Raw genomic sequence first — 72089 nt, 5'->3', positions numbered from 1 at the left:
ATGGCTTATATTGCCTTGGTTGGCTTGGCTTGTGGCGTTTGAAGGTGAGGGAGTCCCTTTTATAGTATAAGGGCTCGCTCCTCAATACATAAATATGGGCTAGAGTTGATGCTCGCGGTAAGGCGGTTGCTCAGTAGGCGGTGTTACTCTCTAATGAAGGTGAGAGAGTCCCTTTTATAGAATAAGGGCTCGCTCCTCAATACATAAGTGATGGGCTATGAGTGATGCTTGAGGCGAGGTGGTTGCTCAGCTGGCGGCGTTGCTCTCTAATAAAGGTGAGGGAGTCCCTTTTATAAAATAAGGGCTCGCTCCTCAGTATATGAATAATGGGTGCTCTCTAATGAAAGTGAGGGAGTCCCTTTTATAGAATAAGGGCTTGCTCCTTAATACATAAATAATGGGCTAAGTCCCCCAAGTATTTTTCATGAGGCCCAGTTGAGGCCCAATATAGGTACATAATGTAGTCCCCCAAGTCTTCGGTCAATAGAGTCTGTTGGTTGGAGACTTCAAATTGAATCCATGTAAGGGCCAAATTGGCGGTTGTTCGGAGGTGGTATTTGTATACCCTGTACTGAAGCTTTGTAGGTGAAGCTTTACAAGTGAAGCTTTGAAGCTAGAGCTCTATAAATGAAGCTTTCGAAGCTGGAGCTTTTGTAAATGAAGCTTTTGAAGCTAGAGCTCCGTAAATGAAGCTTTTGAAGCTGATTGACTTGAGTGATGCTCATGAATGTTTATGTTGATTGACTTGAGTGATGCTCATGAATGTTTATGTTGATTGACATGAGTGATGCTCATGGATGTTGTCATGAGTGATGCTCATGAATGTTAACATGAGTGATGCTCATGAATGTTGACATGAATGATGATCTGAATGTTTATGTATGATTGTCATGAGTGATGCTCATGAATGTTTATGTATGAATGACATGAGTAATGCTCATGTATAATTTGGAGTGCTGGGCGTACTTTTGATCACCTGGTTGGTGGCATGAAGGAGAGTACGGGTTGTACATTTCATCACCTGGTTGGTGGCATGAATGGCTAGTTGCCAAATGATATTAGAGTACTACAGGTTGTACATTTCATCACCTGGTTGGTGGTAATAACGGCAGGCTGCCGAATAATTTTGGAGTACTGGGCGTACTTTTAATCACCTGGTTGGTGGTAATTGCGGCGGGTTGCCGAATAATTGTGGAGTATTGGGCGTACTTTTGATGACCTGGTTGATGCTATTTTAGGCTTATGGGCCTTCGCTCTCCACACAACATTTCAGCCCTTTTATTTTGGGCTTTGCCTTTTTTTTTTTTTACCCTCTGATGGGGTTTATACAGATATCTCCGAAAGATACGAAAAATAAATTACATCTTTCAAAAATAAATAAAGCAGTCGTTGGTCTATGGTAATAATGGCAGTGGAGATTGTTGGAAGTATGCCCACAAAGCCACTCATTTGATGTAATAGCTTTTTGGAATACTTAATGTATTAAACTTTTATATGTTTAATGGAGGGCAAAGCTTATTGTTAATCACTATTTATTGTATCATGTGTTTAAGCAATAAGGGAATCCAAGGGATGTATTTGATCTAAGAGACAAGTGATCTAAGTAAGTTAGATTATCGAGACCATTCTCTTATGTTCATTCCTAAAACGTTCCTAGCCATAGGATTGCCAATTGGGCATTGACAATCCGCTAAGGTTAGTATGTGTTATGTTGACTCAAGCGTGAGTATGACTAGTCTCAAGTCATTTGGTGTTGGACACTAAGACAAACACATAGGTGCTCGAAAGAGTAATCGAGTACACTGAACTACGATAAAAAGAGAGTTCGAACATACATGTCATGTATGAACTCTAAAGTTGCAATATGCAAAGTAGTCTTTTGACCTGAGGCATCATAGATGTCTAATGGTTAGGTCCTTGATCTTTGATCATGTCAAACGGCATTCCATCGGAGTGTCCACGGCATTGTTGGGGTCAAGCTATCTAGTCATGTAGGCATATAAATGCACAACAAGGGATCTCTAACCTTCCATGGTAGAATGAGAATACTCTAAGATATGATTCTAAAGTCTTTGGCCAAAGCATATGAATATGACTTAGGAAGTTTGTTCCAAATCATATTCAAGGGAATCATATAGAGATGTATCACATTGGATAGTAGACATGAAACAAACTATCATTCAAACAATGTGATTAAGAGTATTGTATTAGAGAAGGACCGTATTGCGTTGTAGTTGCAACTGGATAGGTTCTCCAACCAATTCTACTTAGCTTGGGTAACCATGACATACTGCTAGGTGTCACTCATGGTTTGTGGAAGCCCTAAATGATTAGCAAACACTAATCATTAAGGGAGAATTGAAATGTGGTTTCAATTTCACAATCGATCGTTAAGAGTAACAATCGCCCACTACCTCGCTAATTGGAACCTAATGGATCGTACACCGAGTAAGGATGTATGTGAGGAAATTAAATGAAATGGATAAGCAATTAAATAGTTTAATTGAAGAATGGTCAAGATTAATTAATTAGTTAATTAATTTTACGAAAAGTTCGTATTGGGCTTTTAAGTTGGTTTTGGGCTTCGGGGCTCAAAAGCGTTTTGGTCCACAAGGCCCATTATGTTTAAGTTGTATGACAACTAAAACAAAATGGGCAATTAGCCCAATAACAAAGGTAAGGCCGGCCATAAGAGTGAGGGTAGCAAACTTGGCTTAATTACAAGTTTGCCACTCACTTGAAATGAAGTATAAAATCAACTTTATAGCTTTATTTTCTCATTAGGGTTTTCTTAAAGAAATTGGGTGAAACACTTTCTCTCTTTTTTTCTCTAAAGAGGCCGGCCACTTAGGGGAGGGATATCTAGCAATCTCTTCTTCCCTAAGTCATCCATATTATCTTCACAAAATACATCCTTGGTGTGGAGACTTAGAGACATCAAACTTTTGGTGTTTTGGAGAACAAATCCTCAAATCCTCAAAGAATCAAATGAGCACTAAAAGGAGGAAAATCACAAGGAATATTCAAGGAGCTTGGATGTGACTTGAAGGCCCTCCACTTGGGTGAATCCCTTGTGTAAACAAGGATGAGCTTCAAGGGTAAAGAAACTCTAAATCTTTACTTCTCTTTAATGTTGTTAAAGAGTTTATTGGTTCACCATATACTAGGCTTTGAAAGTCATGGGTTTTATGAATTGTTTTTTAATGCATGCCTACTTTAAAGTGTTAATAGTTTGCATATGTATTCAAATGTTCTTACTTGTTCTTAGCTAGGACAAAATTTTTCCTTCAGAGATAATATATATAACAGGTGAGTGCATGGTTGGAGTTCGTGGAGGACCCGTTGGTGGGTCCCGTGCCACTGTTTGTGGATGATTGCCTTTGCCTGTTTTTGGATGATGGTGTCTCTTTCTTTTTCTCTTTTTTGCTTTTGCTTTTGCTTTCTTCTTTTGCTTTTGTTTCCCACTTGTATAATAACATCATGTATGTAATCGGAATCACCATGCTGGCTCCAATGAGATGTTGTACCGTTCTGTCGATCTTTGAGCATATCGACCCGACCCCGGCAAGTAAAGATATGTACGGAGCAGATCCCCCCAGTTTATTCTTCCTCAGTCGTCCAAGATAGTTCTGCATTCGCCATCTCCTTGTAGAGAGGAGAGCGAGGATTGAGCTCCTGAAGGATGAGGAATCCCATAGAAATGTGTGGAACTTTCCAGAAGCTTCGAGAGCCTGTCAGCGTACAGGTGCTTCTTCCCTGTCTTTGGCATTAACATCACCAGAGAGTTAACTGCCAGGGATCGGACGGACAGCCTCGCCCTACTTCACCAGGGAGTTAACCGTCAGGGATCGGACAGCGGAGGTTAATTCGAATGAGAAAATGGACTCGATCTCGGGCTATAGATCCGATATCGCTTGGTACAAGTCCAAAACACGAAACATTTTCTCGGGAGAAAGTTGGCGTTTAACCAGTTCTTGATCTTTGTCTTCGAAACTTTCCATTGTGCCGCCGCATTGGGATCGTAGTGCGAGGGCCAGGATGTCCTCGTTCAAGGCGCCGATGGCGATGGCGATGCCGGAGCCGGCGAGGGCCTGGGCGTGATAGACTTTGAGGGATCCGTGATTGGCCCACTGGCAGGCGATGGAAACGTAAGGATTGAGCCAGGCGTTGCCCCAAGAGACCAACCGGAGATTGACGGCAGAGATGAGACCTTTCTGGAAGGTCTTGACCAGGTGGTTGACAATGAAGTCTTGATGAGTCCAGTTTTCTTGTCAATCTAATATTTCACCTTGCTTCCTTTTGGGATTTCGATAACACAGTTGAAAATCTTAGGAGCTCTAGGTCCGATTTCAAGGTCATGCCACGGGTGAGCAGCGATAAACCTCCTGGTCATGAATGAAAGTATCCTCTCATTAAGAGGTGGATGCGAGGAATAATCATGATGATAGGTGACATGGGGTTCCACAATTTTTTGAGGAGGCTCAAATTTCTGAACTGTCTCAATTGGTGGGGCCATATCGGCGGAGGAACGGAGCTGTAAATCCGTCGGCAGAGCGAGGAGAAAACTTCGAGAGGAAGAGAGTGCAGATCTGATACTCAAGATCATATGCGGTAAAATATAGAGGTGGTTGATGTCCATTCTCCAGGAAGCCTTCTAGATCTTAGAATGTCACAGAGAACCTGAGTATCCCTACCCCAATCCAAAGGATTGCTGACAACAAAAGTTGGCGGCGTCCGCCGGGGAGTGCTGGGAAGTGCAGAAGATCGTACTCTGAGGAGTCGGCGACGCGGGATAGTACTAACATCTGGGATTTCAAAGGATTTTGGACAGTCTGATCGAGCTCAAGAAACAGATCCTTCGTCTCTCTACACATTTTGAGCTCCACAAGTTAGGTTTGGTGTTTATTACCGTGATGGACGGTAGAGATTGAAGCAATACAGAAGCTCATTGCGAAATAAACAACGATGAGTTGAGGTTTTCTTGAGTTGTGTTGTGTGGTGTTTGGAGATTTGAAATGGGTGTTTGGAGGTGAAAAAATGAGAGAGAACCGACATAGTTTTTTGTGTCGTTTCCCACAGACGGTGCCAAATGTTGATGCACAAAACCGGAGGTCTTGGAACAACGTAAATCCAACCGTGAATCTGTATATAATGTAAATAACACAAGATGTATCGTGGTTCACCCCAAGGTTTGGGCTACGTCCAGACTGATTGTTTTGTATTTCTCTGAGAAGTGAGGGAGAGAACCTCTGTAATGAGAGGAGATGTGAGAGGGGTGAGAAGGCTCCAGAAATGGCCTCCCCTAATTGTGAGGGTGATGGGTCCTTTTATAGAATAAGGACTCCTCACTTATTACATATTTGCCCTTTCCTTTACCACATAATTACATTTAAGTCCCTCGAGTATTTATACGAGGTCTAAATACAAGGCCCTAAATATGGTATAAACAAACTTCATCACCTTGAAACACCCCCAGTGAGGACTCAGAGGAACCAAAATACGTCTCATTTTCATGGAAAGTGACATCGGCAGTGATAAACAATTTCTTGGTTGGAAGGTGATAACAACGATAACCCTTTTGAATAGTAACACACGATACATTACTAACAAATCCAAATTAAATTGGACTGTTCTGCCTGTCTCTACGTTAGGGCTATAAGATTAAAAACCATAATATTATCTCTTAACAATAGCAAATTATCTTAACTTTCTTATCCGAAGGTTAAGAACCATGCTCACTCAACGGCCTCGATTACTCGGACCGATGGTGTAAAATCGGGTCCAAACACCAAGATTAAAGTGATCATGGAATAATAGGAAATCTATACAAAGTCAACATGTGAAATCAAAACTTTATATTATTTTACTTTTGATTGTTATCGCGAGTTAGTCATTCTTTGAATATATAACTTCAATAAGATTATCAGTTTGCAAGTTGTTTGGACCCGATTTTACACCATCGGCCCAAGTAATCGAGACTGTTGAGTGAGCATGGTTCTTAACCGTCAGATAAGAAAGTTAAGATAATTTGCTATTGTTAAGAGATAATATTATGGGTTTTAATCATAATAATTATCTTTCAATAAATTATCTTGATTTTCTTGTACAAAATAAATAGGATAAAAATCATAGCCCCAACGTAGAGACAGGCAGAACAGTCCGATTTAATTTGGATTTGTTAGCAGTGTACCATTTGGATTAGAGCAACTCGGCTTGGATTCTTATCACGTAGCATAGCATGGGATTTGCAAGGCTTGGATAATGGTGAGATAGGAGACGTAAGTAGGCTAGGTTATTTATGGATGTTGTCAGATGAATTGAATTGATGATGGACTTGGCTTGCATGTCGTGTGAAAGGCTACCAGCTATATATATATATATATATATATATATATATATATATATATATATATATAATTGGTGGCTGTTTAGATGAACATTATTTGTTCAAATCCAAGCATGCACATTATCTTGAGATTCGATGTGATAAGAACACAAGGATCGAATTTGGTTGCATTTTTTACTAAGTTCAGAGTCTTGGGAGTAGTAAGGCTTATTCGAGGCTCAAGTCAGTGGAAGAGTTTTAATAGCACATAAACTGCCTTGAGCAAACTCTCACTCTACGCGAAACCTGTCAACAACCTTGAGATTTTTATTTTCCTTTTCGCCGACACATCTTCAGTTTGGATAAACAACACTGTGAAGGCAACCGACAAACACCTTCAGTTTGGATAAACAATATTGTTGCCGTATAATCAGCTGACCGCGGAGCACCTTCAGTTTGGATAAACAGCACTGCGTCGAAGCCGATTGATTATCTATCTAATTCTCGGCCAAGAATGATTTTCGAGTTCTTGTTGGCATAGGTCATCTCATTAACCTTCTTGGTGAAGTGAGGTGTTATAGATTATTGGGCTCGGCACATTGAAAGTCGAGTTGTTTATAATTGGATATACATAGGTAAGTTTTAGAGTTCGGCATTCTGACGGCCGAATCACATTCACCATCAAGACATATATCTCTTTTGAGTACTTGTGTCTGTATAGTTTGGAGCCAGTTCGGCGTGCTTATACTTTTAAGAATATAATCACCGTGACCAAACCCGGCGTCGACAATCCGTGAACTTTGCCAGACTAGCAGCCTTATCTTCAGGCTCTAGAACCCAAAGGCCGAGACATGTTCCTTCCTCGGCCGCAGTTGCAAGATCAAGAAGTCAACAGCACACTCAACGCAACATCAACAAATTTTACTCCCCGGCTAGCTCGGCCATCGAGTTGGCATGCCCTGCACATAACCGAAGGACATAATTAGCTCATTAGTTACTCAGTCTGCGGGCCACGTAAGCTTGGTAACTTTTAAGGTCAACACAAGTTTACTTGTTTAATTACTCTTGGAAGGCAGAAGAGTGATATGGACAATGTAATTCCGCATCGATAAAATCCTGTGTGATGTATCCTTTGAAATTCCGCATTTGTTTATGCGCATATTCTTTGAAAAACCATATATACATTTACTGGTATATGTCTGCCATTCATTTTCACTTTGATTTTTTTCCTTGGCACTGTGCGTGCACGACGTATAATCAATCGGCATAATTTTTTTTTTTCATCAAATGATAAATTTTGTTAGATTAAATGTTAAATTAGTCATTGACGAAGTTCAAATCCATACCGTCATGTAAAAACTCAACACTTTTTCACTACTAACACTGTAATAAAAGGCCAATCAATCGGCATAATTGGATTACCATGAATTTAATTTGTAAATTTTAAACTTTTGATCTCTATGCCTTTTTACCTTAATTAGTTTTTCCTTTTATTTCTACAGTTACATTTAGGGAGTTGTAACGAAACACTCTCGGTACTGTTCACTTTTAACGAAAATGACATTTTCACTCTAAAAAGTAACTCTTGGTACTATTCACTTACAACACATTTTTGTCCTTTTGATTAAAACTCAAAGTTTTCAAACATTTTTCATTAGTTTTCTTTTATATTTATGGCAAAAGAACAATCATTTGTTCTTTATTGCTAATCAATTTAAAAACATTTAGCCAATTGTATCGGCTATTGGCTTTGTAGCCCCATATATATGAGTGGGAGACATGTAGCCCCATATAGATGAATATAAAGCTTATATTCATGCACTTGGAAGCGTATAGCTTATTGTGCCTATAACCAAATAGGTATATGAGCCTATAGCTCATTGCGCCTATAATCAAATAGGTATATGAATATATCAACTCGGCGGATACGCCCGTCTCGGGTATGTTTTTTTCCTCGACACTAATGAAATTGTCTATTCTATATACATCTTTATTTGAAGTATATAAATATAAGTAGAGAACCCGTTGAGCAGGTTATATCGCATTGCGAACTTCTTGAACACCTTTGTATTTATGGCGATACACATCTCCGTTCTTTGAAAGTGGTTTGTTCTTTATCTACCACGGAAGAGGACCACGAAGGAGTGGAACTATTTTGTTGAATGCACCCTCCCTCGTCAAGGTGTCTCTTAAAGAAGATTTCGCATCGCAAATATTGTTCTGAGTTAGATTCGTTTAGTTATTGTGGCTAGGCTCTTCCTAGGCATTGATTCAATCAAGTTTCATTGTTAACTTGATCGACTGGAGTTTAAGCAAAGAATCACTTAAATGTAAGTGTTTAATGGCTAGTTTGGGATTGTTGTACTATGAAAAAAAAAAGTGTTGTTTTCAAAAGCAGAGGTATAACTACTTCTGCTTTCTGCTGTTTTGGACCCATGATTTTGACAATAAACATTTTTTTTTTCATTTACCAAACACAATTTTAGCCCTAGCTTTTTTAAAAAACTGCTTTTAAAATAATTTCATCAATGCCAAACTAGCCCTAAGCTTGACTGAATTGTATATTTAGTTTTGTTCTTAGTGAATTTTCTTCATAGTGTTTGTCAACTTATTTTTAATCTTTGAACTTGCTCAGTTTACTTGCTTATCTTATGCTTGATTACATGCTTGAATTTACATGAGTTAATTGAATTATATAGATTTCATTAGACTTGACATTCGTGTCGTGTATTCTGTGTTCATGTCGTTTTCGTGACATACCTGATATCTTAACAGGTCGTGTTGTGTAACACCCGTTAAAGTAAATGGGTAATATGACCCGACCTGAAATCGACCCTTTAATATTATCAGGTAATGTAACCTTACCTGTTACCCGTTAAGAAAAATATATTTAAATCAATAAATAATGAAATGAAAACCATAATTTGACCCCAAAAAAAATGAAAACATAATACTAAATTTGTATACGTATATCACATTGTCACATAAATATTACTTTAAAACATAAAAACAACATTTGTCTTTTAAGTATTACATACCCAAAAATAAGAGTCTAATGAAAAAACATTAGTGCATTACAACAAAATACCAAATGTTCAAGGATATGCAAAATAAAAGGAGTTGTGTTTCAAGGTTGAGGAAACCTTACATGTTTTTTACAATAATTTTCATCAATCACCAAGGGAAATAATATTGGTTTATTTTGAACTCCCTTAAAATACTATTCATGAGGCTTTGTATGGTTTCAAAAATTCAAACGACGATTGTGGATGCAAATTTCTTCCTCCTTGATCTTGGACAATTTTGCACCTACAAAACAATTAACACCTTAGGTTAAGGCCAAGAGCCTCACGCACCCACGATGAATGGGGGGGCTTTGGCCGAAGAACCTCCGATGCCAAAGTTAGAATTTAGAGAGAAATAGTGTTTAGAGAATTTTGGGATTTTTGCCAAAGTGTTGGAATTGATATTTGGTGAAAATATGAGCCTATTTATAGGGCTAGGTTTGTTTAGGTTTTATTTTGGTTTAATTAGCCAATTAATTGGCTAATTAAACATAAAAGGAAATACTTTTGTGGTTATGGAATTAATTGGCTAATAAAAAGGAAGAAATGGTGAAAAAAGGTAGAAAAAGTGATGGATTAGGTTTTGAATGGGGATAGCCGGCCATGTGGTCTTTTAGGGTTGAATTGGATGTATTTTGTGGTTATTTGGATATAATGGATGGTTTAATTGACAATTAATGGGTTAATTAGGCAATAAACCCATTAATTAGCCAATTAACATAATTTAAAAGGAATGTGTTTGGGAATTACCTTGTAGAAAGGATTTGATGAGATGGACTTTGAATTGTTACCTATTTTGGGCATTTTTGTCTTGGTTGAAAGAGGGTTGCCCGCTGCTTGCGCGTAGGAACCTCGTTGTACTGCAAGGGTATTTTTGTCCTTTTTGTCAAAAAATCCACGTGTCACCTTGAGAATATTTTTGGCTCCACAACGATGTACCCATCCTTAAAGGGTAGAGAATACGATCATGAGCTTTTGCATATTTTGTTTCACATTTTTTGGCACTTGTAAATTAGTTATTATATATTTTTAATGTATTTGGTATTTTTAAATTACTTGATATTTTTATTTTTAATGTGTTTTATAATTTTTTTAATCTCACTCTTTGCTTATAGTATACTATAAAAAAATAAAACTTAAATTTTTTAAGTTTAAATTACTTGATGCATTATATTTTTAATGTGTTTTATAATTTTTTTAATCTCACTCATTGCCTATAGTATACTATAAAAACAATGGAACTTTAACGAAAAGCTCATAGTATTGTTCACTTTAACGAAAAACCACATTTTTACACTGAAAAGTCAATCTTGGTACTATTCACTGTATCCTTTATTTTGTCCTTATCGTTAAAACTTAAAGTTTTCAAGCTATTTTCATTAGCTTTCCTTAAAAATAAAGAAAACTTAAAATTTTTAAATTTATGTAGAATAATAATGCAACAATACAAATTTTAATATACAATAAATACATATAGACTATGGCCATTGTATTTTATAGTAAGTTTTTTTAGTAGTTTAAAAAATTAAAATAATCAAAATAACTTTTTTTCTTATCGTGTTGCAACGGGTTACCCGCGTCATCGCGTGTCACTCTCGTGTAAACCTGTTACTGATCCGTTATTAACAGGTTCTTATAGTGTGACTCAATAATGACCCGATTAGTTATCGTATCGATCCGAAACCCGTTATGTTCGTCTCATTTACGTATCATGTTAACGGGTTGTGTAAGAAATTGACAGGTTTAGATTTCATGATTGAACGTTTGGCAGATGGTACCATAACTTGCTGGCAGGGCGCTTCTCTTATTATGCTTTTATGTGTGCAACTGTTTTTAGTCAATCAAATAGGTGTTTGGAGTACTTGTCTTCAGCTCAATGTGAAATGAGTTTCACTGAGATATAAGTAATTTGTTTATGGATTAACAAAATTGGCTTGTTAATTATAATGAATGATATTGAAAATATAGATAGTTTCGATTATCAAACTACAATACATGAGTAACACTTTTTGGGTGATGATCCTTTGATTTTCTCTCTTCCTTCTCTACTCTCCTTACTAGAAATTTATATGTTCCACTAACTTTAAAAAAAAATAAAAAAATAAAAAAGTATTCAACCATTCATTTCTTTAGTTGAGAAACTGTTTCTTACTAGCCTTCATGAATGCACGTGCAGAAGACGTTTTTTAAATCACGGCATGCTACACGCGTCTTACACGTTTTAAATGTATTTATATGTGTAAATTGACAAAAGGAAAGTCAAATATTTGAAGTAAATGAATAATCTTAGATCATGCTAGAAGAAACCCCTCATAAACCAATTAAAGCAGTTGAATCCACATAATAAAATCAATCTTTATAGAATTTACATTAAGAATATAGAAAATAATATTTAATGAACTGTTGATTGAACCACATTATTGTTAGCCTATTGTGAGGTACTAATTAAAAAAAACTGTACAAAAAATTAATTATTAAAAAAACACTGTTTAAATGACGAAAATACCTCTGCCACATTTGATGCATTATTTTGGGTTGCTTTTGAAGTTTTTTTGTTTGAGGGACATTTTTGTCCATTTATTTTGGTGAAGCTTGTGACACCAAAAAACACTATTCATTGGGCTTGTTGGCTTTATATATAAGAAAAAGTAAATGAATAATCTTAGATTATGCTAAAAAAAACCCCTCATGAACCAATTAAATCAGCTAAATCCACATAATAAAATTAGTCTCTATAGAATTTACATTAAGAATAGAGAAAATATTATTTAATGAACAACTAATTGAATCACATTATTACTAGCCTATTATGAGATACTAATAAAAAAAAGAAAAAACAGTACAAAAAATTAATTATTAAAAATCACTATTAAAATGAAAAAAATACCCCTGCAACATTTGATGCATTATTTTGGGTTGCTTTTGAAGTTTTTGATTTGAGGGGCATTTTTGTCCAATTCTTTTTTGTGAAGCTTGTGACACCAAAAAAAAAAAACTATTCATTGGGCTTGTTGGCTATATCTATAAGAAGATGTTTACTGTTGTTCTTCACTTTGAAATATGAGAAATTCTTTTATTCTGAACTATAATTCTATACCATTAAAGAAAAAAAGATCAAACTAGTGTTTAGTGTCATGCTCTGATCCCGAGATACGTCCAGAATCGACACGTGATGTCACTACCTATCTGTTCATCTATCATCCCTCGCCTTCGAAGCATGACCAAAAACCTTTATGTCAGACTGCCTACTTACCCTAAGACGAGATCAAGTCATTTGTAGTACTTTCTAGCATATCTCATGGCTGCATCTAATCTCTGTGTTAGACTCGCCATTTGATAAACTCTAACATTTCTCATAGTACTTTCTAGCATAGAGTTCCAGAATCACTCAATAGAACTCGACTAATATGAATCATTAGATTCCAGACTACATAACAAAACCATTTGCCAATCAAGATTTGTCATTTTTCATTTATATACATCACAATGTTTTCCAGCATAATTCTACAACCACAACAAATAATCGATTCCATGAATTAAGGATGCACAATAGTAATATTTAACTACACTGATCAACGAACAAGATCAAATATCACTTCACTAATTTAATAAAGCCAACTTTATAAAGTTTGCCGTATTTCTCTACTTGAAATCCAATTATCCAACATTGTAACTCTAAGTTAAAACCACAAGCTAAACTTGAACAACTTCTATGCATAAGAATCTAATGTAATGGACCAACTCAACAAAATCATCCCTAGAGTGCGTATGTTTCCCCAATGTGGATTAACCAAACAACGTCACCCCTATAAGCATGCATCAAATGGTGTGGACCCCCAATGGTCACCTAATGCCGGTTAACCAAGCAGGACCATAGGCATGCATCAAATGGTGTGGACCTCTAATGCAGATTAACCAAGCAGGACCATAGGCATGCATCAAATGGTGTGGACCCCCAATGCAGATTAACCACACTGCTATATGGTTCAATTATATCATCACACATCACACATCATACACCATGCATTATACATAATACATTAATTCACCATGGTTCACAATTGTAAGCATACAAACTATTGATTCCACATGACTAACAGATCTCTAATCACATAGACGTACAAGTTTTACGAAATAGTTCTAATATGGGCCCTGGCCTATCTCTTCATGCTAGTAGTTGCACATTATCATTACTGTCATTTAGAAGCACACATCATGTAAATCTCAGTAAGGTGCCACTTGCACGCTAGCTGAAGCACACATCCTTCATGACGGCTCGCTAACAAAGATAGGTCCACTAGGCTCTATCAGATATTTAGTAATGTTAATTTCAATATTGAAGAATGATTCAAAACATTTTGACTAAAAGTCAACCCTTGGTCAACGTGGTCAATGATACAGTTAACAACCTTAGTAATCTAATCTGGAAGATCTATATGTCAGATTTCTGATCTGTAAAGTCCTAATAGTATCACATTAATCAAATAACAACGTATTATAATTTCATAACAATCCAACGGTCAAATCTCCACCTACCTCAAAATTCAAGTGGCGGACCTTAACGAAACTAAGTTCAAACAATGGAATCACATCAAACAAATGTCAAAAATAGATCCAAGGTATCAAAATTAGTCTAGGGAGATAAAGTCGACTCTGGCCACGCGTCGCCAGAATCTTGCCAACCACGGTCGAGACTTGTTTTACATCAAATTGAAGCCTCTGAAGAGATTAGTAAGTTTTATACCTGCCAAGACAGTTGGTTCCATTGAAAAAGGCTTGAAAATGGCGAGGTATAGCTGGAAAACTCAAAACCGTCGAATATTGAACTGTTGTTACCGAAGCTCCAAGGGTTCGAAACGTAGTTGGGTTTTGTTGCTAGGGTTGAAATGAGTTGATTACAAGTGGTGCTCGACGTCGGAGTGGTCGAAGTTGGGAGATCGCCGACCATGATACTTGGCAAAACGGCATGCCTTGTCCGTCTCAAAACAACGCCCAAGCTTACTCGAGTTTAGGTGGAAAATGAAGCTGGAGAGGCACTGCACTGATTGGTGGTGGTGCGTGGCCAGTTCATCGTCCTCAAATTTTGCCAGAATCTGCGTTGAAAATTATTGCAGGAAATGTGTCAAGAACCCGTATCGCGCGCAGCAAACGAGTCAATTGCAGACCCATGTTTCTAAAACGGGATTTTTCCCCTTCCACAAACTTCAGTTACTATAAAGCCCAATTTACTAATTTGCCCTTAACTTTATTAGCTCATAATTCCTTTGTTAAAACTCTATTTCGTGAACGGTTTCCGCTTACGCGTTCGTAGAATCGAACTTATCCAAATATACTAAAAGAGACCTTAACATGTCTACGGATTTTTAATGACTAATTACTAAAATATCAAACTCTGTAGCTAGTTAACTAAAAATCAAAACTTAACGAAAATTAAATTAAATTTGTACCTATGAAATACGAAACTTGAATAGTGAAATCCAAGGACGGGGTTTTATTTATAGTGGTATGAATAATTAACTTGATAAACTATCCGGAAACAAAACAGATGAAGAAGAAAAATACTTTTGGGCTTGATTAACTCTCTGTTGCGTTTATGCTAATCAAATGTTGGTAGTGGCACACTATAGGCAGTTAATCAAGTAAATAAATCACGATGGTGCTTAGATAGTGCTAGGTTTACCAGATTTTCTCCCATGCGTACTCGGTTCTATGCACGGGCTGCGCGCGACTTGGCTTAGTTGAATCTCATCCCTTCATTCTTTTAACCAAAAACGAGCGGTTCTGATAAGATTTCAAGCAAAGGGTTGCAACAAAGAATGCAATTATTCTTCTAAAGATAGTTATACAGTGATTCATTCTTTGTTGCAGCCAATCTTTTCAAATCTAATCAAAACCGCTTGTTTTCAGGTAAAGGAATGAAAGATTGAGATTTGACAAAGCCAAGTCGTGTGTAGCCCGTGCGTAGAACCTATGTGAGCTGGGGAGAACATCTAACAACGTATTCTCTCGAAAAAGAGAATGACTTACATGGAAGGGTTTACCTTCACTTGGCGTTCCTTAATTAATAATGCATTTTTATGTGCAAGTTTTTCTATACATGAAATGTATGATTGGGTCGGAACGCTACGTGATAATAAATCAGTTCTATATAAGTTACTATCCCTTAAAAAGGTGGAGCAATTTGTACAACTGCAAACATTTTACAAATCTCAAATTCGATGGTGTAGATTTATCTGAACCCCAAATTTAGTATTCCAATTAGACTACTTGATGACTCAAAACCTATTAAAAAATAATAAACTGTTGTAGGCATAATTTACTGAACAATTATGGAGGCCTTAGAGAGAGAGAGGGGGTGCGGCAATAGAGAGAAGAATAGAGAGATGTGTAATTATGGGTATGTGTTATCTCACCCCATTGTGCCTTTATTTATAGTAGTAAGAAGGGTAAAACCTTTCCCTTTAGGATTACAACATTTAATAGGTAATCTAATCCTAATAGGAATATAAGATACATTCCCATATTTCCTAGGATTTACACAATCACATTCCTATTCTAAATAGGACTGCAACACTCCCCCTTGAGTGTGTAAATACTCAAGTAAATGGCGCATCAAGTTTTCATTGATGAAGTAAGTACAGTTGATGAAGTCATCCGCACAGTGGGCAAATGCGAGTCTCAAAACAACAGAAGAATGCATAAAAAGTAAAACTCATAAACCTCGCTATGGTAAAACCCAAGATGGGAGAAAAACCCATAGTCTAAGGAGAAAAGTGAGAAGCTGCATTAAGTCAAAACTATACGTCTTTTGGACGTAAGAAGAAGAGCTCTCAAGGGTATGATCAGCCCAGGATGGGTGCCTCGTTAAAACCTAGTTAGGTAGCAAAAACCCAGTGGGAAAAATGCTCCTAATCGTAAGGAAAAAGAATACATTAAGATCAAGTGAGTATACTTCTATATACTCCCCTTGAGTTTGACATAACTTCCAAATGAGAACTACAAGCATTGTATATGAGTAGTTAGGCATAGCAATTCCTCGGACAAGCTTCTAGAAGGTTGACTTCGACAGTGACATCGTGTAGAGGTTGGCAAGGTTGTCTGGGATCAGTTTGCATGACTTCAATCTCCTGATGCTTTGCTGATGTAGATGTAGACGCAATATGTCTTGGTGTTGACTTCGTTGATGTATCATGGCTTGGTCAGGTTGATACATGTGGCATAATCTTCATGGATCGTTGTTGGGACTCAACGATGGATGAAAATATAGCAAGTACTTCGAATATGCTCAACAAGAACTCCTAACCATGTCTCACTTGTGGCATAGTGAAGTAAGGTGAGTCTTGGAACGATTTGAAGATTTCGCAACTAAGGTCATATCGTGGACCTCCAAGATATTGTGATATCCCTAACGGTAAAGACATAACTAGTCGGGGATTTTGCCTTATGCGGGTTTGATAAGTAACCAGTGTCAGCATAACAAACAAGGAAAGCATCATTTCGAGGATCATGGGGGTTAGATCCGCTCAAGATGCGTTGGGATTTGCCCACGTAATACCTTCAGGGTACGTCTTTAATACCAATTCAGTGGTTGCGTGTAGGCGCGGTGCTACATCTTTACCAAGATCAACAGCGAAGGAGATGTCCTGTCTAAATACAATAAGCTAAGTACAACGAAGTGCAAAGTTGAACTTTTAGATATGGAATTTCAGATTCCATAGACTCTTCAAAAGTCTGATTTGTATATAATGTATGGACGATCATGGGTATACTTAAAGGTGACACATTCCGGGTGTAGTTCAACTGGTAGACCAAAATATCGTCAAAACAATGCTTCAACTTCAGGTCAAGGCATAAACGAGTTTTCCCAAGATCCTTCATCTCAAATTCCATCTTCAGGTGCGAGGCAGTTTTCTCAAGCTTTTCCAGAGTCTTAGTGAGATTCGTGGTTAACGACATAAACTGTAACTCTAGCAATTTGGAATAAGACTTCATAGTTTAACACGCAAGGGCATAATTCATATCCTTGACTGATCAAATAATCACTTAGATGAGTATACCACATCTGTCAGATTTTTCAATCCATAAGTGAACGCCTCAAAACGAGTTAAGAGGGTGTTCTATGGTTTGGAACTATTTGAACCAGTCCATATAATTCTTCGGGAACTTACACGTAAATCTCCGTATTTATATCCCCATGGAGAAATACTAACCACATTTCATAATGCTGCTATCAATCACAGGACGTTTTAAGAGAAACCTTGCGCCGTAAGGCGTGCATCATATCGCACTATTTCATTCATCTCATAACGTTTCCTTTCCCACTTGTAACTCAACAGGGTTACCTTGGGCAGTGTAGGAACGATAGGTCCAATACAAACTTTGGTAAGGAATTTGACCTGGATTGTAACTTTAGTTGTCCAATCAGTTCTATGTTGTCACTTAATCAACGGAACACGGTTCGATATCATCGCTTTTCATTTATGTCGGTAGCTACCATATAAGTGAAAACATCATCGATGATAATCTCATTTCAATTCCATTTTCTCATCCAAACTAGTATACTGGACCAAAAACTTCAAGTCTCGGGAGTAATCCGGATTAATCTCATGAGATGGAAATGATTTGAGACAGCGATCGAGTTTAGATTCATTGTTGTGCCGTGTCTTCCTCTTCCAGGGAAGTGAATCCTACGAACCGAATGATATGTCGTGCTCCAAGCCAAGACATATTGATTGGCTATCCACTGGTGTACCGGACCGTCCAACAGGGCCGTCCAAACCGTCCAACATGGGCAGCACACCCTCCAGGGATGTTGACTCGACGTCTATTAAGTACGTCTATCCTTGCAGGCATGTTTGCAGCTGGTATATGATCTCGTCATTTTAGCTAGATCAGAGGAATGCGTCTGGAGCAACATTCTGAAATCTAGAATTCGTCGCACTTGCTTATCACACTTGTACGGTATGGGGATCAAGATGAGACATAGTGGGCAACGTCTATGCAAATTCGTGTCGTTCTACAGGAACGTTGACGTTCTTATCTCCCCCTAACGGCGGGAAGACTGTCTCATTAGAGTGACAACCTGTAAATAAGTGGTAAAAAGATCGTGTGCAAGGGCTCGAAGAGAGCTAGTGTGAAAGAGAATCATGATCTACAAAAGATACACATCCTTATTTGAGGACCCATGGTGGTACGTTGCGGCGGTGCAACTTGGCACATAGAATGCGCACCCAAATGCGTAAATACGAAAGTCGTCAGGTTCGTACCCAATAACCAACTGTAATGTCATATAGGTTGGGTGGCAATAGGCCTCAAGGCGGACCAACATAACTGCGTGCAAGATTACATAGCCCTAGGCAAAGACCAAAAACTTGGTACGTTTACCAAAATTCGGGCGATCATTTAAATTGTGCTTTATGATTGCTAGGCTAGGCTATTTGGGGTGAACATGGGAATGCGATGTTCAATTAAAAACCCAAAATAACATGCAATACTTTATCGAAAACCGTCGATATAAACTCTCTAGCATTATCTAGTTTTCCAGACCTTAATGGATAAGTAGGGTGATGAATGATAGGAGCACATTTATACGACTTAGTTAGCTTGTTTTCTTGCTTTTAATTAGCTAAACTATGATAATTATAGTGTTTAAAGTTATTTTCGTGCAATTTCAGGTTTTAGTGTCAAAGTATGCAAAAAGAAGCAATTTGGAACATTCTAGAGCATTTTTGGGCCAAGATTGGATTGTGCAAGCATGGAGGCATGAGGATGGACGAATTTGAAGACAAAAGAGGCTATGAACATGCTAAAAATATGGTGAAACAAATATAAGTTGCAAGAAGGGATAAATTTCTAGAAGGATTGACCAAAACTTCACTCAAAACCAAGAAATTCTTCAATGCCGTGGGCATTGATTCACTTTCACCAGAAATTTGAGTGATGATGCAATGCTTAAATCACCATGACATGTGAGTGGATGATGCAATGCTTAACTCACCATGACATGTGAATGGATGACTCAATACCTAACCCACCAACAATTCCCACTCTTTGCCATGCTCACCTACTCAATTCCACCAAAATTTTATGTTAAACAAGTCCATCCTTTTCCTATAAATACCATGGCAGCAACCTCATTCAAATCATCCAGAAATTAACCATTCTCCAAGCCTTCCCTTGCCTCTCCCTACATATCTAAACCTTCCCCATCCATTCCTCCATATAACCAACCATTCAACCACCACAACCACCTTGTGCCGCCACCATTGAAGGAGAGGAGGAGTAGTGCCGTGCTTATGCAATCTGCAACTATTAGAGTGTTTGGAATTCTTTCTTCTTTTAATTCTATGTTCATGTTTAATTTAACTTGCTGTTCAATTATGTTAAACATGTGGAACTAATTTCTTTTTGGCTAGAGGTTAATTCAAAGCCATGAATATATTTGTAATATGAATTGATTACCTTCAATTGTGATTTCTGAGTTGTGATTTAATTTGCTTAACTGCTTGATTGATAACTTATTTTTGTATGTCGATTAAGAATGCATACTTAATTTACATGCATGAATTTGATGCTAGAATATAAGTGAATTTCACCTAATCGTTATGAACTTATATTCACAAGTAGTGAAGGTTGTTATCCACAATCGTGTTAAGTGAATTCTAGGCTGGATTAACATGCGTATTCCATAGTTATGAATGCCTAGTCAATGTTTATGATTTCCGTTGAACTTAATGATCTTTGTTGAATGTCTCTATCATGCGTATTCCATAGTTAGGGACTTTGATGAGGAATAATTTGGTTGTAATGCGTATTCCATTCAATCCAATGAATCTAGGGAAATCTAAGAGTTAATTTAAGCGGACCTAATTAACTTGGAACATTGTCATTCACAATTTATTGAAAGAACAACTAAAAATCAATTTAGGTTGCATATGTGTCATGTGTGGAGAAGAACCCTCTAGCTAGTCCGTCACCTATCCTTTCACCTTAATTCATGCTTTTGTCAATTCTGTAATTTATTTAAGTTTAATTTACTTCTCGTCAAAACCAAACCCCCCCCATTATTAAATTATATTATTTAGTTAGTGTTCATTGTTGTTAGTCTTTTAATTCAATTTCCGTCCATTTTAGTTCCTAGTGTCTAATTTGATTGTTTTCATTATTTTGAGTCATTTTAAGTGTGTTTCGAGTTATTAGAGTTTTTAGCCTAGTTTTGTGTCCTTGAGTCTTGTTTAATATTTTTAAATTAATTTAGAATAGATTAGCAATCCCTCGTAATCCCCGGCCTAGAACGATACCCTACTTACATCTATACTACAATTGTCAAAAAGAGGGTTTAATTTTGTGTGTTAACTTATTTCTCACATCAATGAACCCTTAATCGGCCAAGAGGTTTAGCAATAATGTGTGTGGACAAACATGTGACCAGTTTGTCGATTCATCAACCAAAACCATAAATATTTATATGGTCCGCATTTTGGTTGGATTAGTCCACATATATTCCCTTGAATCCACTGCAAAAATGGAGTCGTGTCGTATCTTTGCAAGAAATGATATAGAAAATCAATTTCCCTAATGAGCAGGATTGGCAAAGTGTGCTTGTAGGCATAAAATCCTTACTTCAGATAAGGAGATGCGTTGTAACATCATTGTTCGACCTAAGTGTCCCAAAAGGTCGTGCTAAAGCAAGTAAACTGCTCAATCACCAGGCTATAGGCCGGCCACATGTGGTGTATTCCCAGTTGGAAGACAACCCATTGGCCCCAAATCAAAGCTTCAGGCTCATTTTTGGAGGTGGTGCAAAGATATTTCACTCTATTTTCTTCAGTGGTTTCATTGATGATCATTGTCATCTTGAATATCCTTAAAAACTCAACGTCAGGAAGAATTTAAGGTCATTTAAATGATAATTCAGTATCATTCATACAACGAGGAGCGTGCCAATGCTCTTAATCAGGTTGGATAGACCTGAAGTCGTTGTTAGAGATGTGATTTAGGTGTAAAGTTAGTGTGCGTAGTACGCATTCATCCAGACAACTAACTTTCCCACATTCCTACCTAATCACGTGTTTAATTGAATCAGTCACATGTATTAAGAAATATGATTCAATTAACTCATATTCGAGGACAATATCAATAAGATTATCCATAAGTAAAACATACACCAAACTTGAATCCAAGAACATGGAAAAATGTTCACAAAGTAAATTTACTAAGGGGATTCGGCCAATAAGGCCATCCATGTCGAAATTTTGCTCTGCCAACGATGTTCGGTGGAGCAAAATCAATCTCACATATTGACTACTAGAATGGCACTCCTCAACAACATTGGTAGGGGCACGAACAGATGCATAACCACTGATCTATTCCATCAAGACGGGAGTAGATTCTTGCAAGGTTGAGGTTCGAGAATATTATCCCTTATTCTTGAAGTTTTTAGGTCTTATGTACCAAGGATCATGCTTCGGGCATGATGCCACACCTTGACAGGCCCTGATTATACTATATGTTTATGAACACAAACTCGAAATTGTATTGTGAAAGAATATGCCATTCAGTGTATCCCTACCGAAGCAGTGCATCACCATTTGGTTAGGTTTTGACCGAATTGGGTCGAGCCATTCGGTAGACTCCAGCCGAACTGGGTCCATACCTTTCTCTCACGTTTGTGGTAGTAATCAGATCCGAGAATTTGGTAAATTTCCACTTTCTACACTGCTGCTTCAGGAGCGAGTTAGAAACATGGAATGACGAGAAAAGTATTCTCCAGTCAAGATTCGATCGGATTTATAAAATTCAGAATTGTACTCATTCATGGATGTAATCATGGTTTGTTGCGGGCAATTTCTTTCATGATTAGACGGTCTATAGAAGCGAGCTAAAGAGCCATGGAATCCTCGTTCGGGGAGTATTTCCATTTGTAATGCTTTGAGCATAAGTCTTCGAATGAAGATTGTGGCGGAGTAATGCGAAATATATAAGCACACAAATTAAACCCTCTTTTTATCAATTGTAGCGTAGTATGTAAGTAGGGATCGTTCTAGGCCGGGGATTAGGAGGGATTTCTAAATCACTTGAAAACTGACTCAAATACGTAAAAACAAGTTTAGAACACTAATTTAGACTTAAAGAATGCAAAACTAAACTTTAAAACACTTAAACAAACCAAAAGACTCAAAACAGCAACCAAAAGACTCAAAACTGCCTAAAAACCACTTTCTGGGCAGTTTTGGACACTAAGCACCAAATTGGACGAATTTGGGTTTTAACTTGAATCCAAACACTTAAAAACACAAAGTAAAACACTTTCTAACTAATTTGACACTTTAAAACAAAGGGGGAATTGGTTTTTACGAAATTAAAAACAAAGAACACAGATTGTAATTAGAACAGATTGTAAAAACGAATTTGGATAATACTATGGATGGAAGGCTAGCTAAGGGGTTCTTCTCCACACATGTTATACTTGCATACAAAACGATTTCTAATTGTATTTCAATAACTTATGAATTCTCAACGCCCCAAATTAACTGTGAATTGCACTAGTTAACTTTCAGATTTTCCTAAAGTTATTAGATTGATTGCATATGACAACCCAAAACATTCCCTACAAGTCCCCCACATGAATTGCATAATAGAGGTACAATCAAGAATCATTAAGTACTATGAAAACCATAAGCATTGACGAGGCACTTGTTACTATGAATTGCATGAAACTTATGCCAAGAATTTACTTAACACGATTGTGATCAACAACCTTTACCACTTGTGAATATAAGTTCATAACGATTAGGTGAAATTCCCTTATATCCTAGCATTCAATTTATGCATGAAAATTAAGCGTGCACTCTCAACAAACATACACAAATCAGTTATAGTTCATGAAGATAAGTAAATTGAAATCACAACTTATGAAACACAATTAGAGGTAATCAATTCATATAGCAAGCATAAACATGGTTTCGAATTCCCCCATCGCCAAGGGGGGTTTAGTTCCTCATACTCACAACACAAAGAATATCAAAATTAAACATGGAAATCAAAGGAAAGACAACACCTAAAACGTTCCAGCAACCCTCAATTGAATAGCATGAACGTCCCAAGCTTTCTCTCCTCCTCTTGGCTGCGGCACAAGGACTAGAGACAGGTTCTAGGGGTTATTTGGATGGATGAGTAGGTAAGGGATGATATGGTAGTGTTTTGGGGACATGGGGGTTGCGGCAAAGTGTGGAAATATGGCAGATTGGTGAAGGAAGGCTGCGGCAAAGGGGAATGAATGTGTTTGGACGAATTTCTGAATTGTGGAGGGGGTGGTGTATGCGGCAAGGCTGAGAACACATATATATAGGCACCACAAACCCTAGGGAAATCAGGTTTAAGCAATGGGCTAGGGTTTAGGTGCGGCAAAGGGTTGAAAGTCCACCAGAAAATAAGGTTTCTAGAAAGCCTTGCAAGGCAAGGCACAAGGGAGGTTCTAGAGGGCCTAGGTACGGCAAGAGGTCCAAATCTGAAAGGGATTGGGCTTATGGTGCGGCATTAAGTGAGAATCCAAGAGGAATTGGGCTAGGAAGGTGCGGCATTGTCCAAGAAGGTAAGGATGGGTCATCTAGAAGCCCAAAGCCAAGAATAGAAACTCTCACAAATGGAAACCTCCAAGAATAGAAACTTCCAACTTTAGAAACTTTGGTTTCTAATTCTGAATTCTTTGTTCTTCACTTTCATTTCTTCATTTCTTAAGCTCATTTGACCTTCAACTCGCCCATTCCTTGTGCTCCATAAGTAAAAATGCCATTTTAGCTCAATTATGCTCCATTTTGCACTTCCTTGCATACTTTGTCTCTAAAACCTGAAAACACATAAAACTAGCTCAAAAGACTACTTTAACTAAGGAAAAACAATGTAAATGCACAAGGACAAGCTAACTAAGGTGCATAAATATGCTCCTATCAAATTCCCCCACACTTAGCTTTTGCTAGTCCTCGAGCAAAACAAAACGAAACAAAAGAAACAAACTGAAACAAACAAGTAAAATACAACCTAAACCTTCCAACGATTGCCTCAGGGATTTCCAATGCACATGACATGTTAAAAATTATCATCCTCACAGATTTTAGCCATCTTTACACTTAAGCACATACTTAATCATAGTCACTACTTACTAGTTCACATTTAACCAACTAAAACGATGTTTTGAACATAGTAACATGCCTTAGAGAATTCCCTCAATTCCTTACAAGATATGCACTCTATTTTCACTCAGATTTTCTAACTACACACCCTACACTAGTCATATGTGAGAAGATTGATGTAGATATGAAAACGAATGCTCACATATATGTTTCACAAAGAACGCAATTTCTAGAGTTAAGAAGCATGTTTAGATATGATCTCATGAATGGAATGCTACTACTTAGATGCGAGAACCAGTGACACCATATGCTCATACCAAATTCAAACTCCACAAATTGAAACACATAACACTCAAGATAGAAGTTAAGGGTTGTAATGGGGCTTGGGGTGTTGATTAACAAGGAAAGGATAGGGGAAAACAAACGTTCTTCAAGCGATAGTAAGCAAAGCAATGAAATTGAGACTTAGAATTCACTTAGATTGCAGAAATTAACTTTAACACACAAGGGGGAGACTTACACAACTCCTTAGGGCCGAATTCATTGTTTTGGACCCTCACTTCAACAAACAATACTTTGGAACTCTTTTTTTTCAACTTTTCAACTCTTTTTTTTCATACTTTTTTTTCTTCATTCATTTTTTTTTTCTTTTCTTTTCCGTGCCTATGGCACACAATTCCTCATGAAAAATACTTCCCCCACACTTGTTTTCTGCTAACATAGATCAAAAGGAATTCAATTCGAATCATGCTTTACTATGCTTTAATAACAAGGGTATGGATGGTCTTAAACTAGGCTAGGTGAGGAAAACATGGGTTAACAAATAATGAAGGCTAACAAGGCTCAACGGGGTTAAAAACCTACAAAACATAATGACATAGGGCACACGGCATTTGGCTAAGGTGGTGGTCACTACACAACTTCATCTTGAATATGTGTTATGCAAATCAATAACATGCTTTGAATGAAATGGGCATGAGTTCTAGCATTTGGAACTAAATGAGGAAACGCCTTCTAAGTAGCAACCAAGCAAGGAATAATGAGATCATGCAACGACTTTAGAAAACAAAGAATGCACAGATTTTAACTCTCCAAATAAACGTTTAGGCTCAAGTCTCACAAGGTTGTAGCGTTAGTTTGAGTTCCTTCCTTCAAGCATGTTACAAAAACGGATTTTTACTTTATGATTACATGTGAATTCATAAGTTATAACCACAACCAAGCCTAAACCAAAGAGTAAATCAAACTTTTATCCATGTTTATAACTTTCTTTAACCGTCATGCAATTACAAACTGAATCCTCATCATTGTGTTGGAAGGTACCCTAAGACACAAACAAACACACAAAAACGACTCTTTTTGGGTTTTTAAAACAAATTTTTCAAATTTTTATGGGATTTTCGGATTTTTGACTCAAAACACACCAAAACAGCTTAAAAAGGCTTAAAAACAGCAAGAAACAACATTAGAAATCATGAGTGAGAAAACCCTACGAATTTGCAAGAAAACACTTTGGTTACCCCCCCACACTTAAATCAAACATTGTCCTCAATGTTTCAAGCATAAACTACACAAATAACAAACAAATAACAAAACAGCAACTAACACACTAAGCATGGCATAACGAAATAATCAACAAAGAGACGGGTTTAGGAACGCAAATCTGGAATTGGAGTGCTCTCTAGGTCTTCCTTTGTTGCATGCATGGGTTGCCTCCCAAGTAGCGCTTGCTTTAACGTCGTACAGTCGGACGAAGAGCTCAGTCACTCCTCAATGGAGCCCACGGCATGCAAGGGGATGTCATCCACGACATGTTCCTCAAAGTGCTCGTAGTACGGCTTTAAACGATGCCCGTTCACCTTGAACTCATGTCCCGTTTTCAAGCTTTGGATTTGGACTGCACCATAAACAAAAACATTAGTAATAACAAAAGGTCCAATCCACTTGGAACGTAACTTACAGGGAAACAAACGTAAACGGGAATTGAACAAGAGCACTTTCTGCCCAATTGCGAATGTTTTGCCTCTAATCATCTTATCATGGAATGCCTTGGTCTTTTCCTTGTAAATGCTAGCATTCTCATATGCCTCATGCCGTATCTCATCAAGCTCATTCAATTGAAATTTCCTATGCCCTCCCGCTTCATCTAGGTGCATGTTGAACTTCTTGACGGCCCAATGAGCTTTTTGCTCCAACTCAACGGGGAGATGGCACGGCTTGCCATAGACAAGCCGAAAGGGTGACATTCCAATGGGTGTTTTGTACGCCGTACGATACGCTCAAAGTGCATCATCAAGTCGTAAACTTCAATCCTTCCTCGTTGGCCCAACGGTCTTCTCTAGGATCTGCTTGATCTCACGGTTGGAAACCTCGGCTTGCCCATTAGTTTGAGGATGATAAGGCGTAGAAACCTTATGATTGACATTGTATTTCCTCAATAATGCCTTAATGGTCCGGTTGCAAAAGTGTGACCCTCCATCACTAATGATCACTCGTGGCATGCCAAACCTTGCAAAAATGTTAGTTCTAATAAAATCTGCAACCACTTTAGAATCATTAGTCCGGGTGGCCTTTGCTTCCACCCACTTCGACACATAATCAATCGCAAGCAAAATATATGTAAAACCATACGAAGAAGGAAAATGACCCATAAAATCAATACCCCAAACATCAAAAATTTCAACATTTAGGATAGAAACCTGCGGCATTTGGTCCCTAGCACCTATGTTACCCATTCGTTGGCATTTATCACATGTTAAGCAAAAAGTTCTAGCATCCTTAAAAATACTAGGCCAATAAAATCCACATTGTAACACTTTAAGTGCAGTTCTTTGTGTGCCAAAGTGCCCACCACATGCATATGTGTGACAAAAACTTAAAATTGAACGAAATTCAGAATCATGCACACAACGACGAACAATTTGATCCGGGCAAAATTTCCACAAATACGGATCATCCCACACATAAAACCGTGCATCATGCCTAAGTTTATCACGTTGGTGCCTAGTGTAAGTGCTTGGAATTCGTTTTGTCACAAAAAAGTTCACCAAATCAGCATACCAAGGCTCACTAACCTTTATGGACAGCAATTGTTCATCGGGGAATGTCTCCAAAATCGGGAAAGACTCCTCATTATGCACCATTCGGCTTAGATGGTCAGCCACTACGTTCTCGCTTCCCTTCTTGTCACGAATCTCTATGTCGAACTCTTGAAGTAGCAACATCCAACGAATTAGCCGGGGCTTGGCCTCCTTTTTGGTGAGTAAGTACTTCAACGCTGCATGGTCAGTGAAAACAATTACTTTAGTACCAATTAGATATGATCTAAACTTATCTAAAGCAAAAACAACGGCAAGAAGTTCTTTTTCTGTAGTGGAATAGTTCAATTGTGCATCATTCAACGTCCGTGAGGCATAGTAGATGACGTGCGGCTTCTTGTCCTTTCTTTGTCCCAAAACAGCCCCTAAAGCGTAGTCGGACGCATCACACATAAGCTCGAAAGGTAGGCTCCAATCCGGTGGCACAATGATGGGTGCCGTGGTCAACAACTCCTTGAGTTGATTGAATGATGCCGTGCACTCCTTGGTGAATTCAAACGCCACATCTTTTTGTAGGAGACGGCAAAGAGGTTGTGCTACCTTCGAGAAATCTTTGATAAACCTACGATAAAATCCTGCATGGCCAAGAAACGAACGAACCTCTCTAACCGAAGTTGGAGAGGGTAAGTGACGTACAAGATCTATTTTCGACTTATCAACCTCAATGCCACTTTCCGAGATGATATGCCCTAAGACTATGCCTTGTTTTACCATGAAATGACACTTTTCCCAATTAAGAACAAGGTTAGTTTCAACGCAACGTTTTAATATCAAACCTAGATTATGCAAGCAACCATTAAAAGAATCACCAAAGACGCTAAAATCATCCATGAAAACTTCAATTATTTTCTCTACATAATCAGAAAATATGCTCATCATGCATCTTTGAAAAGTGGCAGGTGCATTACATAAACCAAAAGGCATGCGACGATATGCAAATGTACCAAACGGGCATGTAAAAGTAGTTTTTTCTTGATCCTTGGGGGCAATGACAATTTGATTATAACCAGAATAACCATCAAGAAAACAATAGAAAGCATACCCCGCTAACCTCTCAAGCATTTGGTCAATGAACGGCAATGGAAAGTGGTCCTTCCTCGTGGTGGCGTTTAGCTTCCTATAGTCGATGCATACCCTCCAACCGGTTTGAATGCGTTGAGGAACAAGCTCATTCTCGGCATTGGCTACCACTGTCACTCCGGATTTCTTTGGTACGCATTGCACGGGAGAAACCCACCTACTATCCGAGATTGGATAGATAACTCCACAATCTAGAAGCTTTATGATCTCCTTTTTCACAACTTCCATCATAGGAGGGTTGAGACGACGTTGAGCCTCTCGAGATGTTTTAGACCCCTCCTCCAAAAGTATGCGATGCATGCACGTAGTTGGGCTAATTCCCTTGATGTCGGCCAATGTCCATCCAATGGCCGTTTTGTACTCCTTTAGCACCCTCACTAGTTTGTTTTCTTCTTGTGCCGTGAGTGAGGATGAGATGATGACGGGCAATGTCTCATCCTCTCCCAAGAAAACATACCTCAAGTGACTAGGCAACGGCTTAAGTTCAAGTGTAGGTGGCTGCACAACTAAGGGAAGCATTTTATTAGCCGAAACTGAACTTAAAATAGGGTCCAAAAACTTACCGGATTGTGATGGCAATGACTCAAGGGTAGCCACCGTCTCAAGGACATCTTCACTAGGGGGCACGGCAATGGACTCCAATTGCATGCCGTGGGGTTCTTTGGTGGTTGATTCAATGTTTTTCATGTCTTTTCCTTGTGCAATGACCAATTCAAGTGCATCGTCTTTCAAATTGTCTAAATGGTCCTGCGCCAAAGAATCAATTACATCAATAGCAAAACATGAATGATTTTCATTAGGAAACTTCATAGAATCAGAGAGATTGAAATTGATAACTTCCCCATCAAATTCCATTGTCAAAGTGCCATTAAACACGTCAATCTTCGTACGGGCTGTTTTCATGAATGGCCTTCCAAGGAGGATGGGCAATGACGGGGCATGGTCCGATTCGTCCATCTCAAGTACATAAAAATCCGCCGGGAAGATCAAATGATTAACCTGCACCAAAACATCCTCCAAAACTCCCTTTGGATAGGCATTAGATCTATCGGCCAATTGTATGATTACACCATCGTTTTTCAACTCTCCTAGGTTCATAGATGCATAAATTGAATATGGCATGACATTTATAGATGCACCTAAGTCTAGCATGGCAGATTCAAACCTAGTATTACCAATGACACAAGGAATCGTAAAACTACCCGGATCTTTGCATTTGGGTGGTAGTTTGCGTTGCAAGATGGCTGAAACGCTCTCACTTACTTTCACAACTTCCTTGGTCGAAATCCTCTTCCTAGTGGTGCAAAGTTCCTTCAAGAACTTGGTGTACCTCGGGACTTGCTTGATTGCGTCCAAAAGGGGAATGTTGACTTGAACTTTCCGGAATGTCTATAGAATGTCCTTTTCAGCTTATTCTTTCTTTGTTTGCTTAAACCTATTTGGAAAAGGAGCATTCGAAGGAAAAACATTAATAGGAACTGAATTTGACACGTTCTTACCTCCATTGGACAGATTCGATGGCTTAGGACCACTTAGGGCTTGCGGCATTGGTGTTTCCACCTTTGTCGTGGCCCTTCCTTGTTCTTCCTCTTCAATTATCAACTCCTCCACCTCGTGAGAACGTGATTTGGAAGGTTGGGGGTCAGATCCTACGTGCTTCCCACTTCGCAAAGTCATGGCTTTTGCAGATTCGAATCCACCCTTTGGATTCACCACGGTTGAGCTAGGCAACTTGCCTTGCTCTCGAAACTGTCCCATAAACTCGGCAATTTGCCCCACTTGCTTTTCCAACTCGTCCACCTTCTTGTCCCTAGTTTGCATGCTCTGCGCCATAGAAGTTAGTAAATTAAAAATTTGATCATTATCAATAGAAGTACCTGACTTTTGGGCGGGTTGTGCTTGAGGTTGAGTTGGTGCAAACGGCTTTTGGTAGAAACCCGGGGGTTGTTGCCTAAATCCGCTTTGTTGTTGGCCTTGTTGGGGTTCTCGCCATTTGAAATTTGGATGATCACGCCAACCGGGATTGTAAGTATTGGAAAATTGGTCATTCCTCGGTTGGTATTGGTTGCCAAATCCCACGGCATTGAGGGTCTCCCACCCTCCATTTTCTATCAATTGTGGGCACTTGTCCGTAAGGTGGCCTTGCATGGAGCACACGCCACAAGCTGCCACGTTTTGTACTTTTGGACCTTCCACCACCTGAGAAAGCAAAGTAGTAAGGTTAGCCATTTGATTTTGAAGTTCGGTTATGGCACTTACCTCATTGACTTGATGTTGCCGTGGGTTACTCCTTTGTCCAACACCTTCGTATTGTTGAGCATTCAACGCGCGATTGGCAATCAAAGTCTTTGCTGCCATGGGGGTCTTGTCCACCAAGGCTCCTCCCGCCGAGGCATCTAGCATTTGACGTTCGATAGGTAGTAGCCCCTCGTAGAAGTATTGCAAAAGAAGTTCCTCCTTCATCTGATGCTGTGGACAAGAAGCAACAAGAGATTTAAAACGTTCATAATAAGTAGGAAAAGATTCACCTTCCTCTTGTTGAATTCCACTTATCCTTTTCCGTAGGAGGATGACTCGAGAAGTTGGGAAAAACTTCTCCAAGAAAGCCCGTTTCATGCTTTCCCATGATGTGACGGTTCCGGGCGCCAATTCATACAACCAATCCTTCGCCTTTTTCAAGAGAGAAAAAGGGAAGGCCTTCATCTTCAAAATACTCCCATCGACATTGACGGGGTCATGCTCGAACACACCACCTCGAATTCCTTCAAGTGCTTGTTCGGATCTTCCATGGACAGCCCATGTTACTTCGGAATGTGATGTAACAAGCTTGACTTCAATTCGAACTCGGCAGTTTTGTCCGGAGCCGCCCTAAGGTATTGGATACATAGAGGTGCGGCATTATCCAATCCCGAAGCGGAAAGCTCCTTGATCGTTCGGTTGTCCACTGCCATGTCTTCCACTTCCTCTTCAAATTCAGAAACGGACTCGGAACTTGCACTTGATTCACTAGGTTCCGGGTTCTTCCTCTTTCGTCTCAACTCACGCTCAAAATTGTCGTCAAAGTCTAAAATATGTTCGTGAACCGGATTAGAACTCCGAGTCATAAACAAGTACCTAAAATAAGAAACAAAATAACATAAGAATCTGATCTAATAAGAAAAATGAAAATAACACTCCAAGGGATTAGCAAAGTTGCTAATCCCCGGCAACGGCGCCAAAAATTTGATGCGAAATATATAAGCACACAAATTAAACCCTCTTTTTATCAATTGTAGCGTAGTATGTAAGTAGGGATCGTTCTAGGCCGGGGATTAGGAGGGATTGCTAAATCACTTGAAAACTGACTCAAATACGTAAAAACAAGTTTAGAACACTAATTTAGACTTAAAGAATGCAAAACTAAACTTTAAAACACTTAAACAAACCAAAAGACTCAAAACAGCAACCAAAAGACTCAAAACTGCCTAAAAACCACTTTCTGGGCAGTTTTGGACACTAAGCACCAAATTGGACGAATTTGGGTTTTAACTTGAATCCAAACACTTAAAAACACAAAGTAAAACACTTTCTAACTAATTTGACACTTTAAAACAAAGGGGGAATTGGTTTTTACGAAATTAAAAACAAAGAACACAGATTGTAATTAGAACAGATTGTAAAAACGAATTTGGATAATACTATGGATGGAAGGCTAGCTAAGGGGTTCTTCTCCACACATGTTATACTTGCATACAAAACGATTTCTAATTGTATTTCAATAACTTATGAATTCTCAACGTCCCAAATTAACTGTGAATTGCACTAGTTAACTTTCAGATTTTCCTAAAGTTATTAGATTGATTGCATATGACAACCCAAAACATTCCCTACAAGTCCCCCACATGAATTGCATAATAGAGGTACAATCAAGAATCATTAAGTACTATGAAAACCATAAGCATTGACGAGGCACTTGTTACTATGAATTGCATGAAACTTATGCCAAGAATTTACTTAACACGATTGTGATCAACAACCTTTACCACTTGTGAATATAAGTTCATAACGATTAGGTGAAATTCCCTTATATCCTAGCATTCAATTTATGCATGAAAATTAAGCGTGCACTCTCAACAAACATACACAAATCAGTTATAGTTCATGAAGATAAGTAAATTGAAATCACAACTTATGAAACACAATTAGAGGTAATCAATTCATATAGCAAGCATAAACATGGTTTCGAATTCCCCCATCGCCAAGGGGGGTTTAGTTCCTCATACTCACAACACAAAGAATATCAAAATTAAACATGGAAATCAAAGGAAAGACAACACCTAAAACGTTCCAGCAACCCTCAATTGAATAGCATGAACGTCCCAAGCTTTCTCTCCTCCTCTTGGCTGCGGCACAAGGACTAGAGACAGGTTCTAGGGGTTATTTGGATGGATGAGTAGGTAAGGGATGATATGGTAGTGTTTTGGGGACATGGGGGTTGCGGCAAAGTGTGGAAATATGGCAGATTGGTGAAGGAAGGCTGCGGCAAAGGGGAATGAATGTGTTTGGACGAATTTCTGAATTGTGGAGGGGGTGGTGTATGCGGCAAGGCTGAGAACACATATATATAGGCACCACAAACCCTAGGGAAATCAGGTTTAAGCAATGGGCTAGGGTTTAGGTGCGGCAAAGGGTTGAAAGTCCACCAGAAAATAAGGTTTCTAGAAAGCCTTGCAAGGCAAGGCACAAGGGAGGTTCTAGAGGGCCTAGGTACGGCAAAGGGTCCAAATCTGAAAGGGATTGGGCTTATGGTGTGGCATTAAGTGAGAATCCAAGAGGAATTGGGCTAGGAAGGTGCGGCATTGTCCAAGAAGGTAAGGATGGGTCATCTAGAAGCCCAAAGCCAAGAATAGAAACTCTCACAAATGGAAACCTCCAAGAATAGAAACTTCCAAGTTTAGAAACTTTGGTTTCTAATTCTGAATTCTTTGTTCTTCACTTTCATTTCTTCATTTCTTAAGCACCTTTGACCTTCAACTCGTCCATTCCTTGTGCTCCATAAGTAAAAACGCCATTTTAGCTCAATTATGCTCCATTTTGCACTTCCTTGCATACTTTGTCTCTAAAACCTGAAAACACATAAAACTAGCTCAAAAGACTACTTTAACTAAGGAAAAACAATGTAAATGCACAAGGACAAGCTAACTAAGGTGCATAAATATGCTCCTATCACGGAGGCTTATTCAGCTCTTCCTTGCCATTGTTGGCATCAATGCTTTCTCAGCTCCTTGATAATCAAGTGGAGATTCACGTCTTGTACCCCACCTACAGTGGTTTCTATTAGAAAACGTCCAAATCAGGAAAATCAAACTTGTGACGGTTCGACAATACACTGAATTTGAGGGAACAAGATTGTGATTGGTGCTATGGGAATGAATCATCCATAAGCATCAAAGTTAGAACATTCGAGTTCTAAGACATGGTTTTCATGAAAAACGTCGGGTTTTCATGAAAAACGTCGGGTTTTCATGAAAAACGTCGGGTTTTCATGGGTGTAATGGTTTATGAAATCTTCGGGTTTCAAAGACACTAAATTTGAAACTACAGGTTCAATTTAGTTTATAAACGTTTAGTTCATAAAGGAGAGGTTCCTGTAAGAAACCCAGAATGCAATATACTAACTTAGTGTAGTGGATTTGAGTTGTCTTCGGGAACTCAAGTGTGAGAGCTTCGCTACTACAAAAGTATGTGACGGTTCAAAGAAGAGAAATAAATTATTGAATCGTTAATGTCCAAAAGTGATATTCAGGTCAATAATTTTGGATTCATTATCAGATTAATGGACTACAGGTCATTTTTAATTAATTTAATAGATCTGGACCATTCGGGGTCGATCGTAGAAGCAAAATAATATTAAAATAATATTATTGGATAAAAAATAGAGCCCCAAAAATAATTGGGCTTAATGTCGGGGGTTAAGAGGCACGGGTTGGGTGCCTTAAGCATAAGGCGAGGCCCAAATGTTCCTTTGGTGGTGGCTGCAGGCCACGAGTGAGGAATGAGAGACCCTAGCCGCAGCTGGGTCGTGTTTTGGGCCATAAGGGAGTGCATGGACAGGTCTAGCGCAAGCTAGCCTGTGGGTTGTCACGGGGATCCCAGCAAAAACTGGTTGCGTGAAAGCAGCTCCATAATGACTGCAGGTCACGGGCTTGGGTATGGGTGGCGCAGTGACAAGCCCAGCATATGCTGGCTATATGTATGCGGGCTAGAGCAACAAAACCCAGCAACCAAAAAGGTTGCAGCGTGTGTACGAGAGGACAGCCCAGACAATTGGGCAAGTTGGATAGCTGCTGGCCAAGGCCAGTGTGCATAGGCTCAGGGCTGCAGGCCCTACCGAGGTAAAATCCAGGCCTAGGCCTGGTGATTATTTGCACAATGATGGTGCGGTGGTGTGCCGCACCATGTCCTGATTCCCCCATTTTTTTTTCAAATCCTTTAGGGTTTAGGAAAACCCGAAACATGCTTCTAATTTAATTGAATACTTTGACTCACAAATTCCACATAGCAATTATTGCGTAATGTATGAAACAAATATATATATTGACCAATATATGAACATATACAATATATATATCGGAAGATAAATATAAATGTAGAGGGTTCATACATCATAGGGAATGTTTTCATGCTTCATGGGTCGTTTCAAATATGTTCATTTATTTTAAGCGTACCTGAGTAGCAGAAAACAATAAAAGCCTTTGAATTTGTAGAAGATCCTTCTTGAAAGTCGGAATTTTTCAATGCGTTGTATTACGTTCAACACAGAAAAATTAAATTGAATCAATAGCATGTAGATCAATTTAATAAAATAATAAATTAATCATGAAAAGAATGATTAAAACGTAATACTCCTCAAATTGAAGATCAAACTCTCTTGTTAGCGTAGCGTCAAGAGCGTGCTGATAACGTGTTGTAGGCATAATTTACTGAACAATTATGGAGGCCTTAGAGAGAGAGGGGGTGCGGCAATAGAGAGAAGAATAGAGAGATGTGTAATTGTGGGTGTGTGTTATCTCACCCCATTGTGCCTTTATTTATAGTAATAGGAAAGGTAAAACCTTTCCCTTTAGGATTACAACATTTAATAGGTAATCTAATCCTAATAGGAATATAAGATACATTCCCATATTTCCTAGGATTTACACAATCACATTCCTATTCTAAATAGGACTGCAACATAAACATTCTTTTAAACGAATTATTAAATAATTTAAAGTAGTAAACTTAAAAAAAGAAAAAGAAAAATAGCACCATTATCACAAATGTGAATTGCTTTTAGGAGAGGAAGAGTCATGACTTGTCTTAAAATTACTAAAATGCTCGATCATTTGAGTGTCCCATGCCTTCTTCATTAACTAAATGAATGAAAAATGTGATGTTGTTGAACCTTATCGTTTGATAAACTACAATCACCAATTAAACTTCAACTAAATTACATGATCTAAAAGTGAGATTTGGCCTTTATTTTACATAATCCTAGTCTACGTTTGGTATGCGGGAAAGAGAGCTTGAAAATGGAAAAGTGTTGTCTATTTCATATTTGGTAAGGCTTGGGAAATGATTTTCTGATTCATGAGAAAATAGAGGGGAAACAAAAAAAATACCAGTTAACTGCTATCTGTTTATGACATGTATATTCCAACATAAAATGACCATTATATCCCAATGGTATTTCCTGCCTAATTTTGCTTCGTTAGTGAACATTGAAAAGGAATTTTGCATTTTCCTTTCTCAAGGAAAAGACATGGGAAATTAATTTTCATGAATTCCTTTTAGTGTACCAAACACAATTGAAGTAACAAGCACCCATGAAATTTGGTAAGAAAGAAAAAAATTGAACAAAAAGAAAAGAAAATGTGAACGATTTTTGCACACTTACCTATTTTCTTATTTTGCATATTTTATTTTTTTTAACAAACGATATTATTTACACTATTTGAAAGGGGTAGATTTTGCTTCACGAGTTATTAATAATACGGTTTAAATTCGTATTTGACAAGAATTGAATTTATAACCTGTCACTTTTAATTTAGCATGCTTAAATAAATTTTCATGAAAACAAATCATTTCCCAAAAAGAGAAAATTCCCCCAAAGTTTTTTCTCCACCGTTGGATCATGAAATGGGAGAAGATGTAGGGCCCGGCTTCAGGATAAAGATTCCTTCACTATGCCTGTGGCCCCACGACTAATACAAAACAATATAAAAGAGTTTTGAAAAACGGAAGAGGATTCTCTTTGATACTCTTTCTTAGAATTCAAGGAGATTTTAAAATTATATCAGTTTATCGTACATCGTGCAATCAAAAATTATTTTAAATAATTTTATTTTAAATTAAATATAAATAATACTTAATAAAAACTGATCATACGATGTACGATAAATGAATATGATTTGAAGATCCTTAGGATCCTCACAAAACAAATCCAAAGAGGATCCTCATTCTTGAAAAACCAAGAGGCGACAAGAAAATTAGGACCACCTTCTCTGCAACATAAAATATTGCAAAAACAAAAAACATTTTAATTGCCATTGAACCAATATTTTAGAAAACTAAAAAAAATAAAAAATTGTCAGATAATAGAATTACTATACTAAATTAAACTTATGTATAGGTGAGTTTTTTTCGTATCAATGTGCTGAACACCAAACATGTTGCTTTAGCTAATTTAGTTAAACCGAGTTTGGAAAAATAAAACTTGCTAGTGAGCTACATTTGCTACAAAATTACAAGTAATGAATCGCCGTTATAGGCGGCAAGGCACAGCTCCATTTCAAAGTCCAAACTACAAATAATAGAAAAATGGTACACAAAATTTCCCTTTTGATTTTTTTTCTAAGAAACGAACACTAAATGTGAGAAGGTAAACTAAGCCTCACACTAAACAAGTAATAATATTATTCAAATTTATTTAGCAAGAATCGAACACACCTCTCATTTACAAATTAAAAGAAAAACTATTAGATCGTAATTGTAATTAATTCTTTTTGAAATTTGAATAAAAAAAAAGGAAAAAGCTGTAGGAAAACAAAAAGTGGAATTTTGAGGTTTCTGGAGGGGATCCAATTCCCTCTCTCATCTCTCTCAACCTTCTCAGAGCTTGAAATCCACAAAGAAGCACATGCTCTTCACTTGTTTACTAATATAATAATACTATTGAGAGTACCCAAAAAGGTAAAGTAGAAAACAAGAAATGCAAATCCAACCCAACCCACATTATGTATGCTTCTGCTTTTGGTTGTTCATCTGACATTCTACAGAGATTTTTGCAGCCTTTCTTGTTTATTTATTGCTCTCTATCATTTTTATTGCTGGCCTGTAAAATCTTCAGTCTCAAGTTTTGAAGTTTGAATCTTTACATTTACTTATTACTGGCTGGTTGGCTGGCTTCCAACTAACTTTTGAGGTTGCTGTGCTCTCCAGTCAAAAGGTATTTTGATCTGGGTCTTCTTCCTTTTAATCCTTCTTAGTTGAATTTTAGTCAATTAAAATCTTGATTATTATTTGAATTCGATTTTCTAGGTTGCTCTTCAATTGGAGCTTCTGTGTTGGCTACTTTTGTTTTTTCAATTATTTTGCTGCTTTTTCTGGTGCAAGCACTGTTCCATTCATCCGTATTTTGGCTTCTGAAACTGGATTTTCTGCAAAACTTCATCAATTTATCAATTGGGTTGTTCTGGTTTGTAATTTCAAGAACTGGGTTCTTCTTCTTTCGTGATTTCATGAATTGGGCTGTTCTTCTTTTGTGATTTCAGCAATTGGGTCTTCAGTGATTGCACAATTTCATGATATTTTCACTATTTCAATAGCAATTGATTGAGTTGGATGTGATGCTGCTGGAGTTGCAAATCGTTGAGTCTTTTTCATTCTTATATAAAGCGATAATATTTTGTTTGGGTTTACATGGTTTTTGGAGTGGATTTGAAGCAAAGCTGACAGAATGCGATAAGCGAAGTCATTCTTTTTTACTCAAATGCTTTGGATTTGGTGGAAAGAATATTGCTTTCTGATTTTGAAGGGCTTGGTTGTATTGGTTGGAGTTCAGTTGTGCAGCAAAAGTTGATACAGATTTGGGTGTCGGCTATCTATTTTTTGCTTTCTTGTTTTGTTTTCTGCAACTTTGATGAGGATTCGTGGTGGGTTTTCAATGACACGTCTGTAAACTTGTAATTGTGTGTTGTAGATGAACACATTGTGAAATCTAGTTGAGGAGTTGAGAATTGAACTGTAACAGTAGATGGAGCGCAAGTGGTTGTGGAAGAAGAAGCCTTTGGAGAAGAGCTCTGGAGAAACTGATAGTTCAGGTTCAGTATCTTCGAACTCAGAGAGGTACTCCGATGAACAGGTGGGTAGCTGAACCCTGATTACCACAATATTTGAGTTCAACTTTACTTCTGCAAAGCTTGTACACACTGTTCTTTTGGCATTTAACTAAGTAACTAACGTATATTGTCCTCAATTTCACATAAACGGCTTTGCTCCCTACCCCTTTAAAGCCTTGCTTTATTGATGAATTTTTATGTCCTTCAAAGGTTGAAGATTGCATTTACAGTGGAAGTTTTCTGTCCATTTCTTTGTTGTCTGGATAGACTCTTAATGATGTGAAGAGACAAATAATGTACCGTAACTACCGTTGCTTATCCCCACACGATTGCTTTAGTTTACTATGCTACATATTTTTCTCATTTCTGAAACATATGTCCAAAACGTAGTAATATGCACCTACCTATGCTAATCAATTGCATTCAATGACCAAGTGTTCTAAACAACTATTAGATAGATTAGGCTGTTCTGATTGGAATTTGTGTTTCGTATTCTTTGTAGCCTTGCACAAGGACTTTTTGCCTGCCCGTGTAACCAAACAATTAGGATGCATTTCCTGTTTGAGATACCCTTATCATATCTAGCTAGTTGGTGTCGTAGAAAGGCTTATGTCCTCCCTCTTGCTTGTTTCTTGTCTTCGTTGCCTTGATATGGTATGCATGCCATGTCTTAGCTTAAGTGGCAGATACTTGATGCCAACTGAGTTTTATAACATATAAAATTTTGGTACTCTTGAAGTTCCATTTTGTTAACAACCTCTTAGAAAACGAAGTTCGGTTGATGAAATTTTAAATTTGTAACCCCAACAGGCTTGGTTGAGTACACGGGGCCGTGTGGTAGTTGTGAAGTGTGGTAGAAAATTTTTGAAATTGTTATCTCAAGTAGGGGAATTAAAAAATCGAAGTTTGACTAGGTTTGAGGCATCATATTGGAGAATAGAGGGTGTAGTTTATAATTTATGGGTCCTACTTTCGGAAATATTACCCACACTGACCCCTCCTATGGTGGCTAAAAACTGAATAATTACTAGTATTACAGGACACCTTGCAGGCTCCAAAGGAAGATAAATGGTAGCTTCTAGTGTGACCGCATGTATACAAACTAATAGCAGCCACTTCGATTTAGCCAATTATAGGATGGCTTATTATTAGCTCCGCCCCCTAGAACTTGAATTTAATCTCACCTTGCTCCCTGTAACTCAAAAGTTGCCACTCTACTCCCTGAAACTCAAAGTTCTCTTCACTTTGCCCCCTGGAATTTGATTTTGATTCCATTTTTCCCCTTGAAACTTGAAAGTTGTCTCTATAAAACTCAAAATTTGCTCCACATTGCCTTAGATCTGTTAAGAGAGAGAGAATCCACAAGTCAAAGTGGAACGAATTTTGAGTTTCAGGGAGTAAAGTGGTGACTTTTGAGTTACCGGTGGCAAAGTGAGATCAAAATAGAGTTCCAGGAGCATAGCAAAAAATAAGCCCTTGAGTTTTCAGACTGTTTCATATCACTCTAAGAGACTGGCGATATTTCCTTTCCTGTTGTTAATATAAGCCTTTTGGTGCATTTACAACGCTCTCAATTAGGCACTTTTTGTTGTTTGTGCAATCCGAACTATGATTTTATGCATGTTTAACTTTGGTCGAATATCTTATGATATCATTCTAGCAGGAGGCACAAAAGGCATCTCTGAATCATGATGCTCAATCACCTGAAGTCACATCAAAAGCAGCATCCAGTGCTGACCATGTTAATTATAGTCTGAAGAGTCTAACGGAGAGATTATCAGCTGCTCTTGTGAATGTTAGCGCCAAAGAAGACTTGGTGAAGCAGCATGCCAAAGTTGCTGAAGAAGCTGTCGCAGGTAATAGTTATATAACATAGTAATGCTGCTAATTTCTTTTTACACAGATATTTTATCTACATAATGATGACGATGAGTTTTAAAGATTTGTGAAATTCCTAACGGCAATGGACAATCTTTCCAAATAGAAGAGAACGATACGTTTATCAAATCTCAACCATGATCTATAGTTTTGTTTTCCAAAGATTTTATATAATTGTCATGTTTTTCTATCTTAAACCATTCTGTTTTTTATGTTATTACAGGCTGGGAAAAGGCTGAAAATGAGGCTGCCGTTTTTAAGTCAGAACTTGAAGTTACAGTTCAGCAAAACTCGGTTTTGGAAGACCGCGTAAGCCATCTAGATGGGGCCCTCAAGGAATGCGTTAGACAGCTTAGACAAGCGAGAGAGGAGCAGGAACAAACCATACAGGAAGCTGTGCTGAAGAAAACCCGTGACTGGGAGTCCACCAAGTTGAAGCTTGAAAGTCAGATTATTGAGCTACAGAGAAAAGCAGAAGTGAATAGATCTGAAGCTTCTGCTTTTGTCGATCCTCATCTTTCTCATAAGCTGCAATCTTTAGAAAACGAAAACTCGGCCCTGAAGCATGAGCTACTGACTCAAGCAGAGGAGTTGGAAATCATGACAATTGAAAGGGACTTGAGTACTCAAGCAGCTGAAACGGCCAGTAAGCAACATTTAGAGAGTATAAAAAAGGTTGCAAGGCTTGAATCCGAGTGCCGGAGGCTAAAAGCTTTGGGTAGTAAAATACCTACTGTCATTGATCACAAGTCCAGTGCTGCTTCTTCAATGTACGTGGAGTCTTGCATGGATAGTCAATCGGACAGTGGAGAGAGGCTAAACATGATGGAGATAGATTCTCAAAAGATGAATGGCTTAGAGGCAAACAAGCGTGACCTGACTTTCTCTGACTGTTGGGCTTCGGCCCTCGTTGCTGAGCTTGATCAATTCAAGAATGAAAAGGCTGTAAACAGAAATTTGCCTGCCCCTTCCATTGATGTTGATCTCATGGACGATTTCCTAGAGATGGAACGACTTGCTTCGTTGCCACAGACTGAGAATGAAACTAGTTATCTGGAATCAGAAGCCATAGTTAATCAAACCAATAATGAAGAACGTGCGTTGAGAGCTGAACTTGAAGCCATGAGTCATCGGACGGCCGAACTTGAGGACAAGTTAGAAAAGTTTGAAGTAGAGAAAGAAAAGTTAGAGGTAGAGAATGCTGAAATTGAAGCTATGAGTCATCGGGCAGCCGAATTAGAAGACATGTTAGAAAAGAAGGAAGTCGAGAGAGAAAATTTGGAAGTAGAGAAAGCTAAAATAAAAACCGCTTTAGCCAAAAGTCAAGAATGTTATGTGGCAGCAGAGTTTCAGCTTAAAGAAGCAGAAATGAAGTTGGAGGAGTTACAAAAGGAGCTAAGTATTGCAAATGAATCAAGGCAGAATATTGAGTCTCAGCTCATTAGCATGGAAGCAGAGGGGCGGACCATGTCTGCTAAGGTTGATTCTTTGGAAGCAGAGGTTCAAAGGGAGAGGGCTTTGTCAGCAGAAATTGCCATCAGATGTCAAGATTTAGAGGAGGAGCTATCAAGAAAAAACGAAGAATTCAAGCTTCAGAAAACTGCTTGCTCGAACAGTGAATTGAAGAGAAAGCAGGTTGGTGATCAAGGACTTACCCATCTACATTACGTCTTTTGGTATTCGATTATTCAAACCATTTACCTAGTTAAAACAACTGAATATGCCGTAATTTAATGTTGTGGTGACTAATATTCCAGGAAGACCTAGCTGTAGCAGCTGGAAAGCTTGCCGAGTGCCAGAAGACAATAGCATCGCTTGGAAATCAACTCAAATCTCTAGCAACACTAGAAGATTTCCTGATAGACTCCGAAAGCCTCCCAGGGTTCACTGCTGTTGCGCCGCAGATTCCTAAAGCTGATGAACAGTGGAAGTTGCATTCCAATGTGACATTTTCACCTAAACGAGATTCTGTATCAAAACCAGCCGATGAGAGTTGTGGGCCTTCAACAAATAGAAATGAGGACAACTCCCCACCATCTTCGTCTGCATCAACCTCATCCACTGTGTTGTCGACTCATGTCAGCTCTGACAAGAATCGAAATGGGTTTGCAAAGTTCTTCTCCCGAACCAAGAGTGGCATACGACTAGAAATTTAGGCGAGATTAATTCTTTAGTAGAGAAAACAAGAAACATAATTGGTTTCTGGGGTTTGTATTACAGGGGAAGTTAGTGCTGCAGTTTATTTGCAAGAGATTCTCAGCTCTTATAATTTTATCCTTTTTGGGGCATGTCAGATGCGTTCTTGTGAGATTATGTAAAGATGAACAAACGAAGGAACCGAGTCGAATTGTTATGGTCATGGAATGTCGCGATTCAACGGCCACACAGCTAGAAAATGGAAACTCCTCCACGATGGTAAACAGTCGTGAACAAGTCTAAAATATCGATGATATCGAAAATATCGATAGTCCAAAAACATGGAAATTTCGATGGAAATATCGCGATATTATCGATATCGATAAAAATTGAATAAAAACCATGAAAATTGTAAGAAAAATTTGGAAATTTTTATTGAAACTTTGCATGATGTTTATTTAGTCAATTATCTATTAGTTTATTACAAAAAATTGGAAGAAAATGCATTACATGATGGATTAACTAATTTAAGTTGATTATATAGCGAGTTGGCAAACATTGTGAGTGTAGAAAATATGTAGTAATTAATGAAAGAAGTTTAAACACACCATAATCATTTATATATAATGAATCAGTACAATATTTTATACTTTATATATTGCATGGTAAAATACATGAGTGACTTAGTACCACATAGAGTTCCTATCAAGATCTAAAATATCGATGATATCGGAAATATCAGTAGTCCAAAAACACGGAAATTTCAATGGAAATATCGGGATAATATCGATATTTTAGACCATGGTCGTGAATCAATTTGAATTTTAAATTTTGTGTTCAAATGTTAAGCGTAGCATGATTAACACTTGTCAATTGAACCACACTCCTAGCGGATGTGGATCCCATTCGGATCCTCACATCCTATCCATTTATCGTACATCGGGCTTCCAAAAGTCATTATGAATTTTTTAATTTAAAATTAAATACAAATAGAATATCTGATCTTCACAAAGAAAATCCGGAGAGGATTCTCATCCAAAACGACACAGCATTGGCCCGAAAGTATTAATATTTAATTAGCTTAGCTTACCGTTTTATTTCATCCAGTGTACTCATCAAACAAATTGGGTTCTATGGTGTAGTGGTTAGCACTCTGGACTTTGAATCCAGCGACCTGGGTTCGACTCCCGGTAGGACCTCTTTTTAAATTTGTCCTGAATTTTTTTTTTTCATTTTTTCATCTCTTAACACCCAAATAAACTAAATGATTTGATACGGAAAAAAAAAAAAAAAAACCCTTAGATGGAAACAAACCATATTTTTCGTATAATCACATAATTTACATTGTTTATTTTCTCAAAGAAACGATGATGATTTCATGTGCAAAATCAATTAAATTAAACAATAGAAACCAAAATTATTTGCAACTCTCTGTTTTGGCCTTGTAATTCATGATAAGCATTAGCATGCCGAGAATTCCTCTCTCTCTTGAAGGCATGGAAGAGGTCAATGCCAAGAGAAGCATTCAGAAAGTTCATTCTGAACATCCCAAACAGTGCAAGCGGCAGAAGAGCTTGGCTGTGACGAGAAGGTGAGCTGCCGTCCTTGCAAAAGTGAAGGTTACCCAATTAAGAACCCACTCTGCCCTTACAATTTTGCTTCTAGCGTCACGAATGCCAGCCATCCGCTGCGCTTTCCTCACATGCAGAAAGATAGAATGCAGCTGTTGAAAGAAACAGAAATATCAGAACCAGTTTCCTGTTGTGCAGAATTCACGTTATGAGTCTAAATCCCTCTAAAGATTTCAGATTCTTAGCATTTATTTGAAGTTACCATGTGTTCGACTGGAGGAATTTCCGATGGGGACGTTTCCTGGCAAGTTTTAACCCAAACACCATGTTTTACATATTATTATTTCAACATCGAAATATTTCATTTCGAGGTTGTAGTTACTTTAACTAGATAAATCTTAGCAAAGGAGTAATCAAGACAATTCATTTACAAGGGAAAATAACTTAAAAACCTAGTAAAGCTGAGCACCTCAATGAGAAATAAATTAAATGAGACTTTCCATCCCTCGTTCAAACAAAATCAGGAGAAAAAAAAAACAGGAAAAGAGGTTGCTGACATTTTCGTTATCATCTACCATTATGCAATATGTTATGAAATGATCACAACATAACATTACTTACACGTGAGGACACACCGATGGATTCAAATCGTCTCTGGGTCCAAATGGCTTACAGTTCAACCGAGCAGTTTACACTTTGGATGAATTTTCTTTACACTAAGAAATATTATCTGAAGAAGAAAAGGAAAACCTAAGGAAAAGAAAGCTTTCAAGAAGATGGTTCAACGTACCTCGCAAATGAGAGTGAGAATAAGGTAATTGATGGTGACCTTCCGATACAAAGCAAGAGTAAAGCAAATGAGGAGAACCAGATGATGCATCAGGATGGAAGGGATCCAACCACTATATAACCCATAATGCAGCATATCCCACTGATCATATGCAAAGTAACCGCATGAGAAGCACAGAGCTGGGTATGCCCATGGCCAAGTATGCCCAACCAACTCCGAGTGCTCAAACATTCCAACCAAACCATTTCTTAACCACTGACTAACCAAAATGAATACCACTGCAAAAATAAACACGCATAACTTAACGTCCAATATAATACGAATGAAGAAAGATACACTCACGCCAGTTACAGAAATAAGTGAAAAAACTCGTTTGGAAATGTATTGTAGGGGACTTGAAAATTTAATTGATTATACAAATGTCGAAAGCTAAGTACCTCGATTTCGGAACTTCGACTCAAAATGTTCTTCAATTTAGCTATTGCAAGTTCTTATCTTTATCCTATATGCAGGCACCTATTTCGTCCGTAGCCCAAGAATCTATAACATTGCAGTCAAGTATTCATACTATAAAATTCTACTTTTACAAATATTACAGGGAATAGTTTCTCTACACCCTGGGTTGCCACCAATGCCTTCGGGCCAGTGACACAATGTCATTGGTCCAGGGGACCGGAAAGCCATGGTAGCATTTTGGGTTGTAGTCAAGTCTCTCCGTGCTGCCACCATGGCCTTTGGGCCAGTGATACAATGCCATTGGACCGGGGGACCAGAAAGCCATGGTGGCATCTCGGGGTTGTAGCGAAGTCTCTCTGCGCTCAGAGACCCCATCATATCCAATCTAATCAAAGAAACAATGGCTTCCAAACCAGCCTCAATCATAAGACGACATAAATCTAGGCACATAGGCAAGCTTAATACCAAGTTATAACCTGCTAACCTGCTAGTGATGAACTGGGTTTCGAGCTAACAAAGTTCAAATGTTAATTTCAGTACAAAGATTCCATCTTTTGTTAAACTACGGAGCATACTCGATAACCCATCAAACATTTTCAAAACGCAAAAGTTAGAGAGAGAGAGACCTGAAGCGGAAGTTATGGAGGAGTGGAGGAGAGAAACGGAGGTGTTGACGAAGAGAGGGTCACGAGAGACGAAACTGAGAACAACCCAGTTGGCCAATTGGTAAAAGAAGCAGCCGGCAACAATGGCGAGCAGCTCCGACCGCCGGTGGAAGAGTATTTCGAACAGGACAGAGACGAACCAGAGCAACAGAGTGGCTAAGAAGAAAGGTCCCACCTTGTCCTCTTTCAGACCCCTCGTTGTTCTGCTCATTATACTCTCTCTCTCTCTCTCCCTCTCTCTCTCTTGCTCCAAAATGAAAGATGCACCGTCCTCCTAATCTCGAGAGCCAGACTCCCAACATGATTACTTTCTCAAAAATCGAAGAGACACTGCTTTTCGAATTTCAAGAGTCAGACTCCCAGCAGGATTGCTTTCTCAAAAATCGAAGAGGCACCGTTCTCCAAATCTCGAGAGCCAGATTCCCGACAGGATCGCTTGTTCGAAAACCGAAAAGGCATTGCTTTCTCAACTTCGAGAGCCAGATCTCCTTGGATAAAGCTTGTCTGTAATCTTCACATGCAACATCAGCTTTCCAGATACCACAGACCACTTTTTCAAAGTGCTCTAACAGAGTTAAAACACGTGAAGCTGGCAGCTCCCACTACAGTGCTATGACCAAGAAGGGTAAAGGAATAGCATTACTACTTGTTGTTAGGGAGACTCCTATATATGTCGACCTTCATCCTCAACGGACAGGCAGACCTGCAAAAATGCTCAACCCTTCCTCATATCTGAGAAGGCACTCCCAACGAAGCCTCTCGAAATACTCAGCTTTCTTTCCTCCCGATAATACCTCTGCAAACAAGCTACACCAAAGCAAGAATATCTCATATCATCAGGGTTAAAAGTAAGAGTATCCCATATCATGTTTTTTCCCTATCTTTTCCTTTGGCCTTGTTCTTACCTGCAAGACAAAGAGAAAGAGAGCAATCAGTCAGCACTTGGAATCAAGCTTCCAGTCAGGAACTGACTGCCTGGAACCCCTTACCTGATTACTTACCTGGCATTGCTCTCGAGTACTCATCTTCAACATCTTATGCTTCCAGAGAAGATACCACATCTGCCTGAGGAACAGATAGGGCAAGTGAGAAGGATACAAGGAAGCATGTGGAGACAAGCGTAACAGAACACGTGCCGATACTTCCACTACTTTGTCAACGGCAAAAGTATCCCATATCAGCAGGGTCGAACGTACTCTAGATTTGATGGACTTGTTTTGACCCTCAAATTCTTCAGTCGGCCTTATACTCTGGAGGTAACCAGAAATCCCTCCAGCCCAGTTCAAGAATAAGCCTGTGGAAAGTTACTTCTTTAAAAGCAAAAGTATCTCATATCATCTCTTCTCATTTTCTTCTCTTTATCCTTCATGCTGCCTGCAAGATAAGGAGAATGAAAACAATCAGCCGGAACTCGAAATCAAACTTCTGATCTGGGACTGATTGCTTAGAGCTCTGATTGCTTACGTTGTCTGTCACCTCTTTCAGCAGATCCCCTAGCTCGCCGACTTGGGGGACTCCTACTACATGGTTTGTATCGCGCTTGACCAAGCCTGAAACTACAAGTAAGCTTCAAGTGAAATTGATACATTACCTTGTGCATCTTCACCAGTTAAAGATACCACCCCTGGACGGAGGAAGAGTACTTCCAGAGAAGATGCCACATCTACCTATGAGACAGATAAGGCATGTGAAGACAATACCACACTTCGATACTTAGAAGTTTCATGATTACTCAGCGGCTTGGATCTTGCAAGTCCCCAACCGAAGAGCTTCCCCTCCAACCAGGAGGCCAATCACAGAGCAACACGTGTCGACATCAAAAGCCAATCATAGCGCGACACGTGTCAACATCAGAATCTAATCACAACACGACACGTGTCAATGTCAAATAAAGGCTAAAAACTCTCTTATATAAAAGGAGATCATTCTTTCAAAATATTTCCTAATGCCATTTGTACTAAATCATTCACTTGTACCCACTAAAGGAGAGCTTAAACCTATGTACTTATGTAAACCCTTCACAATTAATGAGAACTCCTCTACTCCGTGGACGTAGCCAATCTGGGTGAACCACGTACATCTTGTGTTTGCTCTCCTGTCTCTATCCTTTTACATACTTATTGATAGGAGCATATTTATGCGACTTAGTTAGCTTGTTTCTTGGCATTTATGTTGTTAGTTCGTAGTTATTTTAGTATTTTAAGCTATTTTCGTGTGTTTGTAGGTCCAAAGGGTTAATGTGGCAAAGAAATGCATTTTGGAGCATTGTTTGGCATGGAATGGATAACATATGCTTGGAGCAAAAGGAATGGATGACATTTGAAGTTTGTGCATCATCCTCTCCCTATAAATAACCATTTTAGCACACTCATTTCACCCAACACATCCACTCATTACAACCACCCAACACATTCACCTACCACTACATCCACTCATTACCACCACCCACTACATCCTCTCCCTAGCCTATAAATATATCCATCCAAAGACACATTCAGGGAGACATGAATCCAAAACACACACACACATCATCTACACAATTCTCCACTCTTTGCCGCATTCAACACAACCTTCATCCAAACACATCCATTCATCTTCACATCTATTCCTCCATACAAACAAACCTTCAAACACTCACCAACACCTTGTGCCGTAGCAAAGGAAGGGAAGGAAAGTGCTTGGACGTGCTAGCTGTCCAACTTGGATCGTTGGAGCGTTTAGGTGTTTTCTTTCTTTTGTTTCTAATGTTTAAATTCATTTCCTTTCGTTTTGTTGTAAATATGAGTGGCTAAACCCCTCTTGGCTAGAGGTGATTTCAAAGCCATGATTATGTGTGCAATATAATTTGATAAATTCCAATTATGAACTCTTGAATCGTGAATGCAATTGGCTTAACTATTTGATTGATAACTTATTTGTATTTGTTAATTAAGGGTCGACACTTAATTGGCATGCATAAATTCGTTGCTAGAATACAAGGAAGTTTCACATAATCGTTACAAACTTATATTCACATGTAGTGAAGGTCGCTTGTAAACGATCGCGTTAAGTTCAATTCCTAGCATGAGTGACATGATGTCATAGATGCAAGTGCTTTTTCAATGCTTATGATTTTCATTAAACGTAATGATCATTAATTGTATCTCTATTATGATGTCATGTAGGGAACTTTAGAAGAATATTTTGGGTTGTCGAATGATGTCATCCAATACAATAAAATAAGGAAAATCTGAAAGTTAACTAGTGATGTCACGGTTAATTTGGAGCATTGTCATTCATAATTCAATGAAGTAGTAATTGGAAATCAAGTTATTTGCATACATTTCATGTGTGGAGAAAAAGCCTCTAGCTATCCCATCCATCATCTTATTTCTCAAATTTGTTTTACAATTTGTCTAGTTTTTCGTACTTGTTTGTTTGTTTCAACTTCATCCAAAACTCAAACCCCCTTTACTTTAGTGTGTCTAATTAGTTAGAATCTATTTTAATTTGTGTTTTTAAATGTTTTGATTCAAGTAAAAGTCAATTTTCGTCCAAAGTCATTCCTAGTGTCTAGTTTAAGTTTATTTAGTTGTTTTAAGCTGTTTTGAGTATTTTAAGTTTGCTTTGAGTCTTGTGAGTCTTGTTAAGTATTTTTAAGTTCAGTTTTATGTTTTTGAGTCAGTTTAGAGGTTATTAGCAAGCCCTCCTAATCCCCGGTTCAGAACGATCCCTACTTACATTCTTTACTACAATTGATAAAAGAGGGTTAAATTTGTGTGTTAAGATAATTTTTGCATCAAGTTTTTGGCGCCGTTGCCGGGGATTAGCAACTTTGCTAATCCCTTGTTATTTCTTTTTGTTTATTTTCGTGTCTTTTGTTTTTAGTTACTGACTTTGTTTCTGTTTGTGTTTTTTTTTTGTTTTACTTTTGATATTTGATTTAGTTTTGTTTCCTTGATTTCAGGTACTAGAGAAGTAAGACATGGATTTTGCTACCATTCAAGCTCAATTGGCGGAACTTGACATGGATTTTGATACCATTCAAGCTCAATTGGCGGAACTTACTTCTCAATTGTTACAATATGCCGAAAGGACCACAATGCAAAGTGTCCCTACATGTGGTGTGTCCTATGGGCAAGGATAAGCAATATTCTCAATTCGCTGCGAATAAAGATGCTTGGGGTTATCAAGGCCATAGCCAATCATAGGACAACATGTTTTCCACCGCTTACAAATCGGATTGGAGAGATTATTCAGATTACATAGAACCTTAACAATTCCAATAAGATGGATATTGGCAGCAAGAAGAGGAGTTCCATTCAATACCTATGCAGCCATCACAACCTCATATACAATATGCTAAATCAAACTCAGGTTCGTTAATAGATTATGATCGAATTTTTGATGAAATAAATTCTTTGGTGCAGGGCTCACAAAATCAAACCAAGGAGGCTCAACAAGATGGATATTGGCAGCAATCTGAGGAGTTTTATTTAACACCTATGCAGCCACCACAGCTTCCCCTACAACAATTCCAATCAAATTCAAGTATGTCCACGGATAGTGATCAAATTTTTCAATTACTAACCTCTTTAGTGCAGTGGCAGCAAAATCAAAATGAAACAATGCTCAATCAAGCTAAGGAGATGAGCAAATTGAAAAATCAACTTGGAGAGATTATGGAGTTCACGACACAAATTCAAGAGCAAAGTGAACTCTCTAACTCAACTATTGAAAATTTGAAGGAAGATTTTGAAATCCATGATGCTATCACTTTGGGAAGTGCTATGAAGGTTAGAGGTGAACCCAAGACATCCAAACCAAGCCAAAACATGGATGAACAGCTGCTGTTCGAAGAAGAGGAGAATAACAAGGCCACGGCAAGGGAAAAACCACCCTTGCCGCAGCCCTATATGCCCTCTATGCCGTCCACTACAACCAAGGTAAGCCTAAATTCAATTTGTCCTGACCCCGTTTCACCAAATGTCCTTATTCCTTGCAGGATCATGCAATCCAAGGAAGAAGAGGGTGAGAAAGGCATCTTCGAAACCTTTCCAAAGAATCAAGAGCAAGAAGTGTATGGAGAATGTCTAGAATTCATCAAAGAAGATACACTTGAGACGAAAATTCCCAAAGAAGTTGGATTTTATGACACGGGAAAAGTCATAATTCTCAAAACACTAAATTTGGCCAAGTCCCATATCCCTGCAACCTTCAAAGATGTGGTGTTCGTAATTGAGTTTGTGTTGGAGCAAGCAAGTAAGCCATCTTCTCCAACTTCGATTTTATTATATACTAACTTGCTAATGTTGATGATTCAGGCACCTACACTAGAATTTAAACCATTGCCGGATCACGTCAAGTATCACCTTCCATTCAAGGATCAATTCCATGCTATGGGCCCTATCTAAGTTTAGAAGGAAGTTTCGTCAGGCTGGAAGACGTTAAAGCAAGCGCTTCTTAGGAGGCAACCCATGTTTTGCGTTCCTAAAAACCTTCCCTTTTCTGCAATTTTATTTTGCCATGATTGTCATTTTTATTTGTTGCTTGTTTAATTGTTTTTGTTGTAGGTTTATTTTTGAAACATTGACAGATATGCAAGGTATTTTACATTAAAATTCGTTGAAAATGAACAGGAGGCAGAAAAATACAAGAGGGAGCCTTCATAAAGGCTGCTTAGGAGAAGTCTCAGTAGTCGGCAGAGCATTAGCAGTCGGCGGAGCCACAAAAGGAGGAGGTATCGGAGGTTGATCATTTGGAGCTTCACTACGCGGTACAGCCCCAGAAGACGAAGGCAAATGTTGTTGGAACAAACCCACAAACCTCTGATGATCAAGTAAAATCTGACTATTAGATTTCTGCATCTGGTCAATCTTCCTCTTCATGTTTATAGCATAGTTATGTGCAAGCTTGTGCAACTGTTTATTCTCATGCTTGAGCCCTCTAATCTCCTGTTTGAGACTCATCACTTCAGCCGCCAATGATTTAACTTGACGGGTTCGAGCAATAGACGTTGGGCCATATTGGACACAACCTGCACACTGCACACTGAGAGCCAGAGAATCCTTAACAGCCAACTCATCAGATCGTTTGGAAAGTAGTCTGTTATCTTTGCGAGTAACAAGGTTCCGGGCCACCACCGCAGCGGTCATATCATTTTTCATTATCGAATCCCCAACGGTAAGAGGATCAGTAGAGGATATGAAGGATGGGCGCCATATGTTGTTTGGAGAAGGCATGGATGCCTCTTCACCAAGGTTCAAGTCAAAACGACGATCGGATGGGCTAAACATTTTCAAAGGTGTTGAAGAAAGAAGAGGTCGGACAAATCGAGATCTTAGAAGGGCAATGAAGGGAGTTTCTACAGGCGGAAATTGCTTTGAAACGAACTGCGCGCCTCTATAAAAATCAGTACTCGACGGGATTTCAGAGATCAAAGAGGCGAGCTCAGCAATCAAAGAGGCGAGCTCAGAAATTGAAGAGGCCAATTCAAAAATCGAAGAGGCGCTAGCTTTCTCAAAAGCTGGGCCTGCTCAGAAACCACGGGCCAATCTTATTTTCCATATTTGTCCGCACTTGTCACATGCAACCTTTGCACTCGACGAAGCTCAGAACTCGAAGAAGCAAGCTCAGAACTCGAAGAGGCAAGCTCAGAAATCGGAGAGGCATCTGCTTTTCCAGACGTGTCAGCATCTGTCACATGTACACTCAGCTTTGCGGAAATCACGGGCAGTTTGTCGAAGCGTCGATTCCAGATATTGAAGAGGCACTTGCTTTTCCAGACGTGTCAGCGCCTGTCACATGCACACTCAGCCTTGTGGAAATTACGGGCAATCTGTCGAAGATTTCTTGTAAAGTAGAAGACACGTGAAGTTTACTGTTAAATCATCCAACGGTTGCCGACAAGAGTGAAAGAATAGTACCGGTTATTAATTCCTATAAATGTCAACCTTTACCCTCCATTGCAAGGTAGACATACATAACCTTTCTTCATCTCCGAGAATGCCTTCCCAACGAAGCCTCTCGAGTCACTCAGTGTTCTTTATTCCTTGGGGTACCTCTGCAAACAACTCATCCAAAGCAAAAGTATTTCATATCATGAAGGTTGAAAGAAAGAGTATCTCATATCATGTTTTCTCCCTGTCCTTCTTCTTGTCGTTGTTTTCATCTACGGGACAAGGAGAAAGAGAGCAATCAGCCAGCACTTGGTATCAATCTTCCGATCTGGAATCGACTGCCTGGAACCCCTTCCTGATTGCTTACCTAGCCCTGCTCTCGAGTACTCATCTTCAACATCTTATGCTTCATCTTCGTCTACCACATCTGCCTGGGGAACAAATAAGGGAAGTGAAAATGATACCTCGAAGCATGTGGAGACAATGTGCTAATTCATCCTCAGCTAGGGACAAGGAGAAAGAAAGCAAGAGGTGGGCACTTGGAAAGATTGAAGAAAGAAACAGACCATCACCTCTACCTCGTGCCTGTCTGCCGTGCAGAAGAAACAAGCAGAGAAGAATGCAGACTGCACAATCAAATCAACCCAGCAGAATGAGTCTGATTTGAAACCAACTCTCGCTCAGAATTCCGAACCAGTTCGAGATCAAAGCTGTGGAAAGACAACAAGATCATCTATCTCCAAAACCAAATTTGCGTTCTTAAACTCTACTCTGTCTGGTTTTTACTTTGCCATACTTGTCATGTTTATTCGTTGTTTGTTTGATTGTTTGCTTGTGTTTGTGTGAGTTTATGCTTGAAACATTGAGGACAATGTTCGATTTAAGTGTGGGGGGGTAACCAAGTTGTTTTGCATGAAATTCGTGGGAGTTTATCACCCCTTACTTCTAGTGTTGCTCCTTGCTGTTTTTAAGTGTTTTTATGCTGTTTTGGAGTATTAGTGTGTTTTGACATAAAAATCCGAAAATCTCATAAAAATTTGAAAAATTGTTTTGAAAAACCCAAAAAGAGTTGTTTTTGTGTGTTTGTTTGTGTCTTAGGGTACCTTCCAACACAATGATGAGGATTTGGTTTTTAATTACATGACTGTTAAAGAGAGTTATAAACATGGATGAAAATTTGAAACTCTTTGGTGTATGCTTGGTTGTGGTTATAATTTATGAATTCACATGCAATCATAAAGGAAAAATCAGTTTTTGTAACATGCTTGAAAGAAGGAACTAAAATGAACGCTACAACGTTGTGAGACTTGAGCCTAAACGTTTATTTGGAGAGTTAATAATCTGTGCATCATTGTTTTCTAAAGTCGCATGATCTCATTATTCTTTGCTTGGTTGCTACTTAGAAGGTGTTTCATCATTTAGTTCCAAATGCTAGAACTCATGCCTATTTCATTCAAAGCATGCTATTGATTTGCATAACATATATTCAAGATGAAGTTGTGTAGTGACCACCAAAGCCAAATTGGCGTGCCCCTATTTCATTATGTGTTTAAGTTTAACCCCGTTGAGCCTTGTTAAGCCTATGTTCTTTGTTAACCCACACTATCCTTACCTAGCCTAGTGTTAGGACCATCCATCACCCTTGTTCTTGAAGCATAGTAAAACATGACTTAAAATGAACTCCTTTTTTATCAATGTATTGCAGAAAGTAAGTGTGGGGGAAGTGATTCTTGTGTGTGTGTGCGCGCCAAAGTCCTTAATAAGGCATGGGTAAAAAAGAAAAAAAAAGAATTAAAAAAAAAAAGTATGAAAAAGAGCTCTAAAGTGTTGTTTGTTAAAAAAAGGGTTCAAAACATTGAATTCGGCCCTAAGTGTTGCATAAATCTTCCCTTTGTAATTAAAAGTTGATTCTGCATTCTAAAGTGATTTCCAAGTGTCTATTCCATTGCTTTGCTTACTATCGCTTTAAGAACGTTTGTTATCCCTATCCTTTCTGTGTTAGCCATTACCCCCAAGCCCTGTTACAACCCTTGACTTCAATCTTGAGTGTTGTGTGTTTCAATTTGTGGAGTTCGAAATTGGTATGAGCATATGGTGTCACTGGTTCTCACATCTAAGTAGTAGCATTCCATTCATGAGATCATATCTAAACATGCTTAATAACTCCAGAAAATTGCTTTCTTTGTTATAACATATGTGAGTCCTAATCTTTCGTGTGTACATCAATCTTCTCACATATACTAGTGTAGGGTGTGTAGTAAGAAAATGTGTGTGAAAATAGAGAGTATCTTGTAAGGAATTGAGCAAATTCTCTAAGGCATGTTACTACATTCAAAACATCGTTTTAATTGGTTAATTGTGAACTAGTAAGTGGTGAATGTGATTAAGTATGTGCTCAAGTGTAAGGATGACCAAAATCTATGGGAATGATGATTTTTAACACGTCATGTTTCATTAAAAATCCCTGAGGCAATTGTTAGAAGGTCTAGGTTGTGTTTTGTTTTGTTTTGTTTTGTTTGTTTTGTTTTGCTCGAGGACTAGCAAAAGCTAAGTGTGGGGGAATTTGATAGGAGCATATTTATGCGACTTAGTTAGCTTGTTTCTTGGCATTTATGTTGTTAGTTCGTAGTTATTTTAGTATTTTAAGTTATTTTCGTGTGTTTGTAGGTCCAAAGGGTTAATGTGGCAAAGAAGTGCATTTTGGAGCATTTTGGAGCATTTTTGGGCATGGAATGGATAACATATGCTTGGAGCAAAAGGAATGGACGAAATTTGAAGTTTGTGCATCATCCTCTCCCTATAAATAACCATTTTAGCACACTCATTTCACCCAACACATCCACTCATTACCACCACCCACTACATCCTCTCCCTAGCCTATAAATATATCCATCCAAAGACATATTCAGGGAGACATGAATCCAAAACACACGCACACATCATCTACATAATTCTCCACTCTTTGCCGCATTCAACACAACCTTCATCCAAACACATCCATTCATCTTCACATCTATTCCTCCATACAAACAAACCTTCAAACACTCACCAACACCTTATGCCGTAGGAAAGGAAGGGAAGGAAAGTGCTTGGACGTGCTAGCTGTCCAACTTGGATTGTTGGAGCGTTTAGGTGTTTTCTTTCTTTTGTTTCTAATGTTTAAATTCATTTCCTTTCGTTTTGTTGTAAATATGAGTGGCTAAACCCCTCTTGGCTAGGGGTGATTTCAAAGCCATGATTATGTGTGCAATATAATTTGATAAATTCCAGTTATGAACTCTTGAATCGTGAATGCAATTGGCTTAATTATTTGATTGATAACTTATTTGTATTTGTTAATTAAGGGTCGACACTTAATTGGCATGCATAAATTCGTTGCTAGAATATAAGGAAGTTTCACATAATCGTTACAAACTTATATTCACATGTAGTGAAGGTCGCTTATAAACGATCGCGTTAAGTTCAATTCCTAGCATGAGTGACATGATGTCATAGTTGCAAGTGCTTTGTCAATGCTAATGATTTTCATTAAACGTAATGATCTTTGATTGTATCTCTATTATGATGTCATGTAGGGAACTTCAGAAGAATGTTTTGGGTTGTCGAATGATGTCATCCAATCCAATAAAACAAGGAAAATATGAGAGTTAACTAGTAATGTCACGGTTAATTGGAGCATTGTCATTCATAATTCAATGAAGTAGTAACTGGAAATCAAGTTATTTGCATACATGTCATGTGTGGAGAAAAAGCCTCTAGCTATCCCATCCATCATCTTATTTCTCAAATTTGTTTTACAATTTGTCTAGTTTTTCATACTTGTTTGTTTGTTTCAACTTCATCCAAAACTCAATCCCCCTTTACTTTAGTGTGTCTAATTAGTTAGAATCTGTTTTAATTTGTGTTTTTAAATGTTTTGATTCAAGTAAAAGTCAATTTTCGTCCAAAGTCATTCCTAGTGTCTAGTTTAAGTTTATTTAGTTGTTTTAAGTTGTTTTGAGTATTTTAAGTTTGCTTTGAGTCTTGTGAGTCTTGTTAAGTATTTTTAAGTTTAGTTTTATGTTTTTGAGTCAGTTTAGAGGTTATTAGCAAGCCCTCCTAATCCCCGGTCCAGAACGATCCCTACTTACATTCTTTACTACAATTGATAAAAGAGGGTTAAATTTGTGTGTTAAGATAATTTTCGCATCACTTATCCACACTAATGACCGTAGCAATCTAGCGAAGGTCACAAACTTAATACTTTCTGTTGTACCAAAGTCCTCACTGATTTTGTGCATCAACAATCCTTAAGTCCTTACCTTTTTCCATTGGTAATGGATGAGTTAACATGACATATTCAAGATGTTATTCCTTGGTGTATGCTTTTCGCAGATGATATAGGGTTGATAGATGAAACTCAGGAAGGGGTAAATGTGAAGCTTAACCTTTGGAGAGAAGTGTTGGAATCTAAAGGTCTTCGCCTAAGCCGATCAAAGACAGAATATATGGAATACAAGCGGGATGAATGAAGTGGAAGAGTGCATCCGGCGTGTTATGTGACCGTTGTATGCCACTGAAGCTCAAGGGAAAATTTTATAGGATAGCAATAAGGTCGGCGATGCTGTATGGCACAGAATGTTGGGCGGTGAAGCATCAACACGTACACAAAATAGGTGTAGCGGAGATAAGGATGCTTCGTTGGAGGTGTGGGCTCACGAGAAAGGATAAGATTAGGAATGAGTGGGTTGGACATGTGCAAAGAAGGCCTACTGACGCTCCAGTTCAAAGATGTGACTACGGGACAGAGGTTCAGGGCCGAAGGGGTAGAGGAAGACCTAGGAAAACTTTGGAAGAGACCCTAAGAAAAGACTTAGAGTACTTGGATCTAACGGAGGACATGACACAAAACCGAGCGCAATGACGTTCTAGGATTCACATAGCCGACCCCACTTAGTGGGAAAAGGCTTTGTTGTTGTTGTTGTTTGTAGAAGTTGAAAAAAAAGGTGGTGGGTTGTTGTTCATGGCGGATAGGATTGTATTAAATTCGTTAATTGGAAGATTTAATTTGTTTTTGGAAACTTGAGGAATGTTTGACTGATTGTCTGATTAGAGGTTGCTTGCTTCTTTTACCAGCAATCTAACGTTGGGACTCGGCTTCTCTGCCCTCTCAAATCCCGTACATTCCTTTTTTTTTTGTGCGATCACGATTAAGTCACGTTAACATTTTATATTGATTTTTATAGGGATAATAAGATAAAAAGCAATAATGATATAAAATATTTACATGGCTTAACCGTGAACGCACAAATAGGAGGGGATGAGAGTGTATGGGAACTGGGAGGGCAGAGAAGCTAAGTCCCTAACGTTAGGCATCAGGCGGTGACTGTCGGTTTAGATTTTGTTTCATTTCTTCTGGACAAGATTATTTACACAATCATTTTTACTTTTAAGTAGCCTTGTTAATTGTAGACATCGAAATTTCGATGAAATAAATGTTGACCAATGCATTAAAATTACAACCTCTATTCATTTCACCTACATCATCCACTTACTTCACCTACAACATCTACTTCACCTACAACTTCCATTCATTTCACCTACATCATCCACTTACTTCACCTACAACATCCACTCACTTCACCTACAACATCCACTCACTTCACCTATAACATCCACTTACTTCACCAAAAAAAAGGATGGTGGTGATTCATTCTCAAAGCCTATAAATAGGCTCCTCCATCAAAGGATAAAAAAAAAGAGAAAACCAATAGACATCACACCAAAACCTTGAAGCTTTGAAACCCTCAAGATCCCAAGCAAATCCTGAATGATCAAGAAAGCTTTCTTCGTTCTTTGTTAAATCCTTCTTCAAGATCAAGCTCCAACGGCTCTTGAAGAACTTCCACCAAATCTTCCTTCAAGATTAAGCCCCAACGGCCCTTGAAGAACTTCCACAATTTAAGATCAAGCCCCGACGGCCTCTTAAAGAAAGCGTTCATCATTCATCACCTGTTTATCCTAAGATCAAACCTCGAAGGCTTAGATCAACAGTACAATCCACAAATCTACACATTACGAAGATGGAATTAGAGGCTAAATTTATAGAAGAGATTGTAACCCTTAAATCATTAATACAAATATTATTTTGTACACGTGTTCTTGTCTCATTCATTGCAGGAATATTCGTGTTTACAAATTTGGCATGCCCGATGGGATCTCTCTACCTCTCATATCTATCTTCGAATCTGCAAAAAGCACAAATGACATCAAAGAAGGTTCAAGTTGTTCTCACAACCAATGTAAAGAACAAAAGTGTCATCACTACAGGTGGTGTCACTCCAGACGTCACAACTCGAAGCAAGGCAAGAGCTATTTTTGCTGCCTTTTCCACCCCTGCATCAACTCTGCCAAAAGAACAAGAGCACCCAAGGCACGAGCTTATGATCACCCTAGCCTCGCTAAGGGCGCAAAGAGAGGAAAGCCCAAGGAAGTACTTGGAGCCCTTACTTTCCGATGCCGACTTAAGCAGCAGCATAGCCATGCAAGTCATGACTACTGGAACAACTTCAATCGAGGAGCAGCTGGCTTAAATAAATGAAGCGATCGTAAAACTCACACGGACTGTGGAAGAGAAAGACTTACAAATCGCCGTACTTGTTAACCAACTAGATGCGAAGCCCGACGTGAAAGTCGACCCAAGGGTTAACCCATTAAAGAAGGAAAATGACGAGGATGAGGAGCCTCCTGCGGAAAAAGTCGAAGAGAAGCTGAAGCCAGACCAAGCAACATCGTTCATAGGATCTCTCTCTATCCAGCAGTTGCAGGAGATGATCGCAAGCACAATTAGGACGTAATACGAAGGAAGCTCACATGACTCCGTGTTGTACTCAAAGCCCTACTCCAAGAAGATTGACGCTTTGAAAATGCCGATGGGTTATAAGCCTCCAAAATTCATGCAGTTCGATAGAAAGGGAAACCCAAAGCAACATGTCGCCCATTTCATTGAAACCTTAAACAATGCTGGGACTGAGAGAGACTACCTCGTTAAGCAGTTCATGCGCTCATTGAAAGGTAACGCATTTGATTGGTACACTGACCTCAAGCCCGAGTCTATCAACAGTTGGGATCAGCTAGAAAAGGAATTCCTCAACCGCTTCTACAGCACGCGCCACACCGTAAGCATGCTGGAACTTACCAGTACGAAATAGTTGAAGGATGAACCTGTCATCGACTACATCAATAGATGGCGTTCATTAAGTCTGGATTGCAAAGATCAGCTTTCTGAAACCTCCGCCATTGAGATGTGCGTTCAAGGTATACACTGGGGGTTACATTACATCCTTTAAGGCATAAAACCAAGAACATTTGAAGAGTTGGCAACTCGTTCCCACGACATGGAGCTGAGTATCGCCCATCACGGGAAGAATGAGCCAATCACTAACTTCAAGAAGGATAAGGTGTTCGCCCCGAATGTAGACAAGACTGGAAGAAGCCTACCAAGGAAGTTTTTACCGTCAACACTACCCCCATCAAGACCTCCTCCATGCTTGTCAAAATCTCCTCCAAGAACAAAGCGAAGGAAATAAAGAGAGATGAGCCTTCTCGCACCCAAGACAGGTACAAAAACACCTTGAGGGAGATGAAGCAAAAGACGTATCCTTTTCCTGACTGAGACATGGATGCAATGTTAGACGACTTGCTAAAAAAGAAGGTGATCGAGTTACCGGAATGCAAGCGCCCTGAAAAGATGAATCGCGTAAACGATCCTAGGTATTGCAAGTACCATTGTATCGTGAGCCATTCTGTTGGCAAGTGCTTCGTCCTCAAAGAACTCATCATGAAGCTAGCGCAACAAGGGCAAATCGAGCTCGACCTTGAAGACACGACCGTAACACATACTACTACAATTGCGTTTGGATCATTCGATCCTGTGCCTCTCAAAGTGACACTTGACCATTCCCATCAATGCTTAAGCTTCATGGTACCTTCTGCACAACCATCACTGGGGGCAAACGACCAAGATGCACCTACCGATGATGAAGAATGGTGGACATTTGTGACCTATAAAAAGACGAGGAAGCCAAGACCGCAAGCCACAAGGCCAAAGGGGGAGCAAGGGAGAAAGCACCGCTGTCGCAACAATAGGAAGCCCAAAGGAAACGCAAGAGCTACTAAGCCAACGTACGCTGGGGAACTTATGGAGTAAGAGCCACGCATTCCTGTCTCTTTGCACGAGTACTTCCCGAATGACTTCTTCCAACAGTGCACTACCTTCGCCTGTCACATGGTTAAAGTAGAGATAGAAGAGCCCTCAAAAGGCAAAGTTATCTCCACTGAGGAAGAAAAGACCCTCACGCCCAAAGAAGGTCTGTCAACACACTTTAGCATCAAGGAAGTGCTACGATTGCCAAAGAAGATGTGAAGAGCTCTAACAGCGGTCTTGGCAAGTCCCGACAACCATGAAGTGCAAGAAAGTAAGGATGAAGACTTGAAACTTCGACCACATGAGTATGCCATGTGTTATGCTACCCAGGATGCAATCCACTTCACCGACGAAGACTTGCTACTAGGATTCAAGCCTTACAACCGTCCTCTCTTTGGGTACGTAAGGGAACACAAAGTCAACTACATGTTTGTGGATGGTGGATCGGCCATAAACATCATGCCAAAGTCAACAATGGCCACAATCGACATCAAGATGGATGAACTATCCCTAAGCCGTCTACTAATCCAAGGTTTTAATCAATGAGGACAAAGAGCGACGGGCATGATCCGAGTGGAGATGACTATTAGTGAACTCAAATCAAGCATGATATTCCACGTGATTGATGCAAGAACTTCCTACAACTTGCTCTTAGGAAGGCATTGGATCCAAGGGAATGAAGTAGTGCCATTCACCCTCCACCAATGCTTAAAATTCTACCAGGAAGAAGTGAAAGTGATCTTAGGTGATACCAAGCCATTCACTGAAGCTGAATCACACTTTGCAGACGCCAAGTTCTATATGGAGGAATACATGGTGCCTGAAGCTCTCCCAAAAAAGATCAAATCCATGATGCTTAGACCTACAAGGACATGCCCGGCCTTGACCCTGTCATCATTGTGCATCATCCTGCAGTCAAGACTGGAACACGACCGATAAAGCAAACTCAAATGCACTATCGATCTGAGCTCATCCCACAAATTGAGGCCTAGATTGACAAGCTAATCGAAGTAGGCTTCATTTGAGAGGTGCAATACCCCAAGTGGATCTTTAACTTCGTCATTGTCCTTAAGAAATCTAGACAAATACGTGTTTACGTAGACTTTCGGGACCTCAATGATGCTTACCTGAAAGACGACTTCCCCTTGCCAACCATCAAAATCTTGGTAGACGCAACCATTGGTCATTAGGCACTGTCATTCATGGACGACTCTTCTGAATACAATCAAATTCACATGGCTCTCAAAAACGAGAAACTAACAGCCTTTCGCACTCCAAAAGGTATCTACTGCTACAAGGTGATGCCCTTTGGTCTAAAGAACGCTGGAGCTACATATCAACGTGCAATGCAGAAAATCTTTAATGACATGCTACACAAAAACATAGAGTGTTATGTAGACGATGTGGTGGTCAAGACAAAGAAAAGATCAGATCACTTGAAGGATTTACGAATAGTGTTCGAAAGGCTACGAAAATACAACCTCAAGATGAACCCGTTAAAGTGTGCATTTGTCGTCACCTCTGGAAAGTTCCTTGGCTTCATTATCAAGCATCGTGGCATTGAAGTGGACCAATCAAAGATTAAAGCCATTCAAAGCATGCCTGAGCCAAGAAACCTGCACGAGCTGAAAAGTCTACAAGGATGACTAGCCTTCATCAGACGCTTCATCTCCAACCTTGTAGGGCATTGTTAACCGTTCAATTGACTTATGAAGAAGAATGTTTCGTTCGTATGGGACGAAGCATGCCACAATGCTTTTGAAAGCATAAAAAAGTATTTATCAAGTCCACCTGTCCTGGGGACGCCTGTGCCAAGGAAACCGCTCATATTGTACATCGCTGCTCAGGAAAGTTCAGTTGGAGCACTCTTGGCATAAGAGAATGAATCCCATAAAGAATGAGCGTTTTACTACCTCAGTCGAACTCTCACCAGTGCTGAGTTAAACTACTCCCCAATAGAAAAGATATGCCTCGCCTTGGTGTTCGCCATCCAGAAGCTCAGGCATTACATGCACGCTTACACCATCCACCTGGTTGCTAAAGCTGACCCGGTCAAATACGTCATGTCCAAACCAGTCTTAATAGGGTGACTTGCTAAATGGGCTCTGCTTCTTAATCAATATGAGATCATCTACGTTCTAACTAAAGTCGTTAAGGGACAAGCGCTAGCAGACTTCCTTGCCGATCACCCAATCCCGACTGATGGGAAAATCTCAGACGACTTGCCTGACGAAGAGGTGTTCTACATCGACATTTTCCCGACATAGACGATGTTCTTCGACGGAACTGTACGAGCAGATGGAGCGGGGGCAGGAGTAGTATTCATGTCGCCACAAAGGCAAATACTACCTTATTCCTTCCAACTAAGCGAATTATGCTCCAACAACTTTGCTGAGTACCAAACACTGATCATCGGACTCCAAATGGCGATCAACATGGAAATCACAGCCTTTGAGGTATATGGCGACTCCAAGCTCTTGACTAAATATGAGGTGAGGAAAGATGATCTCGTCCCATACTTCCGGCTAGCAACTCAATTACTGCAAAGGTTCGAGGCTGTAACACTAGAACATGTGCTAAGAAAAGAAAATCAAATGGCAGATGTTCTTGCCAACCTAGCCTCGAGCATGACATTAGGAGAAGACGAAGCGGCAGACGTGCCAGTTTGCCAAAGATGGGTGATCCCGCTTATCACTGAAATATTACTAGATGATATAAACCTTATCTCAGTACTTCCAGTCGACGTTGAAGAGTGGAGACAACTGTTGATCGACTACTTGGAGCATGGAAAGCTTCCAGATGATCATAGACACCGCTCTGAAATACGTCGACGAGCACCTCGCTTCCTTTACTACAAATGAACACTCTACCGACGCTCTTTTGAAGGGGTACTTCTAAGATGTCTGGGTGAGGAATAAGTCAATCAAGCCATGGAAGAAGCACACTCTAGTATATGCGGGGCACATCAATTTGGACCAAAATTGCATTTCCAGCTCAAAAGAATGGGTTACTACTAGCCAAACATGATGAAGGATTGCCTACAACATGCCAAAATGTGCCAAGCCTGCCAATTCCACGCCAACTTCATACATCAACCACCTGAACCATTACACCCTACAACTGCTTCATGGCCATTCGACGCATGGGGATTGGACGTTGTAGGACCAATTACGCCAAAGTCATCTGCAGGAGAAACTTACATCCTAGCTACAACATATTACTTCTCCAAGTGGGCTGAAGCCATACCCCTAAGGGAAGTCAAGAAGGAAACTGTCGTCCGTTTCATCAAGGAGCATATCATCCACCGATATGGTGTGCCTCGCTACATTATCACTGACAACGGAAAACAGTTCTCTAACCAACTCGTGGACGAGCTCTGCAAGAAATACAAGTTCAAACAGCACAAGTCATCCATGTATCATGCTCCGGCCAATGGTCTTGCAGAAGCATTTAACAAAACATTCTGCAACCTCCTAAAGAAGGTGATCGGCCTAACAAAGAGAAACTGACACGAAAGAATAAACGACGCACTTTGGGCATATAGGACGACACATAGGACTCCTACCCAAGATATGCCTTATTCTCTCGTATATGGCGTGGAAGCTGTTCTACCGCTTAAAAGTCAAATCCCCTCACTAAGGATGGCTATACAAGAAGGCTTGATTGATAAAGAGAATGCAAAGTTGCGTCTTCAAGAGCTGGAAGCGCTGAATGAGAGAAGGCTCGAAACTCAACAACACTTGGAATGCTACCAAACACGACTATCCAAGGTATTCAACAAGAAGGTTCGCCCAAGGTCTTTCCAAACTGGAGACCTCGCCCTCGTATTGTGTAGGCCTATCATCACAACTCACTAGACAAAAAGTAAGTTCACATCAAAATGGGATGGACCATACGTAATACAAGAGGTTTACACCAACGGTGCCTACTTAATCATGGCAGAAGATGGCTTAAAGATCAGCCCCATCAATAGAAGATTCTTGAAGTGCTACTACCCTTAAAACAAATGCACTATGCTCCTAGCCCGCAAGAGCATAAACTGTGTATGGAAAAAAAACAAAAAAAAAAACATCGCCCCTTTGAACTACATCATGACTTGATCCCTCCTCAATCGAGGGTACGTAGTGTCACGCCCCAACCCAAGGATTAACATAAACCTTGGTTCAAAACGTGAATCACACCTTAATTATAAGCTTAAATAATATAATTGAGAATGTGACATGAAATAAAAGCATGTATAACTCGCTTGGAACAAAATTAACTAAACAACATATTCATTATTGAAAGTTTCAGCCAAAATTACAACTTATGAACTACTCAAAGTTCACACAAAAGTAGTTCTTTATTCAAACAAGAGAGCAAAAGCCAACAAGCTCATCTTTTTATTTCTTATACATAATTACAAAACAGACAACAAGCAGACTTTTAGGTTTTTGGTTCTATACCAGCAAAATTTCGTTAAGGTGAGCTTAAAAAGTTCAATAGGGACATATACCTTCATTACTAAAATAATAAAGTATAATTAAGATAGCAGAATTAAAACCAAAATTAGAATGATGCGTAAGAATGCAATGCAAATGCCTTAACTATACCCGTTAATCCACATAACTAAACACCCAGACCTTGTACGCCCCATTCCGTACTTATAGCACTTGATCCCGAGTGTTTAAATATATGAACTAACCCTCATCCCTAAACATCCCTGAACTCCCCTTTTGTTAGTCATCTTGCCTAAACTCTTCGTCTCCAGTCCCGAATTACCCTTAAAGAATCTGTGCACTGTGGGCTCGCCTGAGACCTGGTACCTACTAAGAGTTTGGCCCAACTACACAAAACTAATAGTCACCTTAGATTCCCGAAGTTGTTTCCGACAATCCCACTTTACTCCCACATCATGGACCCAAATTTCATTTCGAACATTCATCATACTCAAATATCCAATAAAAATATGTATCTCAAACTTGTATATGTACTTAAGTAAGAAATAATTAAATTAATATATATATATATATATATATATATATATATAGAAGGTTTCCCAGAACCCCCTACCTTGAATTCGATTAATTTTGTTCCTCTGAAGAACCTAATCGGAACACAAAAATACAACCAAAAATATAAACACAAGTAACATATATTAGAAACCAAACTAAGTGTTCAACCACAAAATTGATATTATCTAAAGAAAGTACATAAATTATGGAATCTTATAACTCAAATAATATCACTCAAATCAAGTAAAGAGGACTAGAAATGAATCTGGAAAAGAAATTAGGTGTGCTAAAAACAGAACTTTGCATCTTCACAAAATCTGTAGAAAAACAGCACTATTGAACCAAGTTTAGACTCATTTTCGAACATTCAAAACTAAACCAAATCATGTAATATCACATTGGTTTTGAAGTTCGTGTTATGTACTTTAAAACCATATAAAGTTTGTAGAAAACGGAGCTCTAAATTGGAAGTTATGCCAAAAGAAAAAATGGAGTCTTGAAATTGGAAACCCAGTCTTCTGCTGCTGTTTGGCAGCTCGCGACCCAAGTTTAAATAAGGTTTTGATCAACCAAAACTCAACGGAACTGAGTGAAAACAATTGGGTTACAATCATGGACATATGTATTTTCAACACAATAAAAATTTTCTCCAAAGGAGCACATAAAGACCTATGAATTAAGAGCAAAATAAGACCACTAGAAACTTGAGTTTCCTCTGCAAAGAAATCAATTTTCTGCACTTACATAATAGTATACTTCCAATTCATATAACAAAACCCAAAATATTTCCAAGTAATCCAGAAATCATGTATACAACACCTAAATATAACATGACTCAAAATTAACAACAAATTGACCTTTTGAACCAAACCCTTGATCAAGAAATTTGATCTACACACCCAATCCGAATTACCCAACTCTAATTCAAGTTCAGATTGGTTCATTGAACAGTAGAAAACCCTAAATAAAACTAAGAACTCCAAATATATCTCATGGCAATTTCAATTCAACTAAGTAAATTAAATTCGAAAAATCTAAATAATCAAGTAACAAGAAGTTTACCCTTCAAATCTTTGAATCATTCCTTCACAATCATGTTCTCTAACTCTCAATTTCTCTACCCCTTTTCGATTTCTGATGCTTTCCCACTTCTCTGCAACCCTTTTTATAGTTTCTCTAATCCTACTCACACCTATCAGAGTCATGATAAAAACCTAGCTTCCTAGGCCATCCACCTCCTGCTTATAGACCTCTGTGTCTCTTCTTAGTTCATCCTCTGTTGAACACACTCCTTGGTGAAATAGGAGATGAACAACTCTCTATGACACACTCCTTTGATCAATCAAAGGTCGACCTATCACAAGATTTCCTAATCTCTATCCGATTTTTGGGTAAGAAGAAAGAAGATTTTTTTTTTTTCCTAAAGCTATGGAAGGCCACCTTCTCCCAACTTCCTTGTTTCCATCGCACAGAAAGGAAGAACATGAAAGAATGTTCTTTTCCTTTCTTTTATAATATATATATATATATATATATATTTAACAATAATAAGAAATCTCTAATAAATAAAAAGTATAGTATTAAAAGCTATTAAACAAATAAAAACTAAGTAGATTAAAATTTTGTATAAAAACAATTATAATCACACTTCACCCTTAATTAAACGAGGGATATTACACGTAGGCAACTTGAAACTTCAAAAACTTCGAGTACAGTCACATCACCAACAAAAACACAAACACTTTGAAGAATAAAAAGCAAATTCAAAATATTAATACTTTATTTCTTTAAAGGAATGATTTGGTTACAAAGCCGTATTACAAAAGTGAGCATCACACCAACGTCACCACCAAGGAAAGTTGTGACCAAAAGGCACTACACAGCATAAACTCGCTGCAGTCTTTTGCATAACCCCACACGGTAAAAGTGACGCACTGGAACAAGCTCCAAGCAGCAGTGGCAAAGAGCCCATGGCAAGCAGCAAGGTCAATATGCATGGCAACGTCACCACCGAGGAAAGTTGTGACCAAAAGGCACTACACAGCATAAACTCGCTGCAATCTTTTGCACAACCCCACATGGTAAAAGTGACGCACTAGAACAAGTTCCAAGTAGCAGCGGCAAAGAGCCCACGGCAAGCAACAAGGTCAATGTGCACGGCAACATCACCATCGAGGAAAGTTGTAACCAAAAGGCACTACATAACATAAACTCGTTGCAGTCTTTTGCACAACCCTATACGGTAAAAGTGACGCACTGGAACAAGCTCCAAGCAGCAGCGGCAAAGAGCCCACGGTAAACAGCAAGGTCAATGTGCACAACAACATCACCACTGAGGGAAAACCATGACCAAAAGGCACTACACAGCGAAATCCAACTGCAGTCTTTTACACGGCACCACACGGTAAAAAGTGACGCACTGCAACAAGCACCAGACAAATAGCACAGTTGCACCCACATCCGGCTCACTCCGTCACCAATTGCAAATTCATAAGGAGCTGCCCCAATTGTGAACATGGGTAATCCGTCAAAACAAGCAAGGAAATCCATGAATGCAGTGAGCACCTATAGAATTAAAAAAAATTGTAATTTTCTTGTATAAAAAAAAATTAAATTATAGTTTCTTCCAAAAAAAAAAAAAAAGTAGAAGCAAAATGTCGGTAAGCCCAAAATGGTGGGCTGGATTGTTGTGTTGAGGACGAAGGCCTATATACCCAAAAAAACCAGGCCCTACTCTCTCTCAAGCCGCGTGTGATTCCCTCAATGGGCCTTGGGCTTGACTGAGCACTTGTCGGCCTGCTCGTTTTGGCTTCAATCTCCATTCTCTTCATTCCTCCTCAACCCTTCAAAAACCATAACCCAGACACACACTCCCATTGGGTGTGCTATGCCCTCTGCCTCCGTCGACAAGGAGTACCTTCTGTTAGATTAAATATAGAAATATGGAGAATAATCCGAATAATGACTTTGAGGTACGACTTGAATCGTTTCCTTAAAGTGTTATTTGCCCCCACTCGAATGAGTTTGCTAAAGGGTTCTTGGCAAATCACTTCCAGGATACAACAAAGTATGGAATATTCGATTAGCAAAACCGAATTGTATTCCCTTAAAAATAACTAGAAAGAAATTGTATAAATGTGATGAGGAGAGAAAAGAAAGCAAAGAAATTATGTAGACAACAAATTTCTGAATGATTCTTTTCTACTAATGTCACCACTATATATAGAGAGAATTACACCCTTTAGACACATCATTTGATTTGAGTATGTCTTTTCACCATGGGATACAACACATTGCATCATTATGTCCAATGGACATATCTAATACAAACACCAATTACCCAAAGATCATATATGTTGTAAAACATGCAGCAACCGTTGGGTATTAGCAAAAGGTTACAATGCTAATTTGAAAAGATATAATTGTTGGGTCAATGACCCAACTTCCCGTCAAACATCCCCATATATATATATATATATATATATATATATATTATTATATATATAATATATTATTATATATTTATTTTTTAAAATATTCAACAATCCTTCCCTATTTGAAAAATATATAGAAAATGATATTACAACTCTCTTTATAATTATCACAAGCATACCGATATAATCATGCATACAATAAAGGTGTCTTTCGAATTAAACCTTTAATTAGTGTAAGTAATTCAAAGTTATAACGAATGCGATGGTGACCTAAGTTTAAACCACCTATTCTTATGTTAAAACCGGAATCACTACACACATGATTATGTCTTATTTCTTTAAAGAAATTCTTGAACCAATTAAGCACTATTATGGCCTTGTGCTTCATCCTGGTTTCATAAACATTTACAAGAGAAAACCCAACTCTTGGCAGAAGCGGCACCACTTCTTATGTTTATATAGGTGAGGTTCCTTCCCATGTCCCTGCTACTATAAACATAACTACAAATAACCTCATTAAGAGTTAAAACTCATCCTCCTAAACGTAGCAGTCTTGCACTGATCATCCTGGAATGAGCTATATAATAATTTTCAGTGCTTACACAACCACTTAACAATAACTTGTTATTACCCATTAAACTTTTAAACTAGTGATGTTCTAGACAAAGTCGGGTTACCATTATTGGTGGCTAATTTTCAGTAAAGGGTTTTAGCCCCATTCCACTAGATGTACTAACTACCAAAGCTCTTGAAAGTGCTTTCGTTAACGGATCCGCCAAGTTATTACTTGATTTAACATAAACAATATTAATAACTCCATCAGTTATTAATTGCTTGACATATTCATGTCTCAAGCTAATATGTCTAGATTTTCCATTGTATACCTTATTGTATGCTCTAGACAAAGTAGCCTCACTATCACAGTATAAAGAAATGGATGGCATTGGTTGTGGCCACAACTCTATTTCCAATAACAAATTTCTAATCCATTCCGCTTCTTTACCTGCTGCTGCTAATGCTATAAATTCAGATTCCATAGTTGAATGTGCTATACATGTTTGCTTCTTCGAAGCCCAAGAAATTTCTCCTCCGGCAATTGTAAAAATCCACCCTGATGTAGACTTATTATCATTAGCACTTGTTATCCAACTTGCATCTTAATATCCTTCAAGTACTGCTGGAAACTCAGAGTAAGTTAAACTCAGGTTAATAGTTCTTTTAAGATAACCAAAAATTCTATTTATTGCTTTCCAATGAGCAGTACCTGGATGACTAGTGTATCTAGAAAGTTTGCTTACTGCAAATGCGATATCTGGCCTGGTACAATGCATGGCATACATTAAACTTCCGATTACACTAGCATACTCAAGCTGTGCAACAGACCTACCAGAATCATTAAGCAAAGTTTCACTATGGTCATAAGGGGTATTTGCTTCTTTTATTTGCAGATGCTTAAACTTAAGAAGTAATTTTTTTTATATAATGTGACTAACACAAAGCGTAACCCCCACTATGCTTCTTTACTTTAATTCCCAAGATAGTATCTACTTCATTCAAATCCTTTCATGTTTGTACCAAAAATAAGCAAGTCGTCGACATATAAACATATAACAACACCATAATCATTTGTGAATTTAGAGTATATGCATTTATCAGCACTGTTATGTCTAAATCCATATGATAAAATGACAAAATCAAACTTTTCATGCCATTGTTTTGGTGCTTGCTTCAATCCATATAATGACTTTACTAATTTACAAACCTTCTTTTCATTCCCAGGGAGAACAAACCCTTCTGGTTGTTCCATATAGACTTCTTCATCTAAATCACCATTTAAAAATGTTGTTTTCACATCCATTTGATGCACATGCAAATTATATAAAGATGCCAATGCAAACAATATTCTAATTGATGTGAGCCTAGCTACTGGTGCATATGTATCGAAATAGTCTATTCCTTTTTTCTGCTTAAAACCTTTGGCAACTAGCCTAGCTTTAAATGTCTGAATAGACTCGTTTGTATTGTATTTTCTTCTAAATACCCAC

The 72089-nt window shown here is 38.6% G+C and overlaps 3 protein-coding genes, 1 non-coding gene and 1 pseudogene across 9 annotated transcripts; 3 read left to right on the top strand and 2 right to left on the bottom strand.

Moving 5' to 3' along the window:
* Positions 1-26284: 26284 nt before the first annotated feature.
* On the bottom strand, positions 26285-26767 carry LOC139198078 (uncharacterized). The gene is made up of 2 exons (XM_070826335.1): positions 26482-26767; positions 26285-26418 (listed from the first exon to the last, which is right to left on the bottom strand). The coding sequence occupies exons 1-2, from the start codon at positions 26765-26767 to the stop codon at positions 26285-26287; spliced, it is 420 nt and encodes a 139-aa protein (XP_070682436.1).
* An 11004-nt stretch (positions 26768-37771) lies between these two features.
* Positions 37772-43294, top strand: LOC103441570 (filament-like plant protein). 6 transcript variants are annotated; one of them, XM_070826475.1, is made up of 6 exons: positions 38068-38165; positions 38258-38414; positions 38919-39080; positions 40718-40913; positions 41159-42570; positions 42693-43294. In XM_070826475.1, the coding sequence occupies exons 3-6, from the start codon at positions 38973-38975 to the stop codon at positions 43089-43091; spliced, it is 2115 nt and encodes a 704-aa protein (XP_070682576.1). In that variant the 5' UTR covers positions 38068-38165; positions 38258-38414; positions 38919-38972; the 3' UTR covers positions 43092-43294. The 6 variants fall into 6 exon arrangements, with proteins under 6 accessions (XP_008378475.3, XP_017189449.3, XP_070682575.1 ...); XM_008380253.4 differs by lacking the exon at positions 38258-38414 and having other exon boundaries at positions 37772-38165; positions 40721-40913; XM_017333960.3 differs by lacking the exons at positions 38068-38165; positions 38258-38414 and adding an exon at positions 37775-37909 and having other exon boundaries at positions 40721-40913.
* A 904-nt stretch (positions 43295-44198) lies between these two features.
* On the top strand, positions 44199-44270 carry TRNAQ-UUG (transfer RNA glutamine (anticodon UUG)). The gene has a single exon. It is a non-coding gene; the product is annotated as a tRNA-Gln (tRNA).
* Positions 44271-44374: 104 nt separating this feature from the next.
* On the bottom strand, positions 44375-46793 carry LOC103441579 (uncharacterized; annotated as a pseudogene).
* A 17093-nt stretch (positions 46794-63886) lies between these two features.
* Positions 63887-64477, top strand: LOC139198077 (uncharacterized). The gene has a single exon (XM_070826334.1). It carries the CDS (start codon positions 63887-63889, stop codon positions 64475-64477), a length of 591 nt encoding a protein of 196 aa, XP_070682435.1.
* Positions 64478-72089: the final 7612 nt, after the last annotated feature.

Source organism: Malus domestica, chromosome 08 (genome assembly GCF_042453785.1).
Source record: "Malus domestica chromosome 08, GDT2T_hap1".
Taxonomy (NCBI): domain Eukaryota; kingdom Viridiplantae; phylum Streptophyta; class Magnoliopsida; order Rosales; family Rosaceae; genus Malus; species Malus domestica.
Note: the sequence above shows the minus strand (reverse complement) of the source record. Positions and strands in the feature narration are given on the sequence as shown.

Coding starts and splice junctions, on each gene's coding strand:
- LOC103441570 (XM_070826474.1), top strand. CDS start 38,973: ATGGAGCGCAAGTGGTTGTGGAAGAAGAAGCCTTTGGAGAAGAGCTCT. Junction 39,081..40,717: donor AGAGGTACTCCGATGAACAG/GTGGGTAGCTGA, acceptor ATATCATTCTAG/CAGGAGGCACAAAAGGCATC. Junction 42,571..42,692: donor GTGAATTGAAGAGAAAGCAG/GTTGGTGATCAA, acceptor CTAATATTCCAG/GAAGACCTAGCTGTAGCAGC.
- LOC139198077 (XM_070826334.1), top strand. CDS start 63,887: ATGTTCTTCGACGGAACTGTACGAGCAGATGGAGCGGGGGCAGGAGTA.
- LOC139198078 (XM_070826335.1), bottom strand. CDS start 26,767: ATGTCACCCTTTCGGCTTGTCTATGGCAAGCCGTGCCATCTCCCCGTT. Junction 26,419..26,481: donor CCGTTTACGTTTGTTTCCCT/GTAAGTTACGTT, acceptor TTTATGGTGCAG/TCCAAATCCAAAGCTTGAAA.